This window comes from Punica granatum, chromosome 3, assembly GCF_007655135.1.
Source record: "Punica granatum isolate Tunisia-2019 chromosome 3, ASM765513v2, whole genome shotgun sequence".
Taxonomy (NCBI): Eukaryota; Viridiplantae; Streptophyta; class Magnoliopsida; order Myrtales; family Lythraceae; genus Punica; species Punica granatum.
The window spans coordinates 31,464,819-31,536,907 of record NC_045129.1 but is presented as its reverse complement, the minus strand read 5'-3'; the positions used below and the strand labels follow the sequence as shown (position 1 = coordinate 31,536,907).

Below are 72,089 nucleotides of genomic sequence, written 5' to 3'. Positions count from 1 at the left end.
TAGCTGCATTAAGGGTATCAGACCCGCATCACTACATTTAGGATCTCACACCCGCTTTTACTGCATTCAGGGTTTCACACCTGCTGTTCTGCACTCAAGGTTTCACACTCATCTTTTACTGCTTCGGGTTTAGACACCTGTCAACACCCCATTTTGGCTCACCATTCCAAACAACAATATCGGCAATGGTCCAGACTATGACTTGAGCAGGAATATAGAAAACGGCTTGGCAGAGCAAGAAATCACTATTCATCCTCAAGTCGACAAAATTAAGCAGATGACATAGGCATATGACAAAAGGATTCCTGGGGTCACCAAGAGGCAACAAAGTGACTAGAGAGCTCAACAATGTCCAAAATCGGCATTTCTAATGTACCACATGGATAGTCCTATTTTCCGATAGTTCGCTCGATTGTCGGAAGATACCCAATATTTGACTTCAAAAATCCACATCGATACCAAACAGATGAAAAGTGTCTTCAAACGCATTTCGCAAATCATTTGCTCTATACAGAACAGTTTTCTGTGTACAGACAACTTTTCAATAGAAGTCCAAAAATGTCGGTTTCTCGGAGAAAAGTTAATTCCAAATATCAGATGCGGCCATGTCCCACAATCATACATAGCACGAGCAGTGCTTCATATTGTCTTTTGGAAGCCATACAGACACCCCGAATGACTTCCGAGTGACAAAACGGGCATACCCCTCTTTCGAATAGCATAACCGGAGACTAGTCTAACGGAATTACGGCAAACGAAGTTCATACTACATTGCCCTGAAAACTCCTGCGGACATTCGCGATTGGGCAAAACAGACAGTAAAACCCTTCTCGATTTCCTGAGTAACCTCCGAGGAGCGCAAAAGGCCATTTTCAGTGAAAATCCATATCCGAAGGTCCTCTTTGGAGAAACTTGACGCCGGATGCCTACCTTACACAGTGCTAGCCTTCTCAAGGCTCAATGTGGAATCGTCGGAATAAATCACATAACTCATCTAGACCCCCCGAGCGGTGCTTTAAGGGTCTAAGATGGACTTTTTATGTCCTTAGAGGCTCAATCTTAATAAACAGAGATCACAGTGATCTCCGGATCGCTCAAGTAACTCAGAAAGCAATATGAGAAATCCAGTTTCGGCCTCCTAGGACATCTCCGACTCCATATTTGCATTACCAGCTTAAGGGTCAAGTGCCCACGTAATTTGACAATTTATGTTAAAATGATCGACGTGGGATGCAGATACAAGATATGCTGTCAGAAGTGGATAAACTCGCTCTGAATACGTAAAAGGAGCAAAACCGGCTTACGAGCCTCATACAGACATTTGGCAATTTCTCACAGAAAATGCCAATCTCGGACTCATTAAATCCATTTCCTCGCGTATATCGATAATTCGACGTTCAATTCAAACCACGAACTTCGAATGCGCGATCAATCGAGACCCGAGATTTTTCCCGGTTTCTCTTCTTCGATCGTGGGACCCACGGGCTACCCAAGATGAGTCACCCCTTGCCCTAGAAGTTTCGGCTTCTTCTTCTTCAATGCAAGAAGCCAACTTGTCCTCTCTTAGCCAAAATATCTTGGAGAGGTTGAAGACAACACTCAACTTCTCATCAATGCTCATCAATGTCTTATCTCTTCTTCATTAATGCAATGGAAGAAGATGAGGCTTGATATTTTCTTGATCAAACCGAAATTTGCTAAGCATGAGGGTTAAGAGCACTTGCTTTTGCTAATTGTGTCATTAGCTTTGCGTATAAATTGCCCAAAAGTGATTAAGATAATCACTTCTCCTCTTGCACACTCTATCCAAGCATTCTCCCTCTAGAAAACCTCTCAAACTCCATAGCCAAGAACACCCAAAAACCAGCAAGTTTCAACTTTGAAAAACCGAAAAGAAAACCTTGAACAAAACCCGAAGTTCTTAAGTCGGAAGCCGGTGTTCATCATCCCGACTTAAGTTCAAAATTTCTCAAACTCCTTATACCATTCATTTTGGACCCATGGAGTTCATTGGTGAATTTGGTTTTTCCATTTGAAGTCTTTAAATTATTGTTTCAGGCCATTTAGAGGATTCCGGGCGAAAATCGTTGCTCTCGGGTGAATAGTGCGCTTCCCGCGCGCTTGCGCGCCTGGGCACGCCAGCCCTGTGCTCCTAGCTCCCCGAACGTGCATGCCCTTGCACCCGAGCACCTCTCCAAGCGTCCAACTGAGTCACTCGACTCTCGAACACTTCCCCGACTCTTTCCTCGCATCCCGAGGCTAGGTAAAACATTCTCGACTTAGAGAAGTTAGAACCTTTTACATTATTTGCATGGCTATGGAGTAATATGGCGTTTTATGCATGTTTAACTTGCAAGACTTAATTTTTATACACTTTCATGTTATATTATGCATGCTCGTCATCATATAACATGTTAGCATGTCGGGAAACGTTTGGATCGACCCTCGGAAGATCTTCCTGTCCCGAAATAAGCAAAAGAGCTCTCGGGCTTGCCTCAAGAAGAGGTAACCGAGACTTGGCTTGCTTTCCTCGGGTTAAGAACGGCCTTCTTAGCCCAATCCAAGTTCGATTCCCGAGTTTTCTCGTGTTTTCTTACATGCATGAAGTCGGTATTGTTTTATCGATTCCTTAAATAACTTGTTTGTGCATGTTTTCATGTTCGAATGCGTTATTCAAATCATGGCAATACCGACTTTCGTTTAATCGTGTCATTTATCATGTTTGTCGTTTAAGCATGCGAGAAATGATTCGAAATGAGATGGGGAAACCTCGTGGAACCCCATTCGGGCTATGGGACCTCTCGGCTATCTCCAAGGAGAAGTAACCGAGAGCCTCTTAGACTCGTACGGGTTGCATGAGGCTTCCTCTTCTCGTTTTAAGTCCGTTCTCGGCTTTCGTGTAATTTGAAATTTACATTATCGTCGCAATATCGCATGAAAATGTCTTTTCAAAACAAAGCATGCATGGAATCGGGAATCGATGACTCATTCGGGTCCATTCGGTTACGAGGGTAGTTTCGGTCATTGGACCACATTATCCTCGATTCTTATGGAATCGTCTTGGTCACCGAGTCACGAATCGTTTTCATAATTAATGCATTCGGCATAACCTTAAGTATTAATTCCACGAACGGATTAATCGGGACGTTCACACGATTAATTCATTCAATTTAAACAACTTTGCACGAATTGGACATTAATTTGTAACTGGTGTCGACGAATTACAAAACGGTGTTAATGCCCTTTTCAAAACCCTCATACTTTCAATTCTGTATTGTGTTGTTCTCCTTTTCTGAAAAACAAATTTTCAAATCAAGGGCAAGAACATCATTTTGTGATTTGGTGTCATCTTAGTATCGTTTAAGATGTCAGTTGGGTATTCTGTATCAAAATTACAATTACCTGACTAATCATTTCATTCGACTTAACCAAATGCTAGAAAATGGTTAGGTGGAACTCTAGGTTCCAAATCTAGCGTCAAAACATGAGTTTGGTTAATTCAGTGGTAATTCCGTGTCACAACACCGAATCACTGTAAAAACAATCCACATACACGAAACTTGACTACGGACACCCTATATGTCAGGTTCTTAAACCAAAGCCGATTGTAAGGACTTTTATTTTGTGCATTCATTCTGTAAGAATTCCAGTCGGTAAGCGAACGGTCCGAGAGTTGAATTAATTGAATCGGTTTAATACTTGCCCAAAGGAAAGTAAATCCAAGAATTCGCGGTTCTGGTTCACGCAGGGATTCAACCTCCATGTTTCGATGAACTGTAACGTAAGATTGTGAACCAACTCCCCGGCATACGGGTTTACTTCTCTCTCGGCTTCTCAACCGACATCGTTTGGTTCACCGAATCTCTGGTGTCAAAACGTACGAGCCGAGTGCAACTTAATTCAAGCGGTAAATAATAAAACATGTAAGCCTAACAAACTAGAGTACCGAAAGGGCGTGCAGGATACAGGCCCGCACGTAACATGAACTCCCGAACACGGACTTTCCGGTTCCGCACAGATCAATGCCTTAACGACAAACTAGGTGTTCTATACCCCTAGACCCGGGTAACTTATCCGTCCTCGACCTACGGGTTGTAAAATGATATGTGGCGACTCCTCACAAGCGTGTCCGTCACGCGTCCTCACGGGAAGGTGGACACTCCCAAGCCGCGCGATCCAAAAGCGCACAATGCGGGCCCCGACGAGAGTCCACATTCGGGTCCGTACAGCTTGGCAACTCTACTGGGGATCCCTTAGTGGGTTCAGGCTCGATTCGTTTGCTTACTTGCATGTTTATTTATCGCTTTCCGTACATTTATTTTGCGCAAATTTACTTTTCTGCACTCGCATTGCATCATTCTAGTGGATTTAGGTACCAAATGCTTGAAATCCCACGGGCACCGATTTAGGAAGCTAGGTTAGTCAGAGGTTCCGAGTAAGGGAACGGATCAAGTAGGCTCTGCCACCGAACTGGCCCCCAAAGATCCTCGCTCGATTTCAAGGAATTGATTCCCTTGAATCGGGAGCCCCCATCCCTAGTTAGTGGTTTTCCCAGTAGAACACTGAAACCGTGCATAAACAAGGACTGTCATGTTGGACCAAAATTGCCTTCATGTCGTCAACCGACCCAAAAGTTGAGTCTTTGAGTCGGCCTGTAGTTTTTCCTTTAGGCGGGCCTTTTGCTGATTTTCACAAAGAGCGATGTACATTGTAACAGATACAGTGATACTTTACTTTTCTACACTGCATGCATGTTTTCAAACAAACTAGGACATTGCATTGGTTTATTGCTTAAGTTCCCTTTTTCAAATGAACCATCTTCGTAAATCTGGGAACTTGAATCAAATCAATGCAACGGCATTAACTTTTGAAAACTCATACATTGCCTGCATCCGATGTTTGCACAGCAACTATCATGTCCCGCACGACAGGCGAGTTGTGCTAACCTTTGCGGGTAGACCACCTACGGTTTTCACCTCTCCATGGCGAGACGTGCTATGACCAAAGGCCGTCCATCCCGGCCACCCACCCCGCATGACCGGCGAGTCGTGCCAACCTTCGCGGGTAGACCACCCGCGGTCTTCACCCTTCCTCCATGGCAAGGCGAGCTGTGGATCGAAGGCCGACCCACCTTCCCAGGTGAGACTAACCGACATTGACTTCTTGCTAACAGAGAGTATCACCGCGTGATCAGATGCACATCTCTCTGCAAGACCCTGCGCATCTACTAGAGACTAAGCGCGCCTCACACATGGCCAAGCATGTTCACACCAACTCATACACGCATGCTCAGAGTATCAATACATGTCTCTCGGCGGGTTCGCACGATGCGTACCAGGCCAGTTCGCTTCCCTACACTCTTGCATTGAAATCCTGAACAGTTTATGCTCCTTCATTGTTTTCTTTTCCCATTGCAGGAAATTCTCAACAAGAAGACAGCCTGAATACTGAGCGACCACAATTGAGACAACAAACGTCTCTCATCCAGCTCCTTGGGATTTCAACACTAAGTCCCCATCCTTACTCCACAGAGCAAGACCGCAAGCAAATCAACGTTACTGCCTTGCAGCGCCCTGCGCTATTCCTCAGCATTGACCTTCGCTTTCACATTTCTTGCACTTTTCTATCAAGCCCGCATTTACTGCATCGGGCTTTGGCCCCACTATTGGGCTTCGGCCCCGCATTGGGCTTCGGCCCTACTTTCGGGCTTCGGTCCTCCATTGGGTTCCGACCCCGCATTTACTGCATTGGGCTCCGGCCCTGCATCGGGCTCCGGCCCCGCATTTTCTTCATAGGGCTCCGACCCTGCATCGGGCTTCGGCCCCGCATTTACTGCATCGGGCTTTGGCCCTCCATCGGGCTTCGACCCCACTATTGGGCTTCGGCCCTCCATTGGGCTCCGACCCCGCAATTACTGCATTGGGCTCCGGCCCTACATCGGGCTCCGGCCCTGCATCGGGCTCCGGCCCCGTATTTTTTGCATTAGGCTCCGGCCTTACATCGGGCTCCAACCCCACATCGGGCTCCAGCCCCGCATTTACTGCATCAGGCTTCGGCCTCGCATTGGGCTTTGGCCCCACTTATGGGCTTCGGCCCCTCATCGGGCTTCGGTCCCACTTTTGGGCTTCGGCCTCGCATCGGGTCTCGGTCTTGCATTTACTGCTTTCGGGCCCCAGCCTAGTATTTACTGCTTTCGGGCTTTGGCCCAGCATTTACTGATTTCAGGTTTTGACACCTCACATTTACTGCTTTCAGGCTCATATGAAATCCAAAATTGACTTGGATTCAAATTCATCCAAGTGATACTCCAAGGAGCAAGTCTAATCCTTCCACTGCAAAGACCGAAAGTGACAGCTCCACAAACAGAGCATAACCCAACCCTCAGTCGTAGGAGATACCAGCACGATCATGCCTCCGATCAAAAAATGGATCTCATCCACCTCCGTTGGGGTCGCTGATTAAATACTGGGGCAACACGCGCAATTTTCTTTAAACTCTCTATTGCTTTCATCCAAATGCATTCCCACAAATGAGCTCCCGACATGAACAAATCTTTCAATGGAGCATTAGGACAGTCTCGAAGACGCCCTATTAGTTCTGTTGAACCTGTTCGACTCACCTGTCCTCATGGGACCCGGCTCCTCGAGCCTTCTCTAGGACGGCTGCGCATGCCTACTCGCAATTAGGGAAAACATGATTATGTGACCTCAATCATGGTCTAACCACTCCAGAGTGGTGATGACTAAACTCCTGGAAACAAATGTCATCCACACGCGACACCCCATTGCGTGCGGGACAAAAGCGATTTTCCCATGGGTATACCCCATATTTCTTACCGCATATTCCACCGCACAGTCGCCTAACACACCATCTTATTTGTCATCTTTTACAGGGACAGGCCGGTCACAAGCGAAGAATGATGCACAGACTCACGCCTTTCTGAGAACTCCTCTCGAGCTTCATCCCTTATACTTTGACAGGGAAGGAGCTCGGCACGGAGGTACCCTCTACAAAGCTAAAGACAAAACCAACTGAGCGAGCCATATGCCATCAATGCAACCATTTCAGTTGACATTGACGACATGAGACGGTCAGGGGCGACAGTTGCACAAACCGCCCACCACGAGTCCCATCGATGATAAAGACCAGGGCATTCGCGTTCAACGCTTGCACCGAGACCACCTCGGACATCATCCATCCATGATAAGCATTTCCAAGCGACATACACTGGGGCATCCCCGGTTGAAGTTCGCACTAGCACAATTTCAGCAAGCGACGTACACTGGGGCATCCCCGGTTGAAGTTCGCGCTAGCACAACCTCGGCAAGCGACGTACACTAGGGCATCCCTGGTTGAAGTTCACCCTGAGGTCGCCATAGTAGGTCACTCTAGCAAGTGACGTTAACGCTCCTAGCCATTTGCGTCAAGACCAAGCCTCCTCCACAACAAGCACCAGGACAACCTCGGCCACTGATTCCCTAGGGCAATTTTGTATTTTTCTTCTAGACAATAGGGGAATTCACTTGAAGAGAATGCAAGGGCAAATGACATGAAGTTCGACTTCCGAGTGCACAAGAGTCAAACTTTCAAGAAAGCCGGCCCTCACAAAATAGGGCTAGCAACACGCAACAAGTCTCCACGAAGCGAAGCACACTAAAGCGGCCTCGGCGATGCAAAGTCGAGGAGTTTCAAACAAAGACATGGGGTACAAAACAAACCCCAGCTGCAAGAAAAAAAAACATAGTGAAAAGAAGCAGAAAAAAACCGCCAATGAAGAGAGAGAGAAAAGAAGTGGGAAAAATCCGCCAACAAACAAAATAAGGCAACACCGACGTACACCAAAAGCGCCGGCACCGCCAATTCAAAAACAGTCAACAAACCCCTACAAAAAGAGGAAGCAGCAGACACTAGTCCTTGATGGAGACAGAACACAATGCACTCGGAGATCGAATCCTTCAAATCCTTCGCCTTGGCAAACTCGAGAGATAAAATAATCGAGCCCGCTAGGTTGAAAACCCCTTTTGGGTCGGCCTAGGCAAAAGCTAGGGTAAAAGAGAGGCATGACCGGAAACCCTTTAGGGCAATTGTGGCAAAAGGAGAGCTCTTCCCTTTAGGTTGAAAGGTGTGGCCCCGAGGTGGGTGACCGTAACAAAAGGAGAGCGAAATGAGAGATAGATAAAATTGACCCCCTAGTCTCTCACACATCGTGCGAACAAGGGATCCCTAAGCGGAAGTGGCCAGGTTTTCTATTCTAACAAGATCCTCGATTGACTCTCCAATACCATTCAACCGTCCAAGAGGGAACCTTCCTCAAGCACAGTTGCTAACTGAGCACGCCATCCAAGAAATTCGATACAGCCTACACAACATAAGGACGGAGAAAAAAAGGGGGGGTACATCTCGCTGCAGGCGTGAACTCGTGTATCCTTTTTAGCCTGGGGCAGTGCGCTTCCCAAGCTTTCTCTTTTCTATTTGTCTTTACATAACTCCAAATGGGTCACAGCCTCCCTTTAACAGGCTATCACAAAGCCGAAATCCCAGACATTCCTCTCCGGGTCTAGTCATAACGCTTTGGAAATGGTCAGATCGAGTCTGGCCAAATCTGAACAGAAGTCCCCAAGCGGGTTACAAATGCAGCCGCAGTACGGTACCCTATTGAGAAGGGTCCAAAGTCGACGGGCGCGTCGAACGAACAATAGAATTGCTAGGGCATCGTCGGGGACGTCTCGATATGCCCATACATGGCTAACGGAAACCTCCGGAGGCCTTGCATCTAGGCCTCCGAGAACGAGATCCATCTACACTGTCAAAGCAAAATTCTTCACAAGTCATTTAGGTGACCCGAAACTGAAGATCTGCGTATTGCAATGACCTCTTATGCTTACCTGCGCCTATCTTGCATTTACATTTCTCATGTGATTTACGAGTGATGCCAGGATTACAAATACCGCATTTCATGAGCTATGACAGACTCTGATTCCCGGTCCCACGGGATATGTAGGCGCTCTGTCATAGAGCTCGAGTCTCGCAATACAAGACGCCGACTTTCGGTGATCTTCTTGCAGGTCAAAGCATCGCCCAAGCAGCGGAACTGGCCTCCGGCAAAGCACAATCATTCCTCAGCAACAAAGCCGGTTTCCGACAACCCAACAGGTAACTGCCTAGCGGCAAGCCCGGCTTTCGGCAGATCAAACACATCACTGCCATAGTGGTAAGGCTTCAGTGAAACGACTTCGTCCCAGCATCAACGCCTGCCTCTGACAAATCATCACTCCTTGGAAGATGTCTCCTCAATATCGATTCATATCCACTTCATGTGACGGGTGACAATCTCAACCCAAGAGGAGAATCTTCAGAGTAGTACTTGATGCACTCTGGCATCACAATCAGTTGGCTAGCAACGAAGCATTCTGTCACAACATCGATTGCAGCACGGACAAGCTCAGTGATGGAGGAATCACAATGATTCATTCGACACCTCACGCAACTCCCCAGTGTTTGCATTTATTTTTTGCACCTTTTCATTATCACATTGCACTTTTAAGTGGTGTGCATTTGCTCAGGGGTCCGTCCCCTACGGGTACATCCCGATCACTTTTCTGCTCAAGGCTCAGTCCCCTTCGGGTACGTCCCGACAACTTTTCTGCTCAGGGGTCACTCTCTTTCGGGTACATCCCGACTACTTTTCTACTCAGGGGTCCGTCCCCTTTGGGTACGTCCCGATTACTTTTTTGCTCAAGGGTCCGTCCCCTTCGGGTACGTCCCGACTACTTTTCTGCTCAGGGGTCTGTCCCCTTCGGGTTCGTCCCCACTACTTTTCTACTCAGGGGTTCGTCTCTTTCGGGTACGTCCCGGCTACTTTTCTGCTAAGGGGTCAGTCCCCTTCGGGTACGTCTCGATTACTTTTTTGCTCAGGGGTCCGTCCCCTTCGGATACGTCCCGACTACTTTTCTGCTCTGGGGTCCGTCCCCTTCGGATACGTCCCGACTACTTTTCTTCTTAGGGGTCAGTCCCTTTTGGATACGTCCCGACTACTTTTCTGCTCAGGGGTCCGTCCCCTTCGGGTACGTCCCGGCTACTTTTCTACTCAGGGGTCCGTCCCCTTAGGGTACGTCCCGACTACTTTTCTGCTCAGGGGTCCGTCCCCTTCGGATACGTCCCGACTACTTTTCTGCTCAGGGGTCCGTCCCCTTCGGCTACGTCCCGACTACTTTTCTTCTCAGGGGTCCGTCCCCTTCGGGTACGTCCCGACTACATTTCTGCTCAGGGGTCCGTCCCCTTCGGGTACGTCCCGACTACATTTCTGCTCACAGGTCCGTCCCCTCGGGTTCGTCTTGACTTTTACATTTCTGCATCAGGTATAGTATCCCCACATATCTAAAGTGTGAGGGAGAAGACTGCTATCGGAAGTTCCATATCGATCATTGCTATCAAATTGGGGTACTTCTGAAATCTTTGGTTGCATCATCTACTCGAGCACGCAATTAAAGAGGGGCAAGCTGTCAGCACCCCATTTTGGCTCGCCATTCCAAACAACAATATCAACAATGGTCCAGACTATGACTTGAGTAGGAATATAAAAAACGGCTCGACAGAGCAAGAAATCACTATTCATCCTCAAGTTGGCAAAATTAAGCAAATGACATTGGAATATGGCAGAAGGATTCCTGGGGTCACCAAGAGGCAACAAAGTGACTAGAGAGCTCAACAATGTCCAAAACCGGCATTTCCAATGTACCACATGGATAGTCCTATTTTCCGATAGTTCGTTCGACCGTCGGAAGATACTTAATATTGGACTTCAAAAATCCACATCGATACCAAACAGATGAAAAGTGTCTTCAAACGCATTTCGCAAATCATCTGCTCTATACAGAACAACTTTCTGTATACAGACAACTTTTCAGTGGAAGTCCAAAAATGCCGGTTTCTCGGAGAAAAGTTAATTCCAAATATCAGATGCAGCCATGTCCCACAATCATACAGAGTACGAGTAGTGCTTCATATTGTCTTGTGGAAGGCATACAGACACCCCGAATGACTTCCGAGCGACAAAATGGGCATACCCCTCTTTGGAAGAGCATAACCGGAGACTGTCTGACTGAATTACGGCAAACGAAGTTCATACTACATTTCCCTGAAAACTTCAGCGCGATTGGGCAAAACAGACAGCAAAACCCTTCTCGGTTTCCCGAGTAACCTCCGAGGAGTACAAAAGGCCATTTTCAGTGGAAATCCATATCCGGAGGTCCTCTTTGGAGAAACTTGACGCCGGATGCCTACCTTACACAGTGCTAGCCTTCTCAAGGCTCAATGTGGAATCGTCGGAATAAATCACACAACTCATCTAAGCCCCCCGAGCGGTGCTTTAAGGGCCTAAGATGCACTTTTCATGTCCTTAGAGGCTCAATCTTAATAAACAGAGATCACAGTGATCTCTGGATCGCCCAAGTAACTCAGAAAGCAATCTGAGAAATCCAGTTTCGGCCTCCTAGGACATCTCCGGCTCCATATTTGCATTACCGGCTTAAGGGTCAAGTGCCCACGTAATTTGACAATTTATGTCAAAATGACCGACGTGGGATGCAGATATAAGATATGCTGTCAGAAGTGGATAACCTCGCTCTGAATACATAAAAGGAGCAAAACCGGCTTACTAGCCTCGTATAGACATTTGGCAATTTCTCATAGAAAATGCCAATCTTAGACTCATTAAATTTGTTTCCTCGCGTATATCGATAATTCGATGTTCAATTCAAACCACAAACTTCGAATGCTCGATCAATCGAGACCCGAGCCTTTTCCCTATTTCGCCTCTTCGGTCGTGGGACCCATGGGCTACCCAAGATGAGTCACCCCTTGCCCTAGAAGTTTCGGCTTCTTCTTCTTCAATGCAAGAAGCCAACTTGCCCTCTCTTAGCCAAAATATCTTGGAGAGGTTGAAGACAACACTCAACTTCTCATCAATGCTCATCAATGCTCATCAATGTCTTATCTCTTCTTCATTAATGCAATAATGGAAGAATATGATGCTTGATATTTTCATGATCAAACCAAAATTTGCTAAGCATGGGGGTTAAGAGCACTTGCTTTTGCTAATTGTGTCATTAGCTTTGCCTATAAATTGCCCAAAAGTGATTAAGATAATCACTTCTCCTCTTGCACACTCTCTCCAAGCATTCTCCCTCTAGAAAACCTCTCAAACTCCATAGCCAAGAACACCCAAAAACCAGCAAGCTTCAGCTTTGAAAAACCGAAAAGAAAACCTCGAACAAAACCCGAAGATTTTAAGTCGGAAGCCAGTGTTCATCATCCCGACTTAAGTTCAAAATTTCTCAAACTCCATATCCCACTCATTTTGGACCCATGGAGTTCATTGGTGAATTTGATTTTTCCATTTGAAGTCTTTAAATTATTGTTTCAGGCCATTTAGAGGATTCCGAGCGAAAATCATTGCTCTCAGGTGAACAGTGCGCTTCCCGCGCGCCTACGCACGCCAGCCCCGTGCGCCTAGCTCCCCGAACGTGCATGCCCTTGCACCCGAGCACCCTTCCAAGCGTTCAACCGAGTCACCCGACTCTCAAACTTCCCCGAATTTTTCCTCGCATCCCGAGGCTAGGTAAAACATTCTCGACATAGAGAAGTTAGAACCTTTTACATTATTTGCATGGCTATGGAGTAATATAGCGTTTTATGCATGTTTAACTTGCAAGACTTAATTTTTATACACTTTCACGTTATATTATGCATGCTCGTCATCATATAACATGTTAGCATGTCGGGAAACGTTTGGATCGACCCTCGGAAGACCTTCCCGTCCCGAAATAAGCAAAAGAGCTCTCGGGTTTGCCTCAAGAAGAGGTAACCGAGACTTGGCTTGCTTTCCTCGGGTTAAGAACGGCCTTCTTAGCCCGTTCCAAGTTCGATTCCCGAGTTTTCTCGTGTTTTCTTACATGCATGAAGTCGGTATTGTTTTATCGATTCCTTAAATAACTTGTTTGTGCATGTTTGCATGTTCGAATGTTCGATTCCCGAGTTTTCTTGTGTTTGTGCAATACCGACTTTCGTTTAATTGTGTCATTTATCATGTTTGTCGTTTAAGCATGCGAGAAATGATTCAAAACGAAACTGGGAAACCTCGTGGAACCCCATTCGGGCCATCGGACCTCTCGGCTATCTCCAAGGAGAAGTAACCGAGAGCCTCTTAGACTCGTACGAGTTGCATGAGGCTTCCTCTTCCCGTTTTGAGTCCGTTCTCGGCTTTCGTGTAATTTGCAATTTACATTATCATCTCAATATCGCATGAAAATGTCTTTTCAAAACAAAACATGCATGGATTCGGGTATCGATGACTCATTCGGGTCCATTCGGTTACGAGGGTAGTTTCGGTCATTGGACCAAATTATCCTCTATTCTTATGGAATCATCTTGGTCGCCGAGTCACGAATCGTTTTCATAATTAATGCATTCGGCATAACCTTAAGTATTAATTCCACGAACGGGTTAATCGGGACATTCATACGGTTAATTCATTCAATTTAAACAACTTTGCACGAATTGGACATTAATTTTTAACTCGTGTCAACGAATTACAAAACGGTGTTAATGTCCTTTTCAAAACCCTCGTACTTTCAAATTTCGTATTGTGTTGTTCTCCTTTTCTGAAAAACAAATTTTCAAATCAAGGGCAAGAACATCATTTTGTGATTTGGCGTCATCTTAGTATCGTTTAAGATGTCAGTTGGGTATTCTGTATCAAAATTACAATTACCTGACTAATCATTTCATTCGACTTAACCAAATGCTAGAAAATGGTTAGGTGGAACTCTAGGTTCCAAATCTAGAGTCAAAACACAAGTTGGGTTAATTCAGTGGTAATTCCGTGTCACAACACCGAATCACTGTAAAATCAATCCACATACACGAAACTTGACTACGGACACTCGATATGTCAGGTTCTCAAACCAAAGCCGAATGCTAAAACATTGGCACGCGTTGTTTGCTTAGCATATGGCATTTGCTTGTAAGAACACACTTGGATTAATAAACTTGTTAATCCACGTACATTCAGTGAATACAAACACATTGTCTATTATTTACCTGTTGATTGTTATCTTTTTGCACTTGTTTGCCATGCGGGTCGAGCCTGATCCCTAGGCCGAATAATATTAGGGTTCAACGCCCTAATCATCGATCACAGGGTCTAACGCCCTAATCATCGATCACAGGGTCCAACGCCCTAATCAAAACTCACAGGGTCCAACACCCTATTCAGTGAGAGCGTGCATTGAATTTCAGTTCTTCGGTTTTTTCCCTAAACTCAAGGTGAGTTAGAGTAGAATAATAACCGAACGCGAGTCAACTGGAATTCGGCCATTTGTAATTTGTATTTATTGTTTTCGAGAGCATTGTAAGGACTTTTATTTTGTACATTTATTCTGTAAGAATTCCAAGTCGGTAAGCGAACGGTCCGAGAGTTGAATTAATCGAATCGGTTTAATGCTTGCCCAAAGGAAAGTAAATCCAAGAATTCGCAGTTCTGGTTCACGCAGGGATTCAACCTCCATGGTTCGATGAACTGTAATGCAAGATTGTGAACCAACTCCCCGACATACGGGTTTACTTCTCTCTCGGCTTCTTAACTGACATCGTTTGGCTCACCGAATCTCCGGTGTCAAAACGTGCGAGCCGAGTGCAACTTAATTCAAGCGGTAAATAATAAAACATGCAAGCCTAACAAACCAGAGTACCGAATGGGCGTGCAGGATATAGGTCCACACGTAACATGAACCCCCGAACACGGACTTTCTGGTTCCGCACAGATCAATGCCTTAATGACAAACTAGGTGTTCCATACCCCTAGACCCGAGTAACTTATCCGCCATCGACCTACGGGTTGTAAAATGATAAGTGACGACTCATTCTCTCACGCGTGTCCGTCACGCGTTCCCACGGGAAGGTGGACACTCCCAAGCCGCGCTATCCAAAAGCGCGCAATGCGGGCCCCGACGAGAGTCCACATTCGGGTCCGTACAACACCCACCTTTACTGCTTTGGGTTTAGACACCCATTCTTCACTGTTTTCGGGTTTTCACACCCGTCTATCGCTTTCGGATTTTGACACCCATTTACTACCTTTGAGTTTCAACCTTCGTTCCTTACACCTTCCTTCTTCCTTACCATAATTTCTTTACCTTATTTCTTGCAACAGGCACTGTACAATTGCACAGTTTTCCCCATACATCCAAAGCAGGAGAACAAGCGGCCACGAGGGAGATGCCAAAGCTGTCGTCGGGACCAAACGGGGTGCTTCTCATAGTCTTTAGCTGCGTCCTCTAATCGAGCACGCAACTAAAGAGGAGCAAGCTGTCAACACCCCATTTTGGTCCACCGACTCCAACAGGGAGCAGCAATAACTACGGGGACTACGACCCGACAAGTGTGGCAGAACAAGCCATAGAAGAGCTCGGACCACTATTCATAGTCGGGGCAACATGGGCAAACACATGATCAGGGGGGGCATGGATCACAAAAGAGAACAAGGGCCCCTAGAAAGGACACAACAAGAAACCAGGGAAGCCGAGCAGACAATGGACATCGGGGCTACGGAAGACGATACTATGGCACTATTCACCGCCGGATCACCGTAGCGTCATAAGATATCCAATATGGGACTCTAAAAATCCCTTTTGGTGCCAAAATGACCAATGGCACCTCCAAGCGCATTTCAGAAGCTTTTTGCTTAAGCTGGGGCACCTCGAATCTTTGCAGCCGCCTTCCTAACGGGGCTCCCGGGACGCCAGATCCACGAACTAATAAACGGCACCCAAAAATAGGTCTACACACGCCCAAGGATCACCAGGACGAGGGAACAGGTTTCAGACCGCCTTTCGGAACTCATCTTGGTCTCTCGAGTGGATCCCGACCTGGAAAAAAGGGCCATTTCTACACAGAAACATAGCCGAAGACCCTTTTAACAAATCGTCAGCGCACGAAATCTACGTCAATCAATCCCAAGGACCTCAAGGGCTTGGGAAATAGACCCTGATCACATTGCACAATCCATTTAGGTTTCCCGATAACCATTCCGGTAGTAAAAGCGCCCCTTTCAGACGAAATCTCGCGCTTAGAGCTTATTCAGGGAAATGTTGATGCCTGAACCTGCACCACCCACTCCAAACAACTCCCAAGGGTTAGGAAATCATTTTAGCTCGGACCAAGCAAAGCATATCGGTTTCTTGAGCGACGTTTTAATGGTCACGAACGCCTCCCAGCAAACCTTCGGGGCTCGTTTTTGACAAACGAAGATCGCAGTGGTCTCCGAACACATCAGCACACTTGGGAAACACAAAGAGAGCCCCGTTAGCAGATTCCTAGGACTTCTCCGGTTATCGATCTCCAGCCGGGGCCAGCAAGTAAACCGTTCTACCCAAAGCACAAAGCATGCCGACACGAACAGTACAGCATGTAGAGGCGCGAACAAGTGCTAGAAACGGATAAATTCGCCCCAATCATCCAAACGGAGCAAAATCGGCTTTTGAGTCTTTGGGTCACCCGAGCATCCGCTTACAAGAAGCATGTCAATATTAGGCTCATTAAAACCATATTCGTGCATACATTGATAATTCGTTGTTCAAGTGAACCACGGAAATCGAACGCACTATCAATCGAGCCCCGAGCTTCTTCCGGCTTTCTTCATAACCAAGTGGGACCCTCAAGCTAGCCAAGCCGAGCGGAGCCGCGAGCCATGGCTCCTCTCTATGGGTGGCTAAAAGCAAGCCAAGCTTCTCCCATCCACACAATTCAAAATATCTCTTACACATCTCTTACACCTCTCCCATCCACCCTTCCATCCATTTCCCTTCTCTTCCTTTTCCTACACTCAACAAGACAACTTCCCTCCCTAATTCCATTCAAAAATTCGGATCCCTCTTAAGCATCCCCTAATTGCACTAATTTTGCATTATTAGTTTTCCTATATAACTTGGGTCATTAACTTAATCACAACTTACCATCCATCCTCTCACTAGCTTTCTCACTCTAGGAGATCCTCCCAAGTCCCTTAGAGCTCAGTCATTTCAAGAAAAATCGCATAGCCTCACCTAAGCCCGGTTACAAGGCCAAATTGCCTGAAAACTTAATCGTTTTCCGGCGACCGCCCCTCAACCCGAACCAAACTTGACCAAACTTCTTACCCCCCATATCTTCGACCTTCTAAATCCATTTCCGGACTTAGTTTTAGCATCTGAGGCCTTGAACCCCGTGTTTCAGCTCAGAACAGAAACAGCACATAATCGGTCTCCATAGTCGCTTCCGGGTTCTTAGACGCGCCATTTCTTCCCACGACCTCGGCGAGTCGTGCCATCACATTCTAAGGGTTCCTCACAACCCTCACTCTCCCCCGGGACAAGGTGGTCACGTGCCGAGGGCCGTTCAACCATGCACCACCGCCACTTCTCTCATTTCTCTCTTCGCAGATTTTTCCAGTTTTTACCGGTTTTTATTTGTATTTTCGGGAAAATCTACCCATTCGTTTTGCACGAAACTTCACAGGCTTGTTCAACAGCCCCTTGGGAGTAGGAAACACCCGTTCCAGCCCGTGCAACCATCCCGAGCTTCCAGTGCAAGCCGGTTTCTCCCTGGGTACCAAAACAGTCCATCTCGGGTCCCTCACTGCCCGCTACTGCACAGCCCTTTTTCGGGCTACTTCGAGCTTCAAAACCACCTCAAAACACGCCCCAAGGCATAGGTATAACATCCCGACTCTTAGAGGAGTAGGTCTCTTTAGTTTCATTGCGTTTGTGGGGTGATAAGGCGGTCCAAGACCGACTTTCTTACATGTTTCGTTTATTTTGCTATTAGTTCGTTATCCCGACTTTCTAATGATGTGCATGCATGTAATAACGTGTATAACTTGTTAGCATGACAGGAAAGGACATAGATCGGGGTAGAAGAGGCCGTCTTGGCCCGTGTGAGCCACGGAAACTCATGATCATTCCTCATGGGATGTGGCCGAGAGTTTCTTTGGACCACACGGGTCCAAGGAGCCTCTTCCATCTCGAAATAGGTTGGTTCCCGTGCTTTCATATTTCGTCGTTGTAAGAGCTAATGTCGTTTTATCGATTACTCTAAATATTGTGTTTGTGTTGTGTTGCATGTTTATTCGCGTTTCCAAGATCATGTCGACATCGGTTTTGTAGAATGTGTGTCATTATCGTGCTTGATGTCTTATGTATTCAAGAAATGGCTAAAACCGATGTAGGAGACCATTCATGACCCAAGCCGGGTCAAGGGGACTCTCGGCCCTCCTACTTGGAGAGTGGCCGAATGTCCCTTGACCTCCCTTGGGTTGGGGATGACCTCCTCTATCGCTTTAAAACCGGTTCTTGGAATTGATTGTAATTACATTTTTCGTTTAATCATTAGTTTCACGTTAGTTTGTATGTTAGGCGCGTTAATTTCGAACAATCATCTCATTAATCCATAATAATTGGGGTTCAACACCTCAATCACTAAAATCACCCCACAAACGGGAAATGAGACGTGTCATTTAATTAATTAAATCATTCGGCTCAAACAATTGGATGAATCAAGTATCAATTTGTAAAAGCGATGACGGATCACCAAATGATGGAAATGCCCTTTTAAAATCCACAATCTCAAAACACCGAGGTGCGTAACACGAATAGAATTGATGTCTAGGGAGCACTCGCGTGCTACGACTCGAGTCCGGGCCCAATTTGAGGCTTCTCAAGTCGAAATATACGAGTCCTCTCGAGACATCTTCGTGTCATGCGATCTCAATTTTTACATATGCACTTCACGTATCTTACCGTTCAAGGGCATGACCATCATTTCGTGATTTGCCGATATCCTAGGCATTAAGGAGAATGAAACACCTCGATTCGTGGGCAAAGAGAGGCAATCCGTTCGGACAAGAGTCTCGTTCGCATGGCCCATTTCGCTCACTTTCAGTGTTTCTATCCTCTTATCGTAGATTCGATGGTTATCGTTGTTATCTCCGTCACGAAACATACAAAAACGGATTAATCATTCACTTGACTTAATCAAACATTAGATAATGGTTAGGTGGAACTCTAAGTTCCAAATCTAGAGTCAAAACACGAGTTTGGCGTATTCAGTGAAACCACAGTGTCATTAACAGAATAAAGTTTTAAAACAAACCCACGCACGTAGGTGGCCTAGAATTGCATACTAGTACATCCATTTGCTTGTCTAGGGTAGATAAATTGTTTGCCAAATAACCCCGGTTAATAATTGACTAAATCACATAAACTCGGCTTAATACACAACTTGTCTATATTTGTCTGTATTTATCAGTTTTTGTCTGTTTTTATCTGTTCTTATCAGTTTTTCTCTGTTTTCTATTATTGCTTGCTGATTCGTCACGGTTCGAACCTGAACCCATAGGTCACGTTTATCACGGGGTCCAACACCCTAAACTATCGACCACAGGGTCCAACACCCCAAACCATCGACCACGAGGTCCAACACCCCCATGTACACCGAGCGCGTGCAACCCGTGTGCGGAATGGGGTCTATCCCCGAGTCACCACTCTACTCTGAGTAATGTCTATGTGGAAGACGACTCGGATCGGGTGTGTAAATCACGATTAGACATCACCTCGGAGCTCGAACAGTCCAATGGTTATCGTGAGAATCGATCGATTCTCGTGTCGCTCGTTGTTCCGGTCGAACCCGACCCCCGGCTCCTTGAGCCTGCATTGCTTTAATTTATTTGTTGGTCATTCAAAAATCTCACAGTGAGCCGGAGCAGAATATTGGCCTAATGCAAACTAATCGGGATCCGTTTACTTTATTCAGTTGTACTTTGTAATTATTTGAGTGAACATTACGAGAATTTCATTTGTACATTTATTCATTTGTAAGGATCCCCGATCGGCGAGCGAGAGGTCCGAGCGTCGATCCAGTCAAGTCGGTCTATCGCTACCTAGAGATGAGTAAGTCCGAACACTGCGGTCTCGGTTCGCGCAGGGAATCAACCACCACAGTTCGACGAACTGTAACGCGAAGATAGTGAACCGACTCCACGAGATGCAAGCCTACTATTCTTTCGGGGCCTTGGCCCGAAGTGATCATTTCACCGAATTTACGATGTCAAAACGGGCGAGTCAAGTGCAACCTTAATCCATGCGGTAAATGAATAATAAACAACAAGCCTAGCAAACTAGAATACTGAAAGGGCATACGGGATATAGGCCCGCACATAATAGAGCCCCCGAATTCGGAATTTCCGGTTTCGTATGACCAATGCCTTAATAATTAGATGTGCCCCGTACCCTTAGACCCGGGCGACTCAACAGCCCTCGACCTTCGGGTCGTAAACAGTAAGTGGCGACTCCTTCTCACGCGTGTCCGTCACGCGTCCCCCAAAAGGTGGACACTCCCAAGCCGCGTTGCATAGGCATGTGCATGTGCATCCCGACAAGATTAAAATTCGGGTGCGCACAGCTATCTGACATCGGACATTAACTTTTCTCTTATGAACCGGCATTTTTGTACTTCCACTGAAAAGTTGTTTGTATTCAAAAAATTGCTCTGTATAGAGCAGATTATCTGCGAAATGAGTTTAAAGATACTTTTCATTTGTTTGGCACCGCAAGGGATTTTTGAAGTCCAATATTGACTATCTTCTGATGGTCGAGTGAACCAGTAGAAACTTGCAATGTCGGCTTTGTATTTTGAAAATGCCGGTTTGGATGTTGTATGGGCTCTCTGTTTGCTTTATATGTTGCTGGATGATTCTGTAAGTTCTTATGTCGTATGCTTGAATCATCTGCCTATCTCTATTGACTTAAGGGAGAATAGCAATTCATTGCTCTATTGAGCCATCTTCTGTATCGATGCTCAAGTCATGGCCGAAATCACTGTTGATGGACATTGCTTGAACTGTTAAGCCAAAATGGGGTGCTGACACTTGAGGTATAAGTAACCTCAACTCGGGTGGGGCTAACCATTTAACGAAGGATGATAACTTGAGGAGGAGAGAGGCGATGGTAGTGGACAACACCGAGCATCATCGTCCTAGGGGAGGTCACCATAGGCATATAGATCTATCAACGTTTTTCTTTGCAATTACAACCATTATTGCGCTTTACGACATCATTCATTGCATCATAAGCATGATTAGTGGCTATCGAGGCACAATTGCCTCTATTTTTTTTTTTCATTTCTTTGCTTACAAATTCGAATACTGATGGTTCCAACTACCTTGGCCAAAATTGTCTAGAACCTAAACGCTCGCTCCTTCTCATTAACTCGAATAGGTTCATGATTTTCTTTTATTATTTTAATTTATTTTTTAAAATAATTTTATATGTATTTTTTTATAAAATATCGTGTGAGCATTTTTATGGAAATTAAGCAGTAGAACTATAAGAATAAAACGTCTAATATTAAGAAAAAGATGAACTAAACCAACGCAGGTTGGTTCAAGCGGCTCGGCGTTTGTTCTGCTTGAGTAAAGTCTCGAGTTCGAGTCCTCGTGAATGCATAAAATTCACGCTATGAGAGCTTTACCCCTTAGTGGGCCGACTCGATTCGACTGAATTAGTCGGAGTCCAATTGAACTTTCGGATACTAGTATTCACACAAAAAAAAGAGAAAAAGATGAACTAAAAGAAAGAATTAGGATAAAAAGTATATACAAAAGGTTAAGGACTAAAATTAAAACTTTCTCCAATAAAAAATTTGATAAAAGGATGAAAATAGAAAAGTAAGTAAAGGATCGGATGAAAACAAACCAAAAAAAAGGAAAAGGACTCTAACGAAAAAGCATCCAAAACTATGGGATGTAAACGATAAAAAAAATAGAAAAAGGATTAAAGTAAAAAAGTAATAAAACTTTGAGGACTAAATGTATAATTTTTTTTATTTGTTATTTAAGAATGGGAATGTTTTGTGGGAGGACCAGGAGGAAGTTTGGGTGGATTTTGAGAAGATCACTTGTCTATTTTGACAGTGGATCCCACAATCTGCGGGAGAGAGGACATGAGTCATGACAATCGGATTCGGTAGGATTGAAAATCTACCCAAACAAAGAAAATATGGAGGAAAGTTGGGAGATTCATGGGAAACCGCGAACATTATCCCGAACCAAACGGCCCCGGCTATCTTCCTGAGATGGGCCCATACGCTCGGGGCCTAATGGACCAGGAACTTGGATAGGCATGAATACGACTAGGACAGACCATGACAATGAGCCACTATGATTGATAAACCAAGAGGTTGAAGGGATATGGGCAGTCAGGAGGGCAATGCATCTTCTGGGGGAAGCGGGGCTGCGTAGCACCGGTCTAGTGAATATGAAGTGTAAGGCGCTGGCTGAAGCGCGAGGAATTACATTAGCACTAGAATACCCGCATAGTTTCGCTTAGATCAATGTCCCTAGACTTCATTTTCTTGGTTTTGTATAAAGACCCAAGGCAACATGTAAATCCTATCCTACCAATACTAAGGCTGCTCTAATAGTTTTAATCTATTTGGGATTAAGCCAATTTATATTTATATGTATTTATGGTTGTACATTCGTTGGGCTTGACCATGATAGGCTGTGGTAGGGTCAATCAATCCCACTCACCATCCAGAAGGAGGCCCATCTCTATGTATTGTTGCAGCCATTTGAATGAAGTCTTTAAGGTTCATAAATACATGGAGCCGAAGTCATGAACTTCCAGGTGATTTGCTTCTTTTATCCCCTCCAAGGTTAGTAAACGAATTGAATGTCCCCAATCTTGAAGGCGAAGATATTTCCAATTTCTGGGAGCAAAGTCACGACCATGCTATCTGGGATTCATTAATTCTCCAGAATGGGCTTATCATGATAGGTCTACATCATCTATAGGATCGATATTTTGATTTTGGTCTTTACGAATTGTTGTAAGTAGTTTCAGGATGCACCTCATCATAGTTTGAGTTGTCTCCGAAATTGTCTCGTAAGGTCTAGTCTAGCATCTCATTGCTCCAAAATGAACGCACTAATTAACCACAACGATTTGATTTAGCGACAAATTGAGCTCCATATGAGGAGATTCTACTTAAAGCGTAAGGGTCTGAACCCCATTAGAAAGCACATCATTGCTGGCGCAAAATCGATGCTTAAAACGGGAACTTTTTATCAGATAAATAGATAATATCTTATAATTTCACTAAAAAATTTAGAGATAAGGCTTTCCGTTCCATCCTATTCTTAAGAATCTAGATATGAGATGCATTTTTTTTTTATTTAAGAAAATCCTTTTTTAGTTTCTGCCCGTAAAGACCAAGAGACTATGCCATAATTGTGTACGTAAGAGTGACATATAAAGGGGCTATCTGTGGTTGTCTTCTATGACGAGACAATAAGTCAAGGCACGAGTTCGCTGAAAAAAAAGTAAGTCAAGACACGAGGAATCCCATGATGTGGGTAATCTGTTAACAACTTAACAATCATTTAGTGTGAGAGAAACATCATAAGTAACTTTTTCCTATTTCGTCAGCATCCTGATATTCGGAAGTCCAACGGACCTTGACTAATACAATTCAAATTGGATCGGCTCATTAACTGGATAAAACTAATCTAACATGAATTTGATTCATTCATAAGATCGAACTTGAAACCATATTTATCTATATAAAATACTAACACCCGGATCAAAGTGTCGGAAAATGTCACGTAGGACGAATGAGGTTTCTCCTTCCGTAATCATTCGTCTAATCATCAATAGTCATTTCACAAGTGGCACAATATTATATGATATCAAAACGCAGGTTGAACGCGTTCATTAACCATATTAACTAATTGCACACGATAAATCTTCAACAATTTTTTTACTCGAACGTTTTTTTACTAACATACTCTGCATAGCTAAAAATATTAATTCTTTGAAACAAACCGTTGTGGTCATTTCAATTTTTTCACAGATCAAACCATATATGTTGCGCCTTCATCTTATCTTATATCTTGTACTTATTATCAATTAAAGAAAAGTCTCATTTTGTAACCGCTTTTATTTTTCTATAGTTTGATTTTATTATAAAACCCCACCTCTATTCTGGGTTGGTTCAAGTGATCCGACACTTATTTTTCCTTAAGTAATATCTCGAGTTCGAATATTGTAAATGAAAAAAATTTATGTTGGGAAAGTTTTACTCCTTAGATGATTAACTTGCTCAAATTGGATTAGTCGGGGCCAATTGAGTTTCTGAATACTAGGATTCACAACGAACAAAACTCCGCTCCTACTTATTCTTCTATTTTCACGAAATAATATCCCACTCTACATGTTCTCCTATTTTTTTATGAAAAAAATAATTCCTACTTATTATCCTATTTTTACAAAAAAAAACCCACTCTAAACAAATATCCACAAAAATAAATGATAATTCATATAAATCTAACAAATTTTTCATAAAATTCTAAATTGAGATTAAATAATGAAATAAAAGCAATCGCACATTGTGTGCATGGGAGCTAGTATTTTGTATGTTTGTTTTGTTTATATAAATTTATGTTTGTGCAAAGATGATAAAAGTAAAACCACGTTGTTGATGTCGTCACATGCCACGTAAGTAGCCCAATATATAGTATTCTCTTACATGATTTTTGGGAAATTTGAACTGGAGAGACTTTCTCAAGAATGTCATGCTTTTTAACCATCAGACCAATTTAATTGAGTTATCACGAGCTAATTCTGTTCTAGCATATGTGAGATCTTATAATAATTCTTGGAAATTTCAGCTCGTTCTATAAATGATTTGACCCTTTTACAACTTAAAAGTTTAGATTATTAGGTTGTGAAATTGACTTTCCTTATATTCATAGGATTTTTCTTTTTATGCTTTTCCAATATTGGATAATCAATTCTCAACATGATTTTTTTCTTTTGGATAATATGATGGGCAGCAGTGATGGCAATTTTGTTGCCCCGTGCTACGCAATGTTCGGTTCTTGTGTTCAACTGCGAACATATCAAACGAATTGAATATTCAACACAAGTACTGGCCCAATTAGCATAGCACCAACATAGGCTTCGTGAAGTTCACAGAAGCTGTTGTCCCCTAAGCATACTTCTAACAAATGTTTTGACACAAATATATAATAGGGATTCAAACTCGAGACCTTGTGGTTACCAAACTACATCTGAATAAAATTTGAACCACTAGATCATCAAGTTCAGCGATATTCTCAACATGATTCATGACATTAAAAATCGAAAAGTACATCAAAGAGGGTGTAGCATAGTGTCGTGCACTTTCGCCCGCTGTGCGAACTCGAATTTCATCTTGTCGGGGACCGCATGCGTGCAGCCGATCGATTAGCTTGGGAGTGTCCACTTTCCCGAGGAACGAGTGACGGACACGCATGAGAATGAGTTGCCACTACCTGCTTACGACCTGAGTGTCGAAGGCCAGTGAGTTGCCGGGGTCTAGAGGTAAGGGATACACCTAGTTTGCTATGACATATGGTCTTGTGGAACCCGAAGTCTCAAATTCGGGAGTTCTGTTATGTACGGGCCTATATCTCATACGTCCTATCAGTACTCTAGTCTGTCTAGGGTTTTCCATTTTTTATTCATTTACCTTTTAGTTTAAGTTGCCCATTTTGACACCGTAAATTCGTAGGAGCGATCGGGTCGGTTTAACAAGCCGAAAAAAAAGCGGATCCTTGGGTCAGGGGATCGGTCCACCGTCCTCTCGTCTCGGCTAACCGGACCGTGATGGCCGGTTCACCGTGTGGACCAGTTCCGTGACTCGTGTGGTCCCACTCGTCTCAGGGACCCGTGAACCGACTTGACCGGTTCTGACTCTCAGACTCCACGCTTGACGGTCGGAATCGTTACACAAGTAAAATGTTCAAATAAATACCTCACAATGTACTTTCGAATAAATAAATACCAATTACAGCAAAAGGATCCTAGTTAACTCACATTCGATCAATATTTCGCTCACGCTCTCCATGTGGTTTGAACAACCGAAACCGAAATTAAAGGACAGAGTGGTCTTCAAGATAGCCGTGGGACCGGTCGAGTTCCCAGTTGATTGTCTAAACTCATTTCACGCGTCCTGACCCGAGTCATCCTCTGCATGGATACAAAACAAGTCAAGACAGTGAGTCAAGATAGGACCCCATATCGCACTCGGGTCTCGCGCACTCAGTGTGTGAGGGCGTTGGACCCCGTGATCGACAGGAAGGGGGCATTGGATCCCATGTGCATAGTATCCTATGGGTACGGGCTCGAACCTCATGAAAACATACAAAACAGATAAAAAGTAAGTCAAGACAGACAAATTATGTGTTATTGTCGGATTTACATGATTAACAAATTATGAACCGGTGTTGCTTGGCAGACAAGTTCCTACCCTAAACAAACAAACAGGATGATGTATTCAATGTGAATCGGCCATGGACCGCCCTGGGAGGGTATGTAGCATTCGGCAATATTTGAAGGGATCTGACAGACATGACGCCTGCAGTCAAATCTCGAATGTCTGGGTCGCTTTTAAATTGCTCTGTATTGTGGTAATGCAGCTGAAACTTGGAACCTAAAGTTTTGCCTAACCTCTTCCTGATGTTTAATTAAGTCGGGTGCAGTGTTAGTCAAGTATTGTGTTTTATGACAGATATGCTCGATCTAAATACTCGAAACTGTGCTAGAATGGTAGAAACACCTAGATCGGGTAAAGAGGGCCATGCAGATGAAATCTGTGCCCGCGTGGGTAGCCCTATCTTTACCCTTAACTCAGTGTTTCAGCTCGCACGAGTCATCGAGACAGCAATTGGTGGACCGCCTAATAAGAGCTCTAATTCCTAACCGTCATGAGATTAAGACCGATTTTTAAGACGACTTTACGTGATTAATCCGAGTTCGTGTGAGGTTTTAATTAAAATGATAAGGAACACTTCAAACACACGAATCGTGAATATACAAAACCGGATCAATGTTTAAATTACCGATTTAAGCTCGAGCGATCGATTAAGTCGGTTTAATGTATTTCATCGATTTTAATCCTTAGGGCCGAATAATCATGAAATTCAATTCACGTGGGTTGATTCAAACAACTAATTTTTAAGCCGATCCTTTAAAAGTCAATGTTCGTGTTTGAGTTGGTTTAAATTATATGTCCCGATTTTAAAAATCTGAGTTCAATGATTACATCGATTCGTGCTATTTCGATCGAGGCATAATTTTACAAATTCATCACAATCATCAAATCAACCAATAAAGTAGGCCCTAAATATGGCACTAAGTTTAGGGAATTATACCTTTCTCGAGCTATTGTCGAGAGGAACACGTGGGGCTTCGAGTTGTCCAAGAACCACGGCTGTAACAGGTAGTTCAAGCCCTCCACAGTAGCAAGGAGAGGAGCTGCAGCAGCTTAAAAGCTCAAAGGAGCTTGTAGGGGTCTCGAACAGTAACAGCGCTACAATGGAGATCGAGGGGCTAAAGAAAAGGCCCGGACGGTGCAGCAACAATAGGGTGATGGCTGCAACGGATTTGGACTTGTAAAGTAGACTTGAACAGCAACTGCAGTAACTTGAGGGGAACCCGAGGAAGCTGAAGAACAGCGACAAAGAGCAACAACGACTGTAGTGGCTCGAGGGGGACCCAAGGAAACTGAAAAGTGACGACATAGAGTAACCATAGCTCTGGGAGGAGCCAGGCAGGAGTTGCACCTCAGCAAGGTGTTCGTGGGGTTTCAAGAGCAAGCACTAGCAGTAGCAACAATCGACAATGATCTGGCTCACGCTGGGCGCAGCTCATGAGGCTTAGAGGTTGCAATAGCTTTGGGAACTTAATGGGGATCCGAATAGTAGCAAAATGACTCTAGCTCAAGGAGGAGTGTCAGTGGGGGTAGCAAGTTGCAAAGAGGAGCAAGGATAGCAAGTCAGTAACTCATTCAGGGGTTGAGAAAGTGGCTACAACAGTTTGACGACTTCGGGAGCAAGGGGAACGTCCAAGAAGCTGAGCCCCACAACAACCACCTCCTCTCCATACTATTCTAATAGTTGGGAGGACAAGGATGGAGAAAGGTGGCATGTAAGACATGGCTGAGTGAGAGAGTGAAGGAAGAATGATCTATAGCTGGAGGAAATAGAGGCTGAATCATGATGTGTGTGTGTGTATGCATGTGAGTAGAGAAGGGGCCGAGAGGGTGAAGAAGCCAAGGAGACGATAGAGTTGTTGGCGAGAGGGAGACACAGGAAGAGACTTAAGGAGCGTGGGCAGCAGCCAAGAGCCGAAAATTTTTCCAGAAGATGGCAGGGTAGCCGATTGAAGTTCAGCTGCTATTCGAGGAAAAGAGAAGAGAGAAGGGAAGGAAAGTTAGTCAACATATGAAGCATCGAAGGGGGGGGGGGGGGGGGGGGGGGGGGGGGGTTGAAGCTGTGACATAGAAAAGAAGATGGTGATGTTTGACGGAGTTGGTGATAGGGGTTGCTATAAATGAAGAAGAAAAAAAGAGGAAAAAAAAACTGATGACAGTCCACTGATGAGAAGGTGATAGAGGGGAGGTGAAGGCGTAAGGAGTTGCAGGGAGTAGGAGTAGCAGAGATATGCATGGCAGTTGAAGAAGGTGGAGGCAGAGAATAGGTCTCCCTGATGAACTTGCAGGTTGCCAAAAGTAAAGTGGAAATAAATGAGGAAAAGAATCGGGAAAGGGAAGGAGAAAACGGTGAAAGGGTAGGCCTCAAGTTGGCCACTTGCAGCCAACTCTCCTGACACGTTTCTTTTCTTTTTTCTTTTTTTTTAATTTCTTTTATATATTTATTTATTTATTTGTACGGAGTCATTCGGACAAAATTCAATTTCTCGTGATCCGTCAACATTCTCGAAATAAAAAACTTGAAATTGAGAAATTCAAAAAATAATCGGCTTCATGGGAATTCCATTTTGCATCGACGGAGATCGAATCTTGATAAAAAAAAAATCGATATCGAATCTTTGACGCGCGTCGATCATAATATAAACAGTTATTGTCGAAATTCAATCTTTAAAATTGGATATCTAAAAAAATGTTTTAGAACCACCCTTGTGTTCGGAAAAATTCGAGGATCGACAAGAAAAATATTTTTCAATCTCGAGTATCGTCCCAAATTTTGAAAAAAAATCGAAGTTAATACACTTAAGGCCTGAAATTCTTATCTTTTCAATCGGATACCTGAAAAATGATCTGGGACCACCGTTGTGTTCAAAAAAATTCAGGGATCAATATTATGCATAAAATATTTTTCAATCTCAAGTTTTGTTCAAGATTTTGAAATTAGAATTTGAAGCGCGTAGGCCTAAAAACGTCACGTAGAGTATTTTTCTAAAAATATAAAATTAGAGTTAAATTAATGAAATGCCCTTGAGTTCAAAAGTAATGAATGTGTTGACAATCCTCGAGTGTCGATGGACCAAAACGGGATGCTGACAGCTTGCCCCTCTTTAGCTGGGTGCTCGGGTAGATGATATAACCAAAGACTTTGAGAAGGACCCCGGTTTGGTCCCGGCGATTAACATGGCACTTCCACTGGCCGTTCCTTCTCCTCGTCTTCAGATATGTGGGAAGACGATCTTGCAGGTGTATAGACCTATTGTTGTAGACGGGCAATAAAGGTAAAGGAATTGTAGCAGGAGAACAAGGGAAGGTGCAAAAAGCGAAAATTGAAACCCAAAAGCAGCAAAATGGGCAACAAAATTCGAAAACAGTAAATGAGTGTCGAAAATCAAACACAGTATACAATGGGTATGAAACCCTGAAAACAGTAAAATGGGTGTGGAATCCTGTAAACGGTAATGCAAGTGTGAAACCCTAAAAGCAGTAAAATGGGTGTGAAACCCTGAAAGCCGTAAAGAGGGTGTGAAACCTTGAAACTGATAAAGCGGGTGTGAAACCCTGAAAGCGGTAAAACGGGTGTGAAACCCTAAAAGTAGTAAAGTAGGTGGGAAACCCTAGGTGTGAAACCCTAAAAGCGGTCCAGCGGGTGTGAAACCTTGAATGCAGTAAAGCGGGTGTGAAACCCTAGGTGTGAAACTCTGAAAGCGGTAAAGCGAGTGTGAAACCATGAAAGTTGTAAAGCGAGTGTGAAACCCTGAAAGCGGTAAAGCGAGTGTGAAACCCTGAAAGTAGTAAAGCGGGTGTGAAACCCTAAAAGTAGTAAAGCAAGTAGGAAACCCTTTGTGCAGTAAAACGGATGTAAAACTCTGAAAGCAGTAAAACGGGTATGAAACCTTGAAAGCAGTAAAGTGGGTGTAAAACCTTGAAAGCGATCGAGTGTGTGTGTGAAACCAAGAAAGTAGTAAAGTTGGAGTGGAAGCGGGTGTGAAACCCTAAAAGTAGTAAAGCGGGTGTGAAACCCTGAAAATAGTAAAATGGGTGTGAAACCTTAAAAGCAATATAGTAGGGGTGGATTCAACAGGAAAGTAAGGTCGGGGTCGATCGGACAGAAAAATAAAGTCCAGTCAGGGTGGATCCGACGGGAATGCAAGGTTGGGGTCGATTCGACAGAAAAGTAAAGCCCAGTCGGAGTGGATCCGACAAGAATGCAAGGTCGGGGTCGATCCGATAGAAAAGTAAAGCCCATGTCAGGATGGATCCGACGGGAATGCAAGGTCGGGGCCGATCCGATAGAAAAGTAAAGCCCAGCCGGGGTCGATCCGACAGAAAAGTAAATCCTAGTCGGGGTGGATTTGACGAGAATGCCGGGTCAATTTGATAGAAAAGTAAAGGGAAGTCGAAATCGATCCAATAGGATAGGCATAAGTGTTTCTACATAATGAATGTGCGGGAAACGTGGGCGTGTTAGGGAGCCATGCAAGGCGCGAAAAGTACTAAGAATCCACGCGAGGTGGAGGAGGAGGTGAGTTTAGCTTGATTTGGAATCGGCTGTTCCTGGAAGTGGCTGCTGGGGCCGTTGTTGGGTCTGTTGGAGATTGACCATTGTTACGCTTGGCTGGGATGCCCTGGTCATTTTGGATGTGGCCGCAGGGCGGTAGTGTTGTGTGTTAAACCAGATCTCAAGACCGTGACTCGTCTTATCTCGGCGGAGAGTGAGAATCGCTGATGGTTCACCCGCAAAGGTGGCCACGACTCACCGTTAGTCGCATGGATGGCAGTTTTGCTGAGCGTGCATGAGGAGCAAGTCGTCCTAAGGATACTGATTTGCCGGAGCTCGGCTTCACCATTAGGATGGTCATGCGACTTGTCGAAAGCTGATCTCGCCATTGGGCGGTTGTGTGTTTGGTCTGTTGGAGACCGGCCTCTTTATCGGGGCAGTAGTGTAATTCCGCAGGCCGACGTCTTGTACTGAGGGACTGGAGCTCTGGGAAGGAGCGCTTACGTACCCCGTGGGACCGGAAATCATATTTCGTTGTAGTTCCTGCTGTTTGGTACCTGTGATCCTGGCGTCATTAGTAAGTCATGGGGTTACTAACAATGTGTAAGCACATGAAGGTTGTAAAAATGACGTCGTTGCGACGCGCGATTTTCAGTGTCGGGTCGCCTGAGTGACCCGTGAAAAATTGTTTCGACAGTGTGAATGGGGTCCCATTTTCGAAGGCTTCGACGCGAGGCCTCTTAGGGCTCCTATTGACCATGCATGGGCATCTCGAGACAGCCTCAACGATGCCCTAGCAGCTCTATTGGTTGTTTGACGCGCCCGTGCAATTTGGACCCTTCTCATCATGTTGCCGTTGGGCGGCCATATTTATAAACCGCAATGAGATTTCTGTCTAGATTTCATCAGACCTCGGTCTAGCCATTTCCGGAGTGTTATAACTAGACTTCCAAAGATGAATGTCTGGGATTTTGGCTCTATAGTAGCCGATTAAAGGGTGGCTGTGATTCATTTAGAGTTATAAAATGGACTGAGAGAAAAGAGAAAGGTTAGGGAACACGCTGCCCCAGGTTAAAATGATATACGGGTTCACGTCTACAGCAAGATGCACTCTCCTTTCCAATCCATTGTGTCATGTAGATTATCCCCGAACTGCTCCAGATGGCGTGTTCTATTATCCACTGTGCGCGAGGAAAGCCGATCGGGGATTGTGTTGGAGTAGACAACCTCGTGACTTCCCATGGGGATCCCCAATCTGCACGATGTGTGAGGCTTAGAGTGACAGTTTGGTTATTTTCATTCTCTCATTTTGCTCTCATTTTGCTCTCCTTTTGCTACAGTCGCCCACCTCAAAATTCAGTCGCAGCTCTCAACCTAAAGGAGATAAGCTCTCCTTTTATCACGACCACCCACCTCGGAATTTTCGGTCGTGCCTCTCTTTTGTCCTAACTTTTGCCTAGATCGCCCCCATAGAGATTTTTGACCTAGCGGGCTTGATTATTTTGTCTCTCGAGTTTGCAAGAGCAAAGGGCTTGGAGAATTTGACTTCCGTGTTGGCATTGTTTTCCATTTTATCTCCATCGAGGAGCCGCGTTTGTCGCCCTCCCTTTTTTTTTTTACAGGGTTTCTTGATTTTTTTTGTTTGGGTTAGCGCTATCAGGGTGTTTGGTGAACCTTGGTGCTACCTTGTTTTTGTTTTTGTTTTTTTTTTATTGGCGGGATTGCCTCGCTATCCTTCTTTCTGGAGGAAGGGGGCCTATTTGTGACCCTTGCATTGGCTTGAATTTCCTCGGCCTATTTTGACCCTTGCATTGGCTTGAATTTCCTCGGCTTTTGTTATCATGGTTGCTTTGATGCGCTTTGCCTCGTGGAGACTTGATGTGTTCTTGCCCCGGCCTTGTTGGTGAAACCTAGGTTTTGGAGCTTGTCTTGCATTCGAAAGTCGAATCAAGTGTTTCTTCTCCCTTGCAAACTTCACAAATGATTATTCCCTTTTATCTACAAAAGAGAAAAAATACAAAATTGTGCCCTAGGGATTGGGTGACCGACGTTGCCCCAGCATGAACGTTGGATAAGGATGCCTTGAGGTATGCGGATGTTGCCGATGGCGAGTGTCCTGCACGATCTTCGTCCCCGACTGTGTCTTGTCACTCCTGTAGCGGATGCCTCTTGGAGGGTATGCGCTTTTGAAGCCAATGGGCGTATCTTGCCTCGAGGTTCATCGTCGCTTGATGATTGTTGACGGGCCTTTGCGGTGGTTAAAGCCTAATTTGCACTGGGGCATTGTTTGATTTCAAGGGAGATGGTTGCGTCGATTCTTTGTTTGATCATCTCTGTCTTCGGCTTCATAGGGGGCACCTCATCATTGGACACCCCCCTCATCGAAATATAAGGGAATGGCCCAAGAAGAGTCCTCGAGGGGACGAGAACCCGCGCATCATTTTTCGCTTGTGGCTAGCGTGTCCCTGTAAAGGATAACAAAGAAGATAATGCATTAGGTGATTATGCGGTGAGATATGCGGTAAGAAATGTAGGGTGGACCCATAAGGAAAATCTCTTTTGTCCAGCGCGCGACCTATGGGGCGTCGTGTGTGGGGGACATCCATTTTCGGGAATCTGGTCATCACCACCTTGGAGTGGTTAGCCCGCAGCTGGGGGCCACATAACTGTACTTTCCCAAATGCGGGTAGGCAGACGCAGTCGTCCTAGGGAAAACTCGAGGAGCTGGGTCCCACGAAGATAGGCGGACCGAATAAGAACCTATAGAACCAATGGGGCATCTTTGGGACCGTCCTAATGCCCTTTTGAAGGGTGTGTTCTATCCTGGAGCCCTTTAGGGAATGCATTGAAATAAAATAAGATAAATGGAGAGTTTAGGAAAGAGTGTGCTCGTGCTGCCCCGGCGGTTAATTAGTGGCCATAGCGGAGGGCAGGCTGGGCCAGTTCTTCGGTTGAAGGTGCGACCATGCTAGAAAGCTCTCGTGGTGGGTGGGTTGGGCTATTCTCTATCTGTCGGAGTTGTTGTTTGTGATCTTTTATGGAGGGAAGGTTGGCCCTCGATGTTGAAATTCCAAGGAGCTAGATAAGCGGTGTTTGTTATTCCAGTTTTGGTCGCTCGAGATTCAGACTATCTTCTTGTTGGGTATTTCCTGCAATGGGAAAAGGAACAACAATGAAGTAACAAGAATTGTCTGTAATTTTAATGCAATGGCGTAGGGAAGCAAATTGGCCTGGTAGGCGTCATGCGAGCACGCCGAAGAATGTGCGATGGGTGCGCTGAGGTTGCGTGCACGGGCACGGTGGGATGTGCTCGCACGACACGAAGAGACGCGCTCGGTCGCGCTTTTAGGCGTGTACGGGACATGCCAAGGAACGTGCTGGGACATATAGAGGGAGCGATTGGTCACGCGGGAATTAGTGTGGGTCAACTTCGCCATGGAAGGTAGGTCGCCCCTTGGGCCACGGCTCGCCTTGCTGTGAAGGAAAACTGAAGACCGCGGGTAGTCTACCTGGGAAAGTTAGCACGACCCCTTGTCATAAGGGGTGAGTGGCCTGGATGAACGGCCTCTGGTCACGGCGTGCCTTGCCGTGGAGAGGGGAAGACTGCAGGGTAGTCTACCCGCGAAAGTGCATAGACAGAAAAATAATACAGAAGAAAATGCACACGGCTTAAAGAATTGTTACATGTATATCTCTCTCAAAATAGAAAAAGACTCAAGAACCGGTAGGCCAACTCAATGGACTGTCGATGAAGTCGATTGGAGGCTGGCGTGGAGGCATAGCACGATGCATGGTTTGGTGCTAAAAGGACCGTGCTACCTAAGAATGGGGGTCCCCGACTCAAGACTGTGAATTCTTTGAAATCGGGTAAGGATCTTTGGGGTTTGTATCGTCGACCCAGTCGAGCATCATACCTTTACTCGGAACCCCTATCTAACTTATGCTCTTAGTACCGGTTGTGGGACGCGACCCATAGGTACGTAAAACTAGTATGACATACAATGCAGGTGCTGAAAATAAACACACGAGAAATAAATGAATAAAAATTAAATGAAAGCGGTAAATAAATAAACAAGCAAACAGGCAAACAAAATCGAGCATGAAACCTCTAAGTGTCCCTAGTGGAGTCGCCAAGCTGTGCGGAACCAAATTTCACCTCGTCGGGGCCCGCATGTGTGTGGCTGATCGCACGATTTAGGAGTGTCCACCTTCCCAGGAAATGCGTGACGAACATGCGTGAGAAGGAGTCGCCACTACCGATTTACGACCCGAGGGTCGAGGGCCGATGAGTTGCCTGGGTCTAGGACTACGGTATACACCTAGTTTGCTAAGGTATATGGTCTTGCGGAACTCGAAGTCTTGAATCGGGATTCTGTTACGTGCGGACCTATATCTCGCACGCCCTATTGGTACTCTACTCATTCTAGGATTTGTCGTTTTTTATTCATTTACCACTTGATTTAAGTTTTGCTCATCTTGCCCGCTTTGACACCGTAAATTCGTAGGAGCGATCGGTTCGGTTTAAGAGGCCGAAAGAAAAGCGGATCCTTGGGTCAGGGGATCGGTCCACCATCCTTACATCTCAGGTATCCGGACCGTGATGGCCGGTTCACCGTGTGGACCAGTTCCGTGACTCATGTGGTCTCGCTCGTCTCGAGGACCATTGAACCAATTCGACTGGTTCCAACTCTCAGACTCCACGCTTGCCGATTGGGATCGTTACATAAATAAAATGTACATATAAATACCTCACAATATACTCTCGAATAAATAAATACAAATTACAACAAAAGGATCTCGGTTAAATCACGTTCAGTCAATATTCCGCTCACGCTCACCATGTGGTTTGAACAACCAAAACTAAAATTAAAGCGACGCAGGCTCGTGAGAGTCGAAGATCGAGTTCGACCGAACCGAAGAATTTCTAAGAGGACAGAGTGGTCCTCAAGAGAGTCGTGGGATTAACCGAGTTCCCGAGTGATTGTCTAACCTCGTTTCACGTGTCCTGACCCGAGTCATCCTCCGCATGAATACTAAAAGGGTCAAGATAGTGACTTAAGGCGAGACCCCATATCACACTCAAGGGCGTTGAACCCCGTGATCGACAGTAAATGAGCGTTGGACCCCATGTGCATCATATCCTATGGGTACGAACTCAAACTGTATGAAAACATATAAAATAGATAAAAAATAGATCAAGACAGAAGAAAATAGGCAAATTGTGTGTTATCGTCGGATTTACATGATTAACAAATTATGAACCGGGGTTTCTTGACAGACAAGTTCCTATCCTAAACAGATAAACGAGATGATGTATTCGATGTGAATCGGTCATGGACTGCCCTGGGAGGGTATGTAGTACTCGGTAATATTTGAATGGATCTAACAGACATGACGTCTGTAGTCAAATCTCGAATGTCTGGGTCGCTTTTACATTGCTCTGTATTGTGACAATGTAGCTCTTACAGATTATGACAGATGTGTGTTTTGGCCTAAAACCTGGAACTTAACGTTCTGCCTAACATCTTTCTAATGTTTCATTAAGTCGGGTGCAGTGTTGGTCAGGTATTGTATTTTATGACAAACATGCCCGATCTAAATACCCGAAACTGTGCTAGAATGATAGAAACACTCGGATCGGGTAAATAGGGCCATGCAGATGAAACATGCGCCCGCGTGGGCTGCCCTATCTTTACCCTTAACTCAAAGCGTTTCGACTACTCTAACCCAGGGACTATCGGTAAGTCATGACCAGATAACTTAGCCCTTGAGATATGAAAATTTGTTTTGTGAAAAGTGAAATCGCTCGATGCGGGCCTCTTTGGTCTGTAGCTGGTGTTGACCAATTCCCTGAATCCTTCAGGGTTGTATGGGAACTCTAAGGGAGCCAGAAGATCAGTCGGTCTGTTCGAAAGTGATATAAGAAAAACTTCCATGTCCGACCTGAGTCCCTGATGTCAGGCAAAGCCCCAAGTGAGGACATGCGAGCCCTTCTTAGACATCTATGATACATCGGACTGCGCGTCTCAGGGGTTTGTTAAAGTACGAGTTTTGAAAAGGGCACAATTACTAGTTCATGACCTATCGACTTGGTTACCAGTTATTAACCAATTTATGCAAGTTATTAAAAAACCTAGTGAGTTAATTAGCTAAATGGAACGTCCCGATTGCCCCGTTTGTGGAATTATTAAATTAATTAGAATTTGCCAAATGCTTTGGTTTGCGGGTCTCGGGCCATCGAGACGGCCATCGGTGGACCACCCAATAAGAGCTCTAATTCCCAACCGTCCTGAGATTAAGATTGATTTTTAAGCCGACTTTACGTGATTAATCCGATTTTGTGTGAGGTTTTAATTAAAATGACAAGGAACACTTCAAACACACGAATCTTGAATATACAAAACCGGATCGATGTTTAAATTACCGATTTAAGCTCAAGTGATCAATTAAGTCGATTTAATGTATTTAGTCAATTTTAATCCTTAGGGCCGAATAATCATGAAATTCAATTCATGTGGGTTGATTCTTTTATTCAAACAACTAATTTTAAAGCTGAACCTTTGAAAGTCAATGTTCGTGTTTGAGTCGGTTTAAACTATATGTCCTGATTTTAAAAATCTGAATTCAATGATTACATCGATTCTTGCTATTTTCGATCAAGGCATAATTTTACAAATTTCATCACTCATCAAATCAACCAATAAAGTAGGCCCTAAACATGGCATTAAATTCAGGGAATTATACCTCTCTCGAGCTATTGTCGGGAGGAACACGTGGGGCTTCGAGTTGTCCATGAACCACGGTTGTAACTGGTAGTTCAAGCCCTCCATAGCAGCAAGGAAAGGGGTTGTAGCAGCTTAGAAGCTCAGAGAAGCTCGTAGGGGTCTCGAACAGCAACGACGGCATAATGGCGACCGAGGGGCTGGAGAAAAGGCCTGGACAGTTCAGCAACAACCTGGTGATGGCTGCAATGGATTTGGGCTTGTAAAGTAGACTTGAACAGCAGCTGTTGTAACTCAAAGGGAACCCGAGGAAGGTGAGGAACAGGGACAAAGAGCAGCAACAGCTGTAGTGGCTTGAAGGGGACCCGAGGAAACTGAGAAGCGATGATAGAGAGCAACCATAGCTCAGGGAGGAGCCAGACAGGAGTTGCACCTCAGCAAGGTGTCCATGGGTTTTCAAGAGCAAGCACCAGCAGCAACAACAATCGACAATGATCTGGATCACGTTGGGCGCCACTCATGGGGCTTGGAGGTTTGTTGGCCTGGTCTATCTTTTCTGTGTGTAAGGGAGATCGAGACAAGGCCATCGAGAGGAAGAGACAGGGAAAGAGTTGAGGAGTGTGGCCAGCAGCCGAGAGCCGAAAAATTTTCCAGAAGATGGCAGGGTAGCCGATTGAAGTTCAGCCATTGTCCAAAAGAAAAGAGAAGGGAAGGAAAGCTGGTCAACAGATGAAGGATCAGGGGGGAGGGGTTGTTGAAGCTGTCAACACAGAGAAGAAAATGGTGATGTTCGATGGAGTTAGTGATGGGGATGGTTGCCGCAGATGAAGAAGAAAAAGAGAAAAAAAAAACTGATGACAGTCCACTGATGGGAAGGTGATAGAGGGGAGGTGAAGGTGTAAGGAGTTGCATGGAGTAGGAGTAGCAGAGATATGCATGGTAGTTGAAGAAGGTGGAGGCAGAGCATGGGTCTCTCTGATGAACTTGCAGGTTGCGGAAAGTAAAATGGAAAAAAATGAGGAAAAAGAATTGGGAAAGAGGAGGGGAAAACGGTGAAAGGATGGGCTCCAAGTTGGCCACTTGTGGCCAACTCTCCTGACACGTTTCTTTGCTTTTTTAAAAAATTTTATTTCTTTTATTTATTTATTTATTTGTTTGGGCGTCGTTCGGGCAAAATTCAATTTCTTGATATCCGTCGACATTATCCAAATAAAAAACTTGAAATTGAGAAAATCAAAAGATAATCTGCTTCATGAAAATTTCAATTTGCATTCGACGGAGATCGAATCTCGATAAAAAATCGATATTGAATCTTTGACGCGCGTCAATCCTAATATGCACTGTTATTGTCGAAATTTAATCTTTAAAATCGGATATCTTAAAAATGTTTCGGGACCACCCTTGTGTTTAAAAAAATTCGAGGATCGATATTGTATAGAAAAATATTTTTCAATCTCAAGTATCGTCCAGAATTTTGAAAAAAATCGAAGTTAATGCACATAGGACCTAAAATTCTTGTATTTTCAATCGGATACCCGAAAAATGATCCGGGACCACCATTGTGTTAAAAAAATTTCAATGGTCAATATTATGTAGAAAAATATTTTTCAATCTCGAGTTTTGTTCTCGATTTTGAAATTCGAATTTTCGGAAATATTTTTCCGAAAATATAAAATTACAGTCAAATTAAGGAAATGTCCCTGAGTTCAAAAGCAGTGAATGTGTCGACGGTCCTCGAGTGCCGGTGGACCAAAACGGGTTGCTGACACCTGATAATTAAGAGGTTTCAAGTTCGATATTTATTGTGAGACTACCCGTACTCCTTTATTTGATATTAAAATTTCAATTTATTTGTACTGAGCCCATTTGGGCCTCCCCTGAACTGGAAAAGAAAAAAGTCGAAAGGTATTAGGTTCTTGCTTTAGACTTATTAAAATCATTGTTACGATGTGGATTATAAACAAATAAATGGGTAAATTACTTAAAAAATTTACGTACTTTTCAAGTTGCTTCAGATTTTGCACGTATTTTAAAAATTTCCTATAAAATTGCAATGTTTCGAAATTGATCTAGATTTAGCATGCTATGACAATTTGTCAATTCACCGCCATAAAATGCTTACGTAGCCACAAAATTTTAGTCTAGTTGGCCGTTAATTTTGACAGCCATATAAGCATTTTAAGTTAGTGAATTGACGGACTGTCACCACGTGCTGGAATTGGATCAATTTTAAGAGTGCGTTTGGATTTAGAGTTGAGTTGAGTTGAGTTTTGGTTTTAATTGATTTGTAATGATTGTATTGTTGAAATATGAAAAAAAGTGTAAAAAAGTAATGAATAGTTGAGAGAATTTAATATTAAAAATTGAATTGAATGATTAAAAAAATTAAAAATTAAAAATTAAAAATAAATAATGATTGTGTTGTTAAATTAAAGATAAATGGAGTCGAGTTAAGTTGAGTTGAAATTTTTTTAAAAAACAAACACACAAAATTTTACATAAAAATTTTAAGTAAGTGTTTTTATAAGTAATTACTTTAAATAAATAGAACAGAGACCATAAATTTTCCAATAAGAAAAACCAAGTCTCGAATAACAGGACAAAAAAATTCTGAAATAAAGGAAATAAAGAACATTCTGTTATAACAGAAGATGTTATTACTCTATTGTATAAGTAGTTTATGTATTCACTTCATAGACGAGTAAACTGATCGCCAAACTACAAAGAAGGGCATAAATTCATGCACAAGCTATCAAAGCTGTTATTGATCATGACCAGGGGCAAGCCGATGTCTAAGTAGGATCGTTTTTATTCATCACAAAGATATCTAGAGATATTTGTTTCGGGTATAAACTTTGTGACGTAATTACAAGGTGATAGAAGGGAAGTTAATTTACAATAGTCAAATTAGTAATTACACATAGAATTATGCGTGTACTTTCAGTTATTGGACAACTACAAGTTAATGCAAGAAAATTCGGCAACTCCCGAGCATGCACTCTCATGAAATCACTTCAGTTAATAACTTAAGCTTTCATAGTGGTGTGAAAAACAAAGATTACATAAAGCACTAGATAATACAAATATAGTCAAATTCGATGATGAAGACATAGGTTGTTAATGTCAAACACTCATAAAAGAAATAATAATAGTATGAGTGTAGTGGGAGGGTGGATCTAAATGCATGCGCATTGAAAATAAGTTCTACTTGTTAGTTTGTCACTCTAGTCTCGTCTTCGTTTCAATGGTGGGCCGGTCGTTAATGTAGTTAAAAGGAATAGGTCGACTAACGTCTGATGAAATTTCTATAGTTTGATATAGTGAGATCCACGCCTATTAAATTCTAGAAGAAATACCGATTTATGAAAGGAGAGAATTCACGATTGGCCTGGAGAACATTATTCCTTAGTGTCCCGGCTCCACTCAAACTTAGATTACTTAGGATCTAATTGAGCTTCCAAATATTAGGTGGTGCAAATTTAAAAAGAGAGGGAAAAAAAACACTGCGTTTGATCGATCGAATTTAAGGTGCATAAAGATTTATGAAAACACGTCTTGTGTTGCGTTGTGTCTTGAACGTGAAGAGTCGGATTGAACATGTTTATTTATTAGGCAAAAATTTCTTCCTCGACACTGGATAAAAGAAGAAGAGAGAAAAGGGAGGAGAGTAGGAAGCCTCTGAGGTTGTCGGAGACCTCAATTTATGCAATGGTGGCTAGCGGGACCACCGCATATTATTATTGTAAAATTTCGTTGGGCTTATAAGTGATTGAATCCATTTCCTATTTATCAGTTTAAACTGATAAATTGTGAAACTCAATTTAATATAAGCTTATAGAACCCAATCACTGAGGTTGTCGGAGGCCTCAATCTATGCAATGGTGGCTAGCGGGAACACCACATATTATTATTGTAAAATTTCAGTGGATCTATAAGCGACTAGATTCATCTTCAACTGATAAGTTGTGGAACCTAATCTCTTATAAACTTAGGTATATTATTTAATTATTCCGTATGTGACAATTTTTAACTCTCAGTACCCGTACTCACATGACAACGTATAGTCCATCACGTGCTACATATCCTTAAACACCCGCCCTGAAACACATGCCTTCAACAGATGACTACAAGCCGAACATCCTCTTTCATTGGTTGGGCGAGGGGAACAAATTAAACTGACCACGAGTTCCACACTTGAGACGATTAACATGAGGCGTACTCTTAGTTGTATCGAAACTGGACTAGATCATACTCAGACCAACACGGGCACACTTTGGCTGCCCCACAAATAGACATTCAACTTGGCTTGGTGCAAGTTCACAAGAGCGCACGGAAGCATATGATCCGCTCTGAATTATTATCTCGTTCTATTTGTTGAGAACATAACCAAACAAAATGAGAAATGATATTATTAAAATCACCAGATTACTACCTCGCCAAGGCGGCGAGGGCGACTTTGAGCCACGACTCCCCTGTTTCCCTCTGGGCGTTTTTCGTTGTTTTTCAGTTCATTGGGTTTTTGTTCTAATTTATAAATTTTTCGTTTGATTTTTAAAACCTTAAAATACTAGTAAGGGCACTTTTCGTCATTGGGAATGCATATTCCAATGGTATCTTTGTACGTACAACAAAACATGTTGGGGACATAAAAATCCAATAGTGAATTTCGTACAACTCACGTCCTAATCCATGCAAATTGTACCCTTCATCGACTTGGAATGAAAATAGGCATAAATTAACTGAGTTGGTAGTTCGTCCCGATGAATGTAAGTTTTGTTTACATATTATTTCCTCAACTATTAGCATACTAGTTAACCTAACATTACTTCTTGAATTTTAGAGCGCAATTTCACTATCGAGTCGTAAGTATATTGTGATTATGGAGGGATGGAAATATGTGGTTTATGAAAGGATTTTTTTTTCGGTAAAGTCGGGGGCATGGTCCCAATTACAATGAAACAGGAATAAGGCGGGGCATGGTGGCCCCTACAATGTCGCCTAACAGCAGCTGAAACACCCCATTAGGAATTGAGTGAATAATATTCGTGCCGAGCGGGTACTCCACAGCCATATTTGCAAGCTTGTCCGCACAAGAGTTGCCCTCCCGATAAGTGTGTTGCATCCGGACATCCCAATCTCGACTACAAAGGTCAAGAATCCGACCTCGGAGAGTCTATAGCCAAGAAGCAGCAGGGCCGTCCCCTGAAATGATCCGTAGGACCGCTAATGAGTCCACTTCGAGAGCTAACTTTGGCATCCCACCTTCCAAGCCATCTCCGTCCCCGTGAGTGCCCCCCAAAGCTCCGCCATGGTGATTATAGCGATGCCAATGTTTTGGGAAAATCCCACGATTCACCTACCATCTGCATCACAGAGGAGGCCACTAGCTTCGGCTGCCTCGGGATTGCCTCTTGAAGAACCGTCCGTGTTAAGCTTGAAGAAGTCCTCAGGGGGCCGAATCCAACTGATGTTGACCCAGCGTTTGGAGGTGGTACCTATCGCCTTTTCCACTAAAGCCCAGCCTTCCCGAAAAGACCGAGCGGTCTGTAAGATGGTCCGACATGCCGAGGTGGGACAGCTGAAATCCGACTCGAATAACTCGTTGTTCCTCCACGACCACAGCAGCCAGCAACTAGTAGCAAAGGTAGTTGACTAGTGTTGATAATACGGGTAGGACAAATTTTGCCAAAGCCAATCCAATAGGTCCAAAGTGAAGAATTCTGGTTGAGCCTCGATCGGAACAAGCCTCGACCAAATTTGCTTCGCCAGAACACAATCCCGTAGGACATGTAAGGTAGATTCAGCTCCACTCTCGCAATGGGGGCAGCTAGGGGTGTCACACAAGCTCTTTCGGTAACGCGCCTCGTTCGTGAGCAAGCTCTCCCAGGCAAAGCGCCAAAGGAAGAATCAGATACGCTATGGACCCTCCCATCTCCAAATATTCTTCCATAGCTTGGAGTAGTGATCAGTCCCTGAGCCCATAGTTAATAGCTTGTATGCTGATGCTACCGTGTAGTTCCTAGACGGTGCCAATCACCAAAATGGAACGTCATCTCTGTGGACACCCGAAGCCGAGGCCACCACACTAGCAATGCACAGCAGCGATGAATTGTTCAGCCAAGAAGCAATTCGCTCACAATTCCATCTCTCCGATTCGGTGACATAGCTATGAAATGATTTTTTAATTCTCCATAACCTATGTTTGGATGAGTTTCATTAAAAAGTAGGGTGGAATGATATTAAATTTAGAAAAGATCTTGACCCTTAATTGCCTTTTAAAATGTTATATCAATGATTGATCTTGTCATCCCTCCATAACAATCCAAATTGATGGGATTAAAATATAAATATCATGAAGGGTTATGATGAGATTAGTTATCCCTCCATAATCTTTCCCCTTTTAAAAATTTTAAAAGTCATACATGGATTATTATCATCTCTGTATAACCCATTCCTTCGTAATCCTCTATAACCATGTCACCAGATCCTGACATAAAGTATGCGCTGGGACCGGCACTGGAGCTCTGCAAAACAGACTATATTTATTAGGTCTTTCTTTCCATTGGAGCTCTGAAAATGTTTGATAAATTGAGGAATTGGTCTTTCGACTGACTGTTTCAAGGGAAATTAATTGCTCCGACTTGCCACTATAGAGAAAATAATGGTTATGTTTTTCAGAATAAGTATGATATTGCCAGTTACAAGGGGATTTATAGGCATGTATAATGAAATAAAAATCCTAATATCTAATAAAGGGGTTTAAATAGTCGTACTAGGTATCTACCTCGAGCCTCTTAGTTAACAGGTGATGGCGTACTCCACGCTACTCCCTTTTGGGATAAAAGATAAAATTATGGGAGATACTACTCTCGCAATTCTGAGAGATCGGGGATTAAAGGTAATTCTCTCTCCCAATAAATGTGCTTACCTAGGCTCAAACTTATGTTCTCTCCTTTACAGGGATAGAACTGCATACCACTCAACCAATACTTTATTAAAGTTGTTGAAATTGGAGACACAATAGCATTTCTCTTCAAGCATATTTTCAGGGGAAGTGTTTTATTTTTTAGTTTTTTATTTAACAAAGAAAATGGTAGTTTTAGGCCTCAATCTTTAGAGTATTGTTTATTTTCGTTCTAAACCTTCTTTTTTTGTTGATGATCTATAAAAGCACGACTTTCACTTATTTTCTAATTCTAACACGGTGTCTCAAAAATTGCACAAAAAATCACCAACTATTGATCTTATTTTGTGTCTAGTATATTGTCATTTTGTGGTCCTTTGATTCCGATCATTAGGCCTCCCTAGAGGCCACCAACCTCTCAATTAGGGTGATCAACGACAACAAAGGTCACCGGCAACTCCAATTTGGGGGTGGCCAGCGGGGAGGCCCCAACACCGGACACCTCCCCTCTTTCTCCCTAGGTTTTCGTCCTTAAGGCTTCTTTTTTTATTTTTGTTATTTTCTAAAAATTTTCAAAATAATTTTTATTTTTAGAAAAATTTGGGATCCAGTTGGTCAATCACCGTGAGTCACGTGACTTCGTCAACAACTTCGGTTAAAACTAACGGAAATATTGATGCCGCGTGCTAACATTGCTATCAAATTGATAGTTTGTGATTTTTGTGCAAAGAAAACAATTCGATCTAAAATTGTTAAATTGTGAAAATATGAGTTTTTTTTTTGTTATTAACCCTTATATGAAATCTTATGGCATATATATTAGGATTACGGATTATCAGATAACACCAACAATGAACATGTACGATAAACTACAAAATGAAGGTGTCATAAAGACCATTATCATATGCAAAAAGTTACAAAAAATGCTTAATATAATCCAAAATTTGGACAATGTACAATAAAAGACTAATTTGTCAAATAAGTTTAGATAAAACCAAATAATCACACGTCAATACCCAATATATAAATAGCATGGAGGCAAAGAATCATAACCTTATTTTACGTGTCTTCTTATGATAAGTCCCCTTACAAATATAAATGAAACTTGGTGTTTTTAACCATTACCCGAACTAATGTCCTATATATCTGAACTGCGTGACAATAAATTTTTATTGTGTATATACACTATAACGACCCGTAGAAAAGCAATCTTAGAAACAAAAATGTCCTTAAATTTCGGTAAGCGGATGTACAAATCCCTTAAATTTCAGTAAGCCATAAAATACAAAATATTAATATATATTTGATTTTATTCATTTTTTAATATAAGCCATGCTTTCAGAAAAGAGGCACATAAAAAATTGTGACATGTAAAAGAATTCGATTTGAATATACTGATAATTGAGTGCTAAGATGAAACTCTGAACTCAAAACTTTTTCTCTTGATAAAGTTTATCTTTCTTGTGTCTCAAGAAAGAGGAAAAAATAAAGTTTTGAAATCAAAGAAATAGTTCTTTTTAACATGCTTCATTGGTTGACATGTAACAAAAGGAGAGTTTCCCATTGGAATTCCTTTAGCTTTAACTAGTGAAATTAACTCGCACATTGAAGCGAATTAGTTTAGAAATGAACTAGAATTTGAGATCACAATTTTTTTTTTTGGTTACAAAGAAGGCACATGGGCCAGTATAATGAAATAAAAATTTAAATATTTAATAAAGGGACACAAACAGTCTCACATGAGTATCAAACTCGAAGCCTCTTCGTTACCAGTAGAGGGCATGTGCTACTACGCTATATCTTCTTTAATATTTGAGTTCACAATTAAATTGCAATGATCAACTCGGGTTTTGTCCACATCAAATAGCGGTGCTATATCAACTAGGGTATTGTCCACATCAACTTGTATCAGCAATTACTAAGACGACTGAACTAGCTACAAGCCCTCTTTTCTTTTTTCTATATATATGTATATATGTATATATCGAGGGGTTTGGATCAGTGTTATCAGAACCAGACCGGATAATGAACCGGAAGGGGTACGGGTTCATGGGTTTATGGGTCCAACGGGGGTTCGATGGGTCGGACCGCACGTTTATTTAAAATAAAATAAATATTCATATTATTAAAAAAATTATGATAATTAAGATAAAAGTATATGATTTTAAAGAAATATAACAATAGTATAAGAAAGTATCTATATTTAATATTTCTTACTTCAAAATAAATATTTTATTTTAATAAGTACTTAAAAGTAGAGTTAAAAGAACAAAAAAGTGGTGGTGCCTTGGTTGGTAGTATGCTAGTATGAGAAGCAAGAGGTCATGAATTCAAATCCTTACATGACCAACCAATTTTTACATTAAATAGGATACCCATAAAACCCATAGAATCGTTCAATGGAATTTTACTTAAACCGGCTGGTTCAATGGATCCGGCGGTTCAAAGCTGCAATTTCGAGTTTCAGGCGAACCGGACCGGACATGGTGCGGGTTCCCAGTCCGACCGGTCGAACCGGCAGGTCCGATCCGGTTCTGATAACAATGGTTTGGATTTTATCCGGGTAATCTCCGGCATGTGAGCATCTCATGAGACAAGTCAGTTAAGCTATAGGGTCCGTTTGGTACGCGGAAATAAAATGGATTGGAATGGATTGCTCATATCTTCATTGTACCTCATTTTCCTATTAATGTTTTTTATATAAGTTGGAAAAGACATTCCTTCATTATCATCTTTTTTCTTCATTTTGTTGGAATGAACATTCCCTCAATTAAGAAAGAGAATGGTTATTCCCTCATTTCATGCTACATATTGTGAGCATATATGTTCTTTTAATTTATGTATCTAAAAATATATAACATAATATCTTGGTAAATAAATCTAATATTATAATAATATTCGTTCATTTTGTGATTGTCATTAAAAAAATCACATTTTTTTTACTAAATACTATTCCATTTCCCTATATAGAATTCATTCATTTCCATTTCATTCCATTCTCGCGTATCAAACGGAACCTAGAAGAAAGTCATGTCATTCGATTACCAAGTTAACTTTTATCAAATTAGCTAGAACTCTTTGTACCTAGTCTGGTTACTTAAAAGGAAAAAAGAATCATTGTGCTCATTTTATTTAACTATGATGAGTATAGTTGACTCGGGGATGCATAAACTTAGTCGAGAGCCAGCAAAACTTGCATGGAAAAGTAAGCATTTCTTTCTGTTTAAGGCATGTTAAGTTTTGACTGTCTCATGACGATAATCAATAAAATTCATGCCTCTGACAATAGAATATACTTGCTTATCAAAAAAATTGATAAATTTCACCCAAAGAAATGATAAATAAATAAATAAAAATGTCAGCATACACGTAGTGATGGATCTAGAAATTCAATTCAAGGGAGCGAAGTTCAAGTGGAGATAAAGAAATAGTAAAATCATAAAGTTAAGGGGTGAAATAGGATGAAATAATGTGAAAAATAATAAACTTAATAAAATATAATAGAAATTCTATAGCTTTATCGAGTGAAAGTGTGGAACACTCCTGCGCACCCCTTAAATCCATCCCTACATATGCACGTACATGCATGTATTATAAACTAATGACCACTGCACATTACTACAAAAATGTCTAGTAATGATTAGAGATAGTTCATATCGATAGTACGTACACAGGACGATCACCACTAGGGAAGAGTAAATTCCCGTATCAATCAAACTTAAAACCCTAAGCTTTCTTATAGTAATATCCACCCAATAAACGACCAAAATTGACTTGATCATTTGTACTTTTTCATGTCAAATATTGTGCTCTTTTGTATGTTATCCAGAAACTGATCCTCTTGTTCCTTCTTCGGCAGTCCGAATATTTTCAGACTCTATTAACTTCTGTATTGCTGCCTCAAATGATAATATGCTAATGCAGTTATTATTGTCAAGCAGTTACTTAGCATGGAATTAGTACTCGGCCGCCTCAATCCCATTTATAGAAAATATTGCGATCGAAAGTACATTCTAAGTTGGCCTAAAAAGAAAGAACAGAAAGGATTCCCATGTCAGGAAGACAGAAAAGGTCGAGACTGGGTCCTGATCCCCTCGTACGTCATGTTCAGAAGAATTGTGTACATTGCATTAATTTTTAAGTTCAATTAAGGCTATATATGCATTGATATATGTTTATACATGTATTAACTTTTCACGTCGTCCTTGAGCTCTGCCATCACAGTTCATCGGTGAGTTAATCTGCCAATTTAGTTCAGTAACTGCTCATCATATGCATGTGTTATGATTAATCAATAGTACAGCATAAAGATATTAACCAATAATTATCGAATGGACACCCAACATAGCAATAACATCAAATATCCAATAGGGTGCCCCATCGGAGGCGGCTCTTTATTGTATCAACCCTTAAGAAGAGGGATAATCTTCTTTTTCCCCTAACAGAATTTATGTATTTTTTTCCGTTTACGAGAGAGATTCATGGTCTAATACTAGGAAATGAAAAGTCTTATGAAGAAGTACGGGTAATCTCATAACGAAAATCGAGTCTGGAAGATCTTAGTTATCAGTCGAGAATAATGCCACTACATTAAAACTCATTTTTTCCAATTTAAGGTCAATTAATTTCAATATATTACCTGTAGTACGACTGTACGAGGATAGTCTCAAGATACATCCTATATTTTAATTTGTTTTAAAATACTACCTAGAGATATTCTTTTTTTTCCCCCCCAAACTAAAGGGGTCGGAGGCGACTGATGCAACAACTACCATAGAATGTAACTATATGGGTCCGAACTCCACTGAGGAATGTCCAATTTGAGCCATAGCTACCATAGGACTAGAGGGTTTGGGCTCGTTACCGCGATCTCAACGAAGTATTAAAAAAATATCACCCATTCACAAGTCCATAGTCAAGGTACTACTACAAGCGGGTTCGACAACTATAACACCTTTAATGTTTGGATGGGAAGAATTCCATTGGCAACTAGGTTATGTTAAAATTAGAGAACCTACCCTAAATTGATGGCAGAATTATCTCGAGGTATTTGGATTTTATTTTTTTTTAGTATTGCCCCATTTGCTAAATAAATTATTTCTTCTTAGATCGATATCCCTTTCTAGAGAAAGTTTATTGATGGTAATCAAAAGTAAATAGTCATGGTCTTACGAGATCAAGGAGACCGATGACTCTGCTGCTAACAGTATGTGACATTCGGCAGCATCAAAGAGATACCAAAGAGATTGATGTTGTTTCAGTCTTCCACAAAGAAATAGGATTGAGATGTGAAGGAGAGATGAATAAAACATAATAAAATAGATGCATCACCTTACCGAACTCTATTTTTAATGTTTGATTCAAGGTTTGCCCCTGATCAAGCACGTCAATCGCGCATGAACCTCTTCCAATCGGAATGCTGACGGTGTTAGCAGCTTGGAGCATATTGAGAGGGTTTAACTACTTCTGGGGAGTATTTTGAGACATTAAGCTATAGGGTGTATTCTAAAAAGGCCCTCCAACTACAGGGTATATATTGAAGTTAATCCTCTAATTTATTTATTTATTTATTTATGTTTTTGTTGGTTACAAGGGAGATCTATTAACCCAATATAATAAAACTAGAAATTTCAATAGCTAATAAAAAACACAAGTAATCTCATTGAGCATCGAACTTGAAATCTATTAGTTACCAAGCGAAAGTATGTGCCACAGTATTACATCCTTTTTTTTGTTTGTTAAATCACTGGATGTTCTGAACTTACTTATTAAGACTATTCTCATTTGAAAACCTCTTAAGCCTTGCTACGACATGTTTTAAGTAAGTTTTAAATTTCTAAATTGTGAGAAGATATTGTGTGTAAGGGATTTACAACGTGACGCTGTATCACCAGACAAATAAAATAAAGATAAATTATTTTTGTCAACAATAATTTGCAGTAAAATATGCACATTTAGAGCTCAATTTGCTTGCACATAGCTCGGCTGGTTAGGCCCTGTTTGGTTTTAGGATGTAATTTTAGAATCACAATTCTAACTTAACTCTACCCACTACAAAACAAAATAATTCATACAAAGTCAAAGAGTGGGCCCTATTTATATTACTTTTTTTCACAATAAAACAACATAACTCATACAAAGTCAAAGGATGCACCCCATTTATACTACTCTTTTTCAAAATCAAAATCTAATTTTAAAATCTTACTATGAAACCAAACACAACCTTAATTTCTCGGGATGTCTGTATTTCCGGTGGGTGGTTGAAGGAGTCATGAAGCTTTCAATGCTCACAGCCTCACACTCCCTCCCCTGTTCTTAGGGGTCACTTTTTTCAACGATGTCTCCTATGAGTTCATACCCAATAAATAAATAAACCATTTATTGTAATCTATCTATATATTAAACTAATTCAGATGAGGCAACATGGTCAATCTCTCAATAAGTCCAACAATTCTCCCTCATTTTTCCTTCCCTCCCCCGTTTCTGGCTCTCTGTTTGTCACCTATAAATTTGGGTGTCTGCCTCCCGTCCTCTTAATCCCAAAAACCTCATTAAGAGGGATGGAGAGAGAGATGGCAGAGATCTCAGGAAGAAACGGAGTAGTGGCCTTGGATGTGAAAGCAGCTGATGCTTCCGCCAAGGCCGCCATGGATGAGCAAGAAACCGGGGCATGCTGCTTTGTCCCGCCGACTTTCGTTCAGAAGGTGATCTAATGACTAATCGATCACACCTCAATGTCGTTTTCCAGTTCTTGTTCCATTTCCATAAGACAGATGAAGTTCACTTGTTGTTACAGATGATAGCGGAGGTGTGCGGGACCTACTTCCTGATATTCGCGGGGTGCGGTTCGGTTGTGGTGAACAGGAACGAGAAGGTCGTGACTGAGCCTGGGATCGCCATCACCTGGGGGCTCGCCGTCTTGGTCCTCGTCTACTCCGTCGGTCACATCTCCGGCGCCCATTTCAACCCCGCGGTCACCATTGCCTTTGCCACCTGCAAGAGGTTCCCTTGGAAACATGTATAATTCCTTCCTCTCTTTTATCTTTCTTCCAACTGCGTAACCACAGGATCTCTAAGCAGATGACAGATTGCGTTGTCACTGGATGGCCTTTTACGTGCAGTGAGAGTCTAAAACTAATTGGAAGCTTTTTAAGATTAGAGTTAACACAATGTTTGAACTGGATTAGTCTTAGCCAATAAGTTGTGGGTACCTCATATTTAACGGAGAAAAAAAAAAAGAAAAAGAAAAACTCGATGCTTCAATAGATGGTGATGGGTTACCCAAAATAGGGGTGGCATATCATCCGGTGCTCGATAACTTGATACCTCACATCCGATAGCTTTTAGAAAGAGCGCACCCTAATAAAATTGCAACTGTCTTATAAGATCTTTGATGAGGGGTCACTCGCTCCTCAGCCAGTTGTTTGATACTGCTAATCATCGACATAATACGTACTATAGGTTCCGGCCTATGTAGCAGCACAAATGCTAGGGTCGCTGCTGGCGAGCGGGACCCTGCGATTGCTATTCACTGGGAGGCATGACCAGTTTGCTGGCACCTTGCCTACCGGTTCCGACATGCAGGCATTCGTGATCGAGTTCATCATTACATTCTACCTCATGTTCGTCATTTCGGGCGTCGCTACCGACAACAGAGCTGTAAGTGCCACCGATTATCCTCACCCAGCAACAAACTACAAACCAATTATTCACAACATCATCCAATCCAATACTGAGAAATAATAGTGAGAACAACGATATCGCATATAGCCAAGGGGTTTATTTAATTTATTCCAAGGGATACTGTGAGAATACGACATTTAATGATATAGTTTTCCTCATGAAAAAGATTATAATGTCATTTTTCATTTGTTGATTTGTGAAGATAGGAGAACTTGCTGGTCTTGCCATTGGCGCAACGATTCTGCTCAATGTCATGTTTACCGCGTAAGACTTCTCTATACTCTTCTGTCATTATTATTGTTTTGTATTTATTTACAGGACAAACATATATATTGTGTGTATGAACTATATATATAATATATGTATATATATATAAGATTCTCTACTCTGACCTAACTTCACGATCTTAAATTGACAAATCCGTCTTATACATCAATATCTTGCCTATCAATTCTTACAATTAAACGACAAATCCGTCCTTTACATAATGATATACAAAATCTGCTAGATACACAAAATTGGACAAACTAAGGACACGTAATTATATTTTGTTTTGTACCCTTGACGTATTATATTACATTGGAGATTTAACTCTCAAGAAAGGAAGAGATCGAACACTTCTCAAAACAAGACAATTGTGAAATAAAATTACTAACTTGCCATCTCTTATGGGATCTAGGCCCGTGACGGGAGCATCAATGAACCCAGCAAGAAGCCTGGGGCCTGCAATCGTGTCGAACAATTACACGGGGATATGGATCTACCTGCTGGCCCCAACGCTCGGAGCCATTGCGGGAGCATGGGTTTATAATTCCATCAGGCTCTCAGACAAGCCGGCACGCGAGATCACCAAGTCCACCTCCTTCCTCAGGAATGCCTCCCATAATCGTAACGGCTCCACCTGATTCCGATTATACGATACCAGATAATCTCTATTTCCTCAGGCGATGGCTGTGCAACTCAATGTACCGACGTATATATGTAATTTTGGATAAGCATACCGATAGATACTTATATATAATGTAATGGAAATACGTTATCTTATTAATTTTGGATCTAGTAGTCCCATAATAGATCATTAATGCCATAAGAGGGGTTCGAACCCCATAATTATTGCACCGTTTTAGCTCGTGCGATTGCTACCATACTTATTCTGAAAAGAAATGATAGATTTGAGTGACCGCCTCAAAGTAAAAAAAAAATATATAGTTACACATGATCTCGCCTAAAATTAAAATATTACAAATTCGATTCCTGTCATTGTGACTTCAGAAAGAAAAGGTTAGAGCCACTCTTCTCCCTTACAAAGTATCATATGCATTAAATGTACTGTATATATCGACAAATGGAGAAACACCAAGATAGAGTAGCATCATATAAGTAGTGGAGTTCTAAGCAATCCCCTATCAGTCATTGTACGGCATTGATGAATGCAAAAAATATATATGATAATTTCCCAAGAAAACAGAGGTCACGATCAAGGTCACTTTTCTTTTTTATGAAAAAAATAGTCGAGGTCTCGTTAATCCTTTCTTGACAAACACAAGAGTATTGCAAAGGCATGAAAGCTTCTCCATCCAGAAGCCATACCTTTTCTTTTGTCATTTGTAGCATGTTGAGGCTCCAGGGACGGAATGTTCTTCAGCATCCTCTCCCAACAGAGCATATTATGTGCAAGAATTCTAGCAAGAGCACCTACATTAGCAATAAATTACAAGAAGAAGATGTAAATCCCCCCAACATGTCAGAAATATTTTAGACCGGTATTTCCAGAATATGAGAGCTCGTAACTTTGATAAGCAATCTTATTTAGATAAAGAAAAGGCTCAAAAGATATGAAACCATTGTAATAGTAAAACCGCCTACAGTCAAGGTCACCTGCATAAACCAGCCTAAATGGTTCTCCACAATCCATGATTCTTGCAAACATCCACCATGCTCTACTCACTTTATAATGTTATAATCAAATTTAAGAACAAAACACCCACCATAGGAAAGTTTATCTCGGAATCCATAATCAGCATTTCCGCTAAGTCCAACTCTCGTCGCGATATAAGAATTGTTTCTGACAATATCAGCTTAAAAGTCAAAGCCCTTCATATATAGTATCTTACATTGGCATTGCATTCTATATGTCCTCAGTTTAATCAAGATCCCGTATCTAAGCTTTTAAAACATCATTGCCATCTTCATCAAAACAAACCTACACTACAAATAGAACTTCCATGACAATGCTTCCGGCAGAAAAATATTGAAGTAATTAGCAAGCTCAGTATTGCTGCATAGTGGAATACATTGCAATAAGAGAGAATCAAGAAGGCACCAACCAGCCGCATTTGTGTGTGTGGATATTGCTTACAACTCAGGACCTCTAACATCTTTACACCCGATCATCGCACTAGGTAATCATTTCAAGTAGCATTGTTCCCCGACAATCCATTCCTCCATTTTGTTCTAGGAAGAATAACTGGTCGGCAACAAATAAGAGCAAACAACAACTGCACTGTAAAAAACAACATCACCGTCCAAACAAAGACGGTTTTCCTCCAAGACCAAAGGAGCCTTTTCAGTAAAGAAAGTTCAGACTCTAGGATAAGCTTTGCGTCATAGATTTCTGGGATTCCTGCTCCGGGATGGAATTCTGCTCGTTGCTCTACCAGCACCCTTAAGCAGGAGGTAGGCACGTTGCCTTCAACAAAGCCCTGGAACTTTACCTTAATGGTCTGCGACTCTGATATGTATCCAGCAATTAGAGGAGCAATCTTGAGCATCGTCAACATAAGACGTATAGGCTCGCTTTTGAAGAGTAACATGCACGGACGGCTTGAACTTGCAAGTGTTTCACCAGTGGAAGACAGGAAATCTACTCTGATCTTCAAACAAAACATAAATTGGCATTTCAGTCAGATGTCCTTCGCTGAAAGTACGTTTCCAAGTCCACAAAACTACAGTAACTTCCTACAATACTAGCATAAAGAACACTCCGCTGTCAAAGGTATCTCACTTTTACTGATAAGGCGCATACCTGAAAGATCCCAAGATTTTTGTTATACTCCGACTCAGGCAATGCCAAGGTTATGGTGGCCTCAAGCTTGTTATTAGGCAGAATGAATCGCGGTTGCTGACTGCCACTAATTTGAGCCAATTTCTTATACTCCGCCCCACAATCGATGCCGGCACAAGAAACCAATGGCACATAAGCAACAGGATGGTGTTTGGTGTAATCAAAATTCAACTTGTCCTCTATCCGTAATGGCTCCTTGACCAAATACCTCATTATAAATCCACTAATCAGAGTTGCAGTGACCAGTAAGCCGAACAAAATGGAGCATACATATATTGCCCAAAATAGTCCCCACCCAAATCTCAACATAAGCTTCCACACTGAGTCGTGCTCCTTCAGCCATTGATACAGGAAGGGGCTCGCACACTCCCATATCAGGTTCCACAAATTTAACAGCTTTCCAATTATATAATTTCGGCCTCGCCTCATAGTCGAAAAGGGATCCATGATGAACATAACAAATGTGTATAAACAGCAGAAAGGGAAAGTTACCATGCTAACTATGAGATTAATTTGAAACCCTATGGCTTTAATCATAAGCTCAACCAGAGAGATAAGCATACTCGACGACAGAACTTCAGCGTCGCCAGGCGCCCTCATCGAGTCGAACGACTCACCGACCGGCTCACCGTCCGCCTCAGTAATCACAGAGCCTCCATTCGTCTGCACATCCGGAGTGCCGGCTCGGACTGAGCTGGCAGATTCCAGCGTATCAAGGACTAGCTCGCTATTAGCAGTTTTCGTCATTGAAGATTCATTCTTCTCATCGCCGCTCGGGGTGGCGGCAGCTCGGGCCGAGCCGGGTCGGTCCAGATCTGAGCTCAGCCTAGTGAGGTGACCACCCTCATTGTGCTTCGAATCACGAGATGGCCTCCGCCTCCGCAGAGTTGCAGAGGGAGCTGGAGACCGCTGCTCCGGCTGGTCGAAATCGACGCAATCGTAGAAAGGGAAGTCGTCGCTGGCGTCATAGAACGGACCGCCTTCTTCGCTGTTAGGCTTCGAGGAGTCCATTATCGGAAATCAAGGCGAGATTGGGAGAAATTTCCCGATTAGGGTTTTACATTTTCCGATAGGAGAGAAGAAAACAGCGGCAGGAGCAGACGATGAGCCGATGAGAACCTTTCCCCGCCCCTCAGGGAGGTGGACAGTCGCCTGACTGCCACCTGTGGCCACTGAATCTTCATTTCAACCCCTAATGTTTTTGTTTATTTAAAATAAGGACCCATATTGTGATTCTGTATGGTCTCAGTCCCTAAACTATTTATGTTGTGACGTTGTCGCTTTTTTATCGAATATGTCCTCGGAGTGGCAGCCTTGACATTTCAACAGGAAAAATATATTTTTGGTCTGACGGTTTTGAGAAGTGGTGTGCATCTACGTACCCTTTTTTTTCACGATACCCGAACCCTACCCTGTAGGGAATAGGTTTCAAGATTTTCTAACGGGACCCTACCATGTTGGAACTTGGAACCAAAATCTTCCTGAAACTTGAATTATACTACAGGTTCCGAGTACGCTGTTGGAATCTATAATTTTTTTCTCTTCAAGCACAATAAATGAAATAAATAACTAAAATCGAAAAGATCTCATTCATAATCACGATAAATAAATGTTGACATAGATTAATCGGATCACATCCATTTATAGAACGAAAGGATTACGTAGCTCTCATTAGAATTATATAATAGACAAAGTAAATACGCAACTAAAAAATTATGTATCTATTTAGCGCAAAAAAAGATGATATAACTCTTCTTAGTAGACAAAGCAAATAAGCTCCCATTAGAATTCTATAACTACTACATCACACATAAACAATTATTATAAAATATTCTGTTAGAAAAAATATAGGTCACAATTACCAGTTCTGTGGGTATCATATGCATTGGAATCAGAATCGGAACCTATTTTCACCGGTTATTTAAATTACTACTCAGATCCTACCATATTTTCAATTGGAGTTACTCGGACTCTACTCTAACGGGTAGGTTTCGACCGGTTCCGGGTATTCCCGGTATCCATGCACACCCCTAGTTTTGAGCACTTTTTTCCTCAACTATTTTTGTCAATCCTGTCCTTAAGTTATTTTTTCTCATCACTTTGGCTTGAATGTCAAATTTTTTATCTATAAATGGACATCTTTAATTTCGATTTAATATTTTTCTTAAAAAATAATTTTTGAATTTTTTTTGAAATATGGTATGTGAGTCGAGCTTAAGGAAGAGGTGAAGAGCTGAAGAGAAAAGGAGCAGTCAGAACGTTGGCTGGTGGCGACCATCACATCTCTGAGGTCACCGACGTCCTCAACAGTTCTGCTTTGGTATTGATTTTGCTTTTCTATAACACCTCTTCAGCATGATCCACTCTATATTATATCTATATATTATGTAATGTAAACTCCTCCCATTCTTTGTACATTAACATATACCTAGATTTTTTCAACTCATGAGAACTCTCAATTTGATTGATGAGGAGTTTCCATTTTTTTCAAATTTTATATTATTATAATATTTTAAACAACAAAAATATTAACAGAAAATAAAAACCGTAAAAATAAAAAAAATTGTGAGACGTTCAAGTTAGATAACTAGTTTATTTGTATTTGTTTCTCAATTTTTGTGAACTCTTTTTCCCAAGGAAGAGAAAAGCTTCCATTTTATAGGGTAAAAATATCAGATGCCTAAATAATTTTCAAAATTAAAAAATTTAAATAAAGTAAATTCTTTTTACATATTTTATATCCATTTTAACTCAAAAGAACCTTCTAAATATTTTCCAATATTTACAACATAATATATTGTTTGTATAACTTTCTTTTTCGAATAAATTTTTTTGTCAATATTTGTGAACTCTTTTTCTCCCGAAGGAAGAGAAAACTTCCATTAATAGGATATAAAAAATCAATTGCTTAATTTATATATTTTCAAAATTAGAAAGGAACTCAAGAGGACCTTCTAATATTTTCCCAATATCTACAACACAATATATAATATACCATATATGTATATATTTATAGACGTACATGCTCAAGGATTAATTGGAAGATCTAATTACAATGAATAAATTTCACCTCTCTGAAGGTACTTGTAGATCTCATATAAATTTATGTCCACATTAAATTATGAAACTTGATTAAATTGTTCTAGAGCAATTTTGAATTCTCAAACCAGATCCCACTTCGAAACATATAGAAGGATATTACTATCGACAAAGAAACCCTAAATGGAATGCGATTGAATATTTTACGGTGAATCAGAATACATGAATATGGAAACAAAAGAAAGACCCAAATCAAATTCAATTATCTAACCAACATGGTTTGGTTCAAGTAATTTAGCGTTTATTTCACTTAACTAAGATTTCGGGTTCGAGTCTTTGTGAATGCAGAAAATTCACGATGGGAGAGTTTTACCCCTAGTGGGCCGACCAGGCTCGATTGGATTAATCGTGACCCAATTAGACTTCCAGATAGCGGGATTCACACCGAAAATTCAATAATCTAATTAATGTCAATCAAATGGATCAACCATTGATCACTCTAGAAGGTCATCCTCACCGTTGCCGGCCACATTACTGTGTTTCCAATATGGAGACCACTAACACTTTAGTCCTCAAATTATTCAATAGCCACCACTTGAGCACCTGAAATTTCAAAATTAGGAATTTGATCCTCCAATTTCAATTACGTCTAACAGTTAGGTCCTCACGTCAAATTATTGAAACGAAAATCTGTCATGGAAGGCGAGTTGGCAGAAACGACATCAAATTTATGCCACGTCATCATCGAAACGACGTTGTTTTGCTTCCCAAACACCCAAAAACGAAAATGACGCCATGCAACCTTAGCCTGCAGACTCAAGGACGCAAAACGATGCCGTGCATTCCATTTGGCCATGCAAAAATGACGGCGTTTGCCAGCTTCCCTAGGCAACATCAAAACGACATCGGCTTGGCAACCTGAGACTGAAGAACGAAAACGACGCCGGCTTCTCTGCCTCAGTTAGTGTTCTTCCTGCCGATCGAATAGTCGAATCCCAAATTCCCAAATCCATTTGAAACCCTAATCCCCAAATTGCCAAATTCCTCCAATCCAATCGAAAACCCTAAGCCCCAAATTCTGTAAATCCTCCAATCGAATCCCAAAATCGTCCAATCAAATCAAACTATGAACCCTAATCCCCAAATTCCCATTCCGAAAATCATCCAATCGAATCGTAAACCCTAATCCCCAAATTCCTAAAATCCTCTAATCAAACCGTAAACCCTAATCACCAAATTCCCACCAGATTCCCAAAATCGCCCAGCTGATTGCAATCCCAATTTCGAGCACCATGATTTTCAACCCTCGGTCATAGTGGAGCTGTGATAATCATCGTCGCTTGCGAGAGGATTCAACCGTGTACCCCAAGAGCAGGAGAAAGAGCAGTTGGAGCATGTCCAATGATGAAGATGGGTTCTGTGATTGCAGGCGAAGAAAGGCAGTTGGAGCAGTAAGAGGGATGGAGACATCTACTGTCACTGCAGGCGAAAAGCTTTGAGGATGACATCCAACACGAAATGCAATCCTGGAAGGGCGTTTTATAGGTGCCCACAATAGAGGAACAAAAGTCTAAGCTGCGGTTATTTTCAATGGGAAGATGAAATTGGCTTGTCAAACTCCTCTCCTGATCAGAGGTTGATCAGTCAGCTTAGGAGGAGGAATGCCACGAACGAGCTACAGTTGAAAAGGTTATGGATTTTGTGTTTGATTTTGGCTTTTTTGGTTACTGTTTTGGCATTGAAATTATGGAAGTAAGCTGGCTGTGGTATATTTGGTGTGGCTTGGAGTGCAGTGGTCTGTTATGTTGTGATGGAAGTGGCCTTTGGGAAGTGGCCTATGTAGTTGATCAATCTGTTGGAGTTGATCATTGTGTTGGTAGTTTATCTGTTTGTTGGACTACCAGTGTTGGTGGTATGGGTAAATGGTGCTTAGGAGTTGGTTTTTGCTGGATGCTCTGCTGCATTGTATAAATTGAATGTAACTGATTTCTAGCAATATATGATGAAGAACCGCTGTTGATATCAATTGTTTCATCTTCTTCCTGTTATGCCATTTATATCTTACTTTGCAACTTAGTAATTCTTGCACTAATGGTAATTGAGCACTGGGCACTATTCTGTGTGATCACTAACACCAAGCACTGAGCAGTAACAGCAAGCAGTGAGCACTAACACCAAGCATTAGGACCTAACACCAAGCATTGACTACTAACACCATGTGAGCACAAAGCATCAACTGAGTACAAAATACCAACTGAGCATAGAACATCGACTGAGCATAGGACATCAACTGAGCACAGAACACATACTGAGTACTAACACCAAGCACTAACACCAACTGTGCAGTAAGACCAATTGAGGCATTTATATCACTATGCAAATGAGAAAGTTTTGAACATTTATTATTGAACATTTATATCATTGTGTAACTTAGTAACACCATTTATATTACTGACCAACTGAACAGTAATCTGACAATGGATCAACAGGGCAACTAAGAAAGTTTTGAACATTCTTGAGAATAATTGTTGCATATATTAGCTTCTATTACAAAGTAAGAATACAAATGGTCAAATAAACATTTCAAGACCACAAAATATGGCAACAACTGGTCAGAAAATGACCATCTGACCATTACAAATTGCCCATTTGGTCACCCATACAAAATGTACTTGATTTCACCATGCATATACCATTAGCATTAACTATACCAAAAAGACCAACTTAACCATGTCATCAACTATACGATAATACCAAAAGAGGACTAAATATCAATTCCTATACACTTCAATATGTACTATCATTAAATATACCAAAAAAATGCTTCCCTTAATGATTAATGTGTTGCTGCTTTAGTTGTTGATGCTATTTCTTTTTTTGAACCTACGTGGAGCATGATTCTTGAGTGGCCAAATTTTTGCTTGAGCTAGATGACGACCTCTGAGTTTATTTGTTTGCCAAACTCCTAGTCATCCTTGGAAGAATTGTTGGTGGAGGAGGAGACTCTACTGCATGACCACCAATCACTAACCTTGGAGCAAAAGCATGTACTGGTACTGAGGTAGGTATAGTTCTTGGCATTGGGGCAGGAACATGACTGAGCACCGAGGCATGAAATTGAGGTGATGGTGTTGTTGGTGTTAGAGGCCTGCGTGGGGGTGGCCTCACAACTTTCCCATTGTTTCTCTGCAAGTTTAGGCCAGGTGTGGGGATGAAAACTGGTATGCTCTCACCTGGTTGGCCTGGCTACATCCAAGTAATGCAGCTTGGAGTTGGTCTTGTAACCTGGATACTCTGCATGGTAAAATCAGTTGTGAAAAATCATTAAATAAGCACTACAAATGCATAGAAAAAAGAGAATGACAAAAAAAAAGAAAATAAATACCTCTTGTGTTTGCACTGTTGACTCTGAAGTGGGTGCATTCTCGCCATATTGTGTTCCAGCCACAGATTTACCCTGGGCAATGACATGCAAATTCATAAAAATTGATAAATAATGTTGTTATATATAAGGGTTAAGTAAGTATATATACCTTGTCCTTTCCAGTTGCTTTTTTTTTTTGCTTCTTCTCTCTAACTGTAGTCCCAGTACATCTAGTCTTGTTATGGCCTGTGTTTCCACACTTCGAGCATGTGGTAGCCTTGTACTTCCTCTTGGCCTTAAATGGATTGGAGGCTACATCTTTCTTCTTATCCCTTTTCTTGTTGGGTCTTCCACCACCCCTCATGTACTATGGTGGCAAGATTAGATCTAGACCACTTTTATCCCATTGAGTTTGTCCCAACACTAGATGAATGAAAGGTGTGTAAATGGCTTGCCAGGTTTCTTTGGAGAAGTAGGCATGGACAAACATTTCAGGCTGCATCATATTGTGACATATGCAAGCTATTGCATGACAGCAAGGAATGCCACTTAGATCCCACTCCTTGCAAGAACAACTCTTCTCATTCAAGTCTACTACAAATTTCTCACTTGGATTGTAGATGTGCAGCACTTGGAACATTGAGCCACTAGGATCCCCCACCCACATTGGATGCCACTTGTTGGCATGTTTCTTAGCATCCTCGAGCTTGGTCTGAGCTGCTAGAGTGATTGGACCATGGTAACTTTCAATTTTTTTTCTTAGAATTATTCATCTTCACAGTCAATTATTCTTTGATATCTTCTAACATTGTAATGATTGGTTTGCCTCTAATCTTCAAGTAAATCCAAGCTCCTTCATTTAACTCCTTGATCTTCTGTAAATGTGCATTGAACTCATTCATAGTCTTCGAAAAAGCACAGTCCCACAATAACCTTCTGAGCTCTGATTTCTCCATTGGCTCTAAAGATTTGCTTATAAGTGCTTCATACAAAACTTATGTCTGGTTCCTGGGCATACTTCTTGAACTATTGGCAGCAAACCCTGCAGATATATGAAATGGTTAGATGTGAAAGACATAAAGGCATATTAATAATAACATAAATTACAGATAGAAATCACATTTTGCATATCAGATATCACTTCCCAACCATGCTCATTAGGGTATCCCATATCCTCAAATAGCCTTGTAAGAAACCACTTCCATGTTTCCTTAGTCTCCATCTCAACAACTGCGTATGCAATGACATAAAAAGCCTGGTTCGAATCTTGAATCACTACTAGTAATAGAGTACCTCCATAATATCCCTTCAAGAAATAACCATCAAGACCTATGAGAGGTCTACAACCCCTTAATGCTCCTCTTTTGGTTGCTTTAAAACATATGTAAATTTTTTCAAATCTATGAGGCAAACTCTGATCCACCCTCTCGACACTTAACCTTGCAGTTGACCTAGAATTGCTCCTTCTTATCTCTTGACAGTATGCAACAAATTGTTCCTTCTCAAACCCTTCAACAATCTCTCTGGTTATTTCCAAAGATCTGTACAACTTCATCTCTACCAATTGAACCTGATAATTATAAGCCATGAATTTGGTTGCATATTTTGCGGTAATATTTGGATAACTCATGACATCCACTACCTTCTTTCCCACCCATTTTCTATCTGCTTGAGGATTCTTCAAGACCCTACTACAAGTGTGAGTGGGATATAAAGTCTTGATCTGGTAACCCCCTACATGCTCAGCCCATGAATAGAAAATTTTCCACTCACAATGTTCCACGACACAAGAAGCACTGTATCTAATCTTGTCATTCTTCTTAAACTTCACAACCCTCCCAAGATATATATTATAGTCCTTCATAGCCTCTTTAAACAATTTAAGAGTGGGAAAGACCATTTCTAACTCCAGGTGAACCTCACGAAATTGTGCTTGGGCAAAATCTGCAGGCATCGTCCAATTGTTTTCGTCATCACTCCCTCTTAATACCTAATACTCCTCATTGATGTGTCTTTGATAATCAAACTCATATATTACAATATCATCATGTTCAGCCCTCACAACTATTTCTGACACTTCATTCTCTGAGAAAATGTTAATATCAACATTAGCTCTCCATTTTGACTTTCTCTGTCTTGAAGACTCGGCTACATCACTTGCAATTTTATCTACAAAATCAAATGCTTCTGCGAGAAATTGCCCATCATCATCCTCATTCTCTGCATACTCATTTGATCCAGGTTCGTATGTTTCATCCTCAGTCCCATTAGAACCAGTCTCAACTCCATCCGACCGATCATTCTCCTCTGACATTGTTTGACATTTACAAAGAACAACAAATAAGAGATAGAATAAATAAACAAAACAGTAGCATCAACCCCAACACACAAGCATGGTCCATAAATAAAAAAAAGTTAACTCATTTATGCTTATCCACCTACCAACCAACATATAAATGCCAAAACGACAAACAAAACCGAACAAATACCAACATCCGTGGTCCACAACCACTAGTCAACAAGAGGAACAACATTTTGGATTTTCTATGGCAGAAAAAGAGAAAACTTCATGCCATTGTAACCTTCACTAACTTGGATAAATGTGAAATCGTCCTCGATTTCACCTTTATTCTATTGAATCAAGTGGGTTAGGCAGAAAAAGAAACTTTTTCAACTCAACTTTGCAATTAGGTTAGACTGATAATTTTGGGGCTGATTTTCACGCCTTTCAACCCCTTCACTGACAGAGGCAGTAGACGACGTCGTTTTTGCATGGAACCGAAGGATGGCACGATGTCGTTTCATTTGTCAATAGGTAGGTTGCCAAACGAAGACGGTTTTGTGTGTCTAAAGTCTGATTGCCCGACAACGTTTTTGGTTTCACGATTCGATTCGATTGGACAATTTTGGGATTCGATTGGAGGATTTACGGAATTTGGGGCTTAGGATTTTCGGTTGGATTGGAGGAAATTGTGAATCTATGGGAATAAGGTTGATTGAATTTAGGAAATTGCCGAAAATTAGGGTTTCGCTCTCGAAAGGAAGAACACTGACAGAGGCAGAGAAGACAATTGCAGGTTGCCAAGTCGACATCGTTTCTAAGTCCATCAGGGCAATTGCCAAAGGCTGTTGTTTTTGCGTGGCCGGAAGGACCGAAACGACGTCGTTGTGAATCTTTGGCTTGCAGGGCAAGGTTGCACAGCATCGTTTTCATTTTTGGGTGTCCAGGAAGCAAAATAACGTCGTTTCGGTGATGACGTGGCACAAATTTGACGCCGTTTCTGCCAACTCGCCTTCCACATCAGATTTCCGTTCAAGGACTTGACGTCAGGACCAAAGTGTTAGACGTAATTGAAATTGAGGGATCAAATTGTTGATTTCGAAAATTTCGGTACTTAAGTGGTGGCTATTGAATAATTCGAGGACTAAAGTGTTAGTGGTCTCTTCCAGTATGTCTCTTAGTAATGTTTCGCCCTAAGAAAGAGAGAATTGGCTAGTTTGTTATGCCTTGTTTGGTAAATGATTTTTTTCTAATTCTACTTCACTTATCTTCAATTCAACAACACAATTATTATTTTTTTTATTTTCTTCAATTTTTGTTTCATCTTAGCTACCATTCAATTCAATTTTCAATACTAAATTCTCTCAACTATTCATTATTTTTTCCACAATTCAACACACAATTATTATTTTCTCTCGACTATTCATTACTTTTTTTTAACTTTTTTTCATAATTCAACAACACAATTATTATAACCCCAAATAAATATAATTACTTATAATAGAAATTGAGTGGAGCGGAGTAGAGTTAAAAAAATTTTCGTTTGCCAAACAAGGCCTTAATGTTTGGCACGCTGTAGTTTTGCGCTATGTAGACCCCAAGGACTGTACCGGCGATGATGCTAGTTAGACCCATCACTTGTGGTCAATGTTGTTAATAATATGGTTGCAGAGAAGACAAATATAAAGGAAGAAAAAGAAAAAGAAGTGGGATTCGAGTTGAAGGGGTGTGATCAGAGAAAAGAACAATGGGAGTACTTAGAGGGAAGGATGTGCAAAGCACAGACTTTTTCTACAAAGAAATCTGTTTGATTTTATAATCATGTTTTTAAAATTTAACTCTAACTGTAACTCTATTCACTGCATAATAAAAATCAACAACACAATTATTACTTTTATCTTTTTCTTCAATTTTTTAACCATTCAATTTAATTTTTAATATTAAATTCTTTCAATTATCCATTACTTTTTTCACAATTCAACAGCATAATCATTACTTTTTTTCAACTATTCATTACTTTTTCACACTTTTTCTCATAATTCAACAACACAATCATTACAGCTCAATTAAAATCAAAACTCAACTCTACGTAACTCTAAAACCAAACGCACTATTAATCATGGAAGTGCAATGGTCCCTTCTCCAAGGGTCAACCCTTTGATTTCTTGGCCAAAGGGTCAATTCATCTCTTTAATCTCAAGCAATTTCATGAATTTCCTATGAGAGCTAATCCTGTATTTGGATGAAACGATTGAAGGAACAAGAAAAAGGACTCATGAAATCGAGAAATTGTTTACTTAAACTGGAGATAAAGTGGAAAAAAAACATTTCCTATTAGAGTGATGGAATAATATGTTTCACCAAAGTAAATCGAGTTTTTTTTTGCTTGAATTAGATATAAGAGTAAAATTATCGTTAAGAAGAAACTAGCTGCAGATTAGCGGTTTGTGCGATTAGTAAGGAAATCAGTTAAATTATAATTCATTGAATATTTATCGAGGAATATTATAATTTACAAGAAAACCTATACACAATAGGTGACATAATTTGTAAAAGATAAATGAACAAAAAAATCAAAGAATTTAGAGAGGTGAGAATTATCCAAATTGAGTTCTCATGTTGCGGCCACTCCAAATTTTATTTGATAGCTTATAACTAATCAATCGATTGATTAAAACAAAAAAACTCAGTATAGAATTTAATAAATTTTATTTTGAGAGTTTATTCCTTGATGTACATACATGCAATATAATGTCTTTAAGTTAAAATTAAAGAAAGTAATTTTGAATATATTTCATTTGCATATTGTTTCATGAATCTTATATCAAAATATAACTAATTTTTTGCACTGGACATGCACGTGCTAGCTGGACTAAGAAAAAGAGCACGAGCCAAGCGAATCGAACTAGCCATGCAAAGGATGTTATTGCATGTCCATGGAGGAGTAGTCAAGCTCTTGGGTGGGCTGCATGTGGAACTAGAAGCCACGACCATTCATATCCTAGAAATATATTTAGAAGATGATCCAAGTTCAAAAAGCTGAATTCAGTTGCTTTTCAATTACTTGGGCCTATTTCATTTTGGGCTCACACTTAGGATTTATTTTAGTCAAGCCCATTAGCCCATTTAGGTTATCAGCTAGTACCTCTATATAAATAGGCATGTGGCCTCCCTAGAAAAGACAGATCAGTTTTCATTCAATTTTGTTGAGAGAGGTTTTCTCTGAGCTGTTCTGCAGCAACTTCGACGATATTGCAAGTGTGATGACTTGTGATTCCCGATATTTATAATATTGGTTTCTAGCTCCTTATAGCTAGCGGGTCAATATTTCATATTATAATATTGGTTTCTGGCTCTTAATAGTCATCGGTTCAATATTCTCTATCCTTGAAACCTTCATTGGACGATCCCAGGTTTGATCTCATTCTATTGTTGTTGGGTCTCGCGGCAGGTTCGCCGAGGTTCGCATCATTTGGTATCAGAGCTTTGGCTCAAATCCAGGTTCCACCTATCCTATTTCGTTCTTGTTATTGTTCTTGTCCTAGGGTTCGACAAATTGTTGAACGACTTATTGTTGTTTCGGAAAGATCTGAAAAACAAAAAAAAAAAGAAGAAAATTCGTCCAAAAAAAATACATAGAAAGAAAAAGGGGAAAGAAAAAAAAAGGAAACGGCAATTGTTTGGGAAATCTTTACTTTTGGGGTGATAGAAGCTTTCTTAGATATATCTCTGTTAATCAAGTAAAGTAGGGAATTTCAAATATTTCATGTTATTTTCTTCCATATTTGCCACTATCCCAAAATTACCTTCCTTTATATATTATTGTTTACTTTGATGGACGACTGTCATATAAAGTGCAACTGGGAAATCTAATATTGTTTCCTTTCAATTGAATATTTTCCTATCATATTCCTTTCTTGTCTCTTAGAATCATTCATTCCTTCCATTTCGATACATTCCATAAATATCTTGTTTCCTTATTTCCACAAATCTTCCTTGTACATCTAAGTTATTTCGTTAACTTCATCTATCACATTATTTCCTTTCTCATTTAGATTTGGATCCTAAATTTGATTCAATTTCTGAAATCAATGATTACAAGTGCTTTGGGCTAATCAACTGATTTTACTCTTGCGATTGAATTGCTTAGTTTCTCAGGAACTTTAAGGAGAAAATCTAGAGAGAAAATAAAAAGGCAAGAGTAGTGAGTATATCAGAGGGTAAAAGCCTAAAATTGAGTGAAACACGAGTGTTGAGTGACATTAATTTGAGTGCAAATACGTGAGCGAGTGGTTGTGAGTTCATCTCTATTTTCTAAAGTTTCACTTGCAGATTTCATCATGCCACAAGAAAGCAGTGGAAATTATCACAATAACGGATGAACTAATTACGACATGATTATCCGAGATATGCAGCAACAATTTGAGAGCATGAATGTGATGGATGATTGGATTTATGATCGGTTGGAAAGGCGAGACAAGCGGATTGAACAGTTGCTAGATGGCTATGACGAAACTTCTGGTTCATCCTCTTGCAAATTGAAGTAGGGTTCCTCGACGAAGAAGGAAGAGAAAATAGCCTTGAAGCCAATAAAAGATAAACCCACAAACAAGTTTCAATCCAACGGCAAAGAGAATGGTCATATTGCTTCTCAATTCCTGGACAGTGATGGTCGGAACGCAACGCTATTGCCGCTTCCATCTAACCAAAAGGAGGAAGAGCAACTTCAAATCAAGCGGCCCATTGGCAAGAAAAGTGAGGAATTTAAGAACGTCTTTCTCGAGCAAATGCCTCTAAAAAAGTCACCAATCAAGTTAGTTGTCATAGATTCGAGGACGAATCTTTTTGAAGAGAGGGGGAATGATATGATCTAGCCAGAGGACCCTTCACACGGGCATGTGGAAGCATTCCAGGATGACGGGGTATGGCATGAAGTCGAGCATTGGGACATGCACGTGCTAGTTGGACTAAGAAAAAGAGCACGAGCCAAGTGAATCGAACTAGCCATGCAAAGGATGTTATTGCATGTCCATGGAGGAGTAGTCAAGCTCTTGGGTATGCTGCATGTGGAACTAGAAGCCACGATAGTTCATATCCTAGAAATCTATTTAGAAGATGATCCAAGTTCAAAGAGCTGAATTAAGTTGCTTTTCAATTACTTGGGCCTATTTCATTTTGGGCTCATTACACTTAGGATTTATTTTAGTCAAGCCCATTAGCCCATTTAGGTTATCAGCTAGTATCTCTCTATAAATAGGCATGTGGCCTCCCTAGAAAAGGCAGATCAGTTTTCATTCAACTTTGTGAGAGGGGTTTTCTCTAAGCTGTTCTGCAGCAACTTTGACGATATTGCAAGTGTGATGACTTGTGATTGCCGATATTTATAATATTGGTTTCTGGCTCCTTATAGCTAGCGGGTCAATATTCCATATTATAATATTGGTTTCTGGCTCTTTATAGTCAGTGGGTCAATATTCTTTGTCCTTGAAACCTTCATTGGACGATCCTGGGTTTGATCTCATTCTATTGTTGTTGGGTCTCGCGGTAGGTTCGTCGAGGTTGGCATCATTTGGTATCATATGATCCAACTAGAGGACCCTTCACACGGGCATGTGGAAGCATTCCAGGATGACGGGGTATGGCATGAAGTCGAGCATTGGGACATGCACGTGCTAGCTGGACTAAGAAACAGAACACGGGCCAAGCGAATCGAACTAGCCATGCAAAGGATGTTATTGCATGTCCATGGACGAGTAGTCAAGCTCTTGGGTGGGCTACATGTGGAACTAGAAGCCACGACCGTTCATATCCTAGAAATCTATTTAGAAGATGATCCAAGTTCAAATGGTTGAATTCAGATGCTTTTCAATTACTTGGGCCTATTTCATTTTGGACTCATTACACTTAGGATTTATTTTAGTCAAGCCCATTAGCCCATTTAGGTTATCAGCTAGTATCTCTCTATAAATAGGCATGTGGCCTCCCTAGAAAAGACAGATCAGTTTTCATTCAACTTTGTGAGAGAGATTTTCTCTTAGCTGTTCTGCAGCAACTTTGACGATATTGCAAGTGTGATGACTTGTGATTGTTGACATTTATAATATTGGTTTCTAGCTCCTTATAGCTAGCGGGTCAATATTCCATATTATAATATTGGTTTCTGGCTCTTTATAGTCAGCGGGTCAATATTCTTTATCCTTGAAACCTTCATTGGACGATCCCGGGTTTGATCTCATTCTATTTTTGTTGGGTCTCGCGGTAGGTTCGTCGAGGTTGGCATCATTTGGTATCATATGATCCAAGTAGAGGACCCTTCGCACGGGCATGTGGAAGCATTCCAGGATGACGGGGTATGGCATGAAGTCGAGCATTGGGACATGCACGTGCTAGCTGGACTAAGAAAAAGAGCACGAGCCAAGCGAATCGAACTAGCCATGCAAATGATGTTATTGCATGTCCTTTCAATTGAATATTTTCCAATCATATTCCTTTCTTGTCTCTTAGAATCATTCATTCCTTCCATTTCGATACTTTCCATAAATATCTTGTTTCCTTATTTCCACAAATCTTCCTTGTACATCTAAGTTATTTCGTTAACTTCATCTATCACATTATTTCCTTTCTCATTTAGATTTGGATCCTAAATTTGATTCAATTTCTGAAATCAATGATTACAAGTGCTTTGAGCTAATCAACTGATTTTACTCTTGCGATTGAATTGCTTAGTTTCTTAGGAACTTTGAGGAGAAAATCTAGAGAGAAAATAAAAAGGCAAGAGTAGTGAGTATATCAGAGGGTAAAAGCCTAAAATTGATTGAAACACGAGTGTTGAGTAACATTAATTTGAGTGCAAATACATGAGCGAGTGGTTGTGAGTTCCATCTCTATTTTCTAAAGTTTCACTTGCAGATTTCATCATGCCACAAGAAAGCAGTGGAAATGATCACAATAACGGAGGAACTAATTACGACATGATTATCCGCAATATGCAGCAACAATTTGAGCGCATGAACGTGATGGTTGATTTGATTTACGATCGGTTGGAAAGGCGAGACAAGCGGATTGAACAGTTGCTAGATGGCCATGATGAAGCTTCTGGTTCATCCTCTTGCAAATTGAAGTGGGGTTTTTCGACAAAGAATGAAGAGAAAATAGCCTTAAAACCAATAAAAGATAAACCCACAAACAAGTTTCAATCCAACGGCAAAGAGAATGGTCATATTGCTTCTCAATTCCTGGACAGCGATGGTCGGAACGCAACGCTATTGCCGCTTCCATCTAACCAAAAGGAGGAAGAGCAACTTCAAATCAAGCGGCCCATTGGCGAGAAAAGTGAGGAATTCAAGAACGTCTTTCTCGAGCAAATGCCTCCAGAAAAGTCACCAATCAAGTTAGTTGTCATAGATTCGAGGACGAATCTTTTTGAAGAGAGGGGGAATGATATGATCCAGCTAGAGGACCCTTCACATGGGCATGTGGAAGTATTACAGGATGACCGAGTATGGCATGAAGTCGAGCATTGGGACATGCACGTGCTAGCTGGACTAAGAAAAAAAACACGAGCCAAGCGAATCGAACTAGCCATGCAAAGGATGTTATTGCATGTCCATGGACGAGTAGTCAAGCTCTTGGGTGGGCTGCATGTGGAACTAGAAGCCACGACCGTTCATATCCTAAAAATCTATTTAGAAGATGATCCAAGTTCAAATGGTTGAATTCAGATGCTTTTCAATTACTTGGGCCTATTTCATTTTGGGCTCATTACACTTAGGATTTATTTTAGTCAAGCCCATTAGCCCATTTAGGTTATCAGCTAGTATCTCTCTATAAATAGGCATGTGGCCTCCCTAGAAAAGACAGATCAGTTTTCATTCAACTTTGTGAGAGAGATTTTCTCTGAGCTGTTCTGCAGCAACTTTGACGATATTGCAAGTGTGATGACTTGTGATTGCCGACATTTATAATATTGGTTTCTAGCTCCTTATAGCTAGCGGGTCAATATTCCATATTATAATATTGGTTGGCTCTTTATAGTCAGCGGGTCAATATTCTTTATCCTTGAAACCTTCATTGGACGATCCCGGGTTTGATCTCATTCTATTGTTGTTGGGTCTCGCGGTAGGTTTGTCGAGGTTCGCCTCATTTGGTATCATATGATCCAACTAGAGGACCCTTCACACGGGCATGTAAA

The 72,089-nt window shown here is 41.5% G+C and overlaps 2 protein-coding genes across 4 annotated transcripts; one reads left to right on the top strand and one right to left on the bottom strand.

The window, feature by feature from the left end:
- The first annotated feature begins 50,939 nt into the window (after positions 1 to 50,939).
- On the top strand, positions 50,940 to 53,221 carry LOC116200280 (aquaporin NIP1-1-like). The gene is made up of 5 exons (XM_031531116.1): positions 50,940 to 51,171; positions 51,264 to 51,485; positions 51,929 to 52,126; positions 52,353 to 52,414; positions 52,830 to 53,221. The coding sequence occupies exons 1-5, from the start codon at positions 51,028 to 51,030 to the stop codon at positions 53,053 to 53,055; spliced, it is 852 nt and encodes a 283-aa protein (XP_031386976.1). The 5' UTR covers positions 50,940 to 51,027; the 3' UTR covers positions 53,056 to 53,221.
- A 150-nt stretch (positions 53,222 to 53,371) lies between these two features.
- Positions 53,372 to 56,362, bottom strand: LOC116200279 (seipin-2-like). 3 transcript variants are annotated; one of them, XR_004155707.1, is made up of 4 exons: positions 55,176 to 56,362; positions 54,478 to 55,023; positions 54,139 to 54,215; positions 53,372 to 53,845 (listed from the first exon to the last, which is right to left on the bottom strand). XR_004155707.1 is itself a non-coding variant. In XM_031531115.1 (2 exons), exons 1-2 carry the CDS (start codon positions 56,223 to 56,225, stop codon positions 54,562 to 54,564), a joined length of 1,512 nt encoding a protein of 503 aa, XP_031386975.1. In that variant the 5' UTR covers positions 56,226 to 56,362; the 3' UTR covers positions 54,225 to 54,561. The 3 variants fall into 3 exon arrangements, 1 of the variants encoding a protein (XP_031386975.1); XR_004155708.1 differs by lacking the exon at positions 54,139 to 54,215; XM_031531115.1 differs by lacking the exons at positions 53,372 to 53,845; positions 54,139 to 54,215 and having other exon boundaries at positions 54,225 to 55,023.
- Between the last annotated feature and the right edge of the window lie 15,727 nt (positions 56,363 to 72,089).

What these genes read in the sequence shown, in the direction of transcription:
- LOC116200280 (XM_031531116.1), top strand. Translation starts at nt 51,028, where the DNA reads ATGGAGAGAGAGATGGCAGAGATCTCAGGAAGAAACGGAGTAGTGGCC. An exon ending in CGCCGACTTTCGTTCAGAAG is followed by an intron (nt 51,172 to 51,263) that starts GTGATCTAATGA and finishes TTGTTGTTACAG; the next exon opens with ATGATAGCGGAGGTGTGCGG. An exon ending in TCGCTACCGACAACAGAGCT is followed by an intron (nt 52,127 to 52,352) that starts GTAAGTGCCACC and finishes TGATTTGTGAAG; the next exon opens with ATAGGAGAACTTGCTGGTCT.
- LOC116200279 (XM_031531115.1), bottom strand. Translation starts at nt 56,225, where the DNA reads ATGGACTCCTCGAAGCCTAACAGCGAAGAAGGCGGTCCGTTCTATGAC. An exon ending in AAAATCTTGGGATCTTTCAG is followed by an intron (nt 55,024 to 55,175) that starts GTATGCGCCTTA and finishes TTTTGTTTGAAG; the next exon opens with ATCAGAGTAGATTTCCTGTC.